Source organism: Nicotiana attenuata, chromosome 2 (assembly GCF_001879085.1).
Source record: "Nicotiana attenuata strain UT chromosome 2, NIATTr2, whole genome shotgun sequence".
NCBI classification, from domain to species: Eukaryota; Viridiplantae; Streptophyta; class Magnoliopsida; order Solanales; family Solanaceae; genus Nicotiana; species Nicotiana attenuata.
This window is the reverse complement of record NC_031990.1, coordinates 81,977,985-82,037,031: the sequence shown is the minus strand read 5'-3', so window position 1 is coordinate 82,037,031 and position 59,047 is coordinate 81,977,985. Positions and strand designations below refer to the sequence as shown.

Here is a 59,047-nt window from a genome sequence, read left to right as displayed (position 1 = left end):
CCCTGCACTACCTGCTCAGGCGTGCGAGCAGCGGGGGTCTGATTGCCTCCCCCAGCCTGCGAAGTAGCTGCTGCTGTGGTGGCTGAAACGACCTGAGCCAGGCCAGTGCAAACTGTCAAAATCTGAGCCAAAGTCTCCTGAAGGCCAGGAATCACGATGGGCACAGCTGGTGCCTGAAATGGTGCTGCTGGAGCCTGATCCTGAGCTGGGGCAACTGGTGGATCAACAGGTGTTGCCCCTGCTGCTCTGCCTCTGACACGACCGCGACCGCGTCCACGGCCTCTGGTGGTCTCAGTGGGTGCTACTGGTGGTCGTCCGCCACGTCCGGTAGCTCGTGTCCTCACCATCTGTGAGAGGATAGAATAAAGAGAAATTTAGTACTCGGATCAACAAGTTCGCACGACAAGAATTTCAAGAATGTGGAATTTTCCTAAAGGTTCTGCAGCCTCCCGAGGATAAGTACAGACGTCTCCGTACCAATCCGCGAGACTCTACTAAACCAGCTCATGACTCGTGAGACCTAGTAACCTAGGCTCTGATACCAACTTGTCACGACCCAAATCCCAAACCCGACCGTGATGGCGCCTCTCGTGAAGACAAGGCCATCCGGAACAACGGAATCACTTTAACCATTACTTAACATTTATAAATCCAAAACGCATAATAAACAGTTATAAAAGCGGAAACAGCGACAATAGCAAAGGGAACCATACCGACACGGCCCAAACCGGGGTGCCACAAGTCATGAGCTACTACAGAGTTGCTATAAGCCTAAGAGATATTATATCTAATACAATAGTCTGAAGGAACTGAAATAACATAAAATGGGGGAGTCAAGGGGCTGCGGACGTCAAACAGCTACCTCGAAGCTCCGACTCGCTGCCTGGTCTGGGGAGAATATCAGTGCTCAGGTGCGGACTCTGCTATGCCTGAATCTGCACGCATGGTGCAGGGAGTAATGTGAGTACTCCGACCCAGTGAGTAATAATAATAAATAATAATCGAAGGTAAGAAAACACATAACAGCACAAGGCAATTCTATATCAGGCAGCAAAAACAGTAAAACAGTAGAACAGTAAAGAATCGAATGAAATCTCTTTTTAAAATTAGGTAAACCAGGTAAAGCAACAAGTAAATAATGAGTAGAAATCTGCCCCTCGGGCCCAGTATCAATCGCTCAGAACAGTATCAGCCCCTCGGGCTCAGTCTCAATCACACAGCATAGAATCAGCCTCTCGGGCTCACTCTCAAATCACATGGGTACCCGCGCTCACTGTGGGTGTGCAGACTCCGGAGGGGCCTCTTACGGCCCAAAAGCTATATCAACATAAGGCCTGAAAGCCTTCTCACATCACACATACCTGAAAGCCTCCTCACATCACACCCGAGGCCTGAAAGCCTCCTCACATAACACTCGAGGCCTGAAAGCCTCCTCACATAATACTCGAGGCCTGAAAGCCTCCTCACGTCACACTCGAGGCCTGAAAGCCTTCTTAGTCCAGGAAACATCATAAGCCCCTCGGGCATCATTAAAATAGTAGTGCTCAGCCCAAACAACAGTGGAAATATCATTAAAGTCTCGAAATTCAATTAAAGCGGCTGAGTTTTTAAAACAGTATAATCATTAGGCTGAGTTCAAGTATTATATCAAAACATTGATAACAATCCCCGAAGGATTCAAGTAGTTGGCATTAAGCCCAAAATATGGCAATAAGCCCAAATCATGATGATAAACAGGACAGCTCAATCAAATACGCGATAAATTATCAGACAGGACGGACCAAGTCACGATCCCCAGTAGTAAACAACCCCGCACTCGCCATTAAGCGCGTGTTTCACCTCAATATAGCACTACGTTGTGCAAATCCGGGGTTTCAAACCCTCAGGATATCATTTACTATCATTACTCACCTCAAGCAGGCCAAAATCCTAGCTCGCTATGCCCTTGCCTCGCAAATCGACCTCCTCGCGCGTCGAATCTGATCAAAACCACAACGAATACGTTACAATAGGCTAAGGGAACTTAACCCAATCGAAAAGACTCGAAAAATATCGAAATTCACGAAATTTGCAAAACCCGAGCCCCGGGCCCACTTCTCGAAAATCAGAAAATTTAACATCATCGGATTCCTTATCTCACCACGAGTCTATACATATCAAGAACTCCCAAATCCAAGTTCAAATGACCCATCAAAACCCACTTTAAAATACCAAAAACTAAGCCCTAGCTTTTCTCCCTTTTTGATGAATTTCCATAAATTTCTAGGTTAATTCTTCCATTAAATCATGTATTTAGGCCATAGAACTCACCTCCAATCACACCCAGTCGAAATCCCCTTCAATTTCCGTCCAAAAGCTCTCAAGGTTGCTCAAAAATGGTGGAAAAATACCTTAGCTCGCGGATGAAATATTAATTTTTAAACCCTTCTGCCCAGACCTTATTTTCGCTTCTGCGATCCAATTACCGCATTTGCGGTTACCGCTTCTGCGGTTTTCCCTCCGCTTCTGCGAAAATTACACTTTCGCTCAGGACCGCTTTTGCGGTCTAAATCCGCTTCTGCGGACACCGCATCTGCGGACTTCTTCCCACTTCAGCGGAACACCCCCAGTGCCCTTATCCGCTTCTGCGGTCCACACGCCGCATCTGTTAAGTCCCTTTACGGATTAAAACAAGCACCCAAACAATGGCATGCTAAATTTGACCAAACAATGTTGTCAAATGGATTTAAAAAAAAATGAATGTGATAAATGTGTGTACATTAGAAATGTTCCAAATCACATAGTCATTGTTTGCTTATATGTGGATGATATGCTCATAATGAGTAATGACATTGCCAACATAAATGCTACTAAGCGTATGCTAACTAGCTAGTTTGATATGAAAGACTTGGGAGTTGCTGATTTAATTCTGGGAATTAAGATCCATAAGACTTCTCAAGGTCTGGCATTGTCACAATCTCATTATATTAAGACAATACTTGAAAAATTCAAGCACTTGGGTTTTAAAGTTGCAAAGACTCCAATTGATGTGAATCTTGCATTAGCAAAGAACAAAGGCCAAAGCATATCACAATTGGATTATGCTCGTGTATTGGGTTGCTTAATGTACATCATGAATTGTACACGACCAGATATAGCTTGTGCTATAAGTAAATTGAGCTGATATACGAGCAATCTAGGTCAATCTCATTGGATGGCCATTAAACGAGTTTTGCGGTATTTAATACATATCTAGGACTTTGCTTTGCACTACAGTAAATATCATGTGGTCATTGAGGGATACTGTGATGCAAATTGGATCACCGGATCAACTGATTCCATGTCCACAAGTGGATATGTATTCACTATTGGTGGAGGAGCGGTATCTTGGAAGTCGTCCAAACAAACTTGTATTGCTCGCTCTACAATGGAGGCTGAGTTCATAGCCTTGGATAAAGTCGGTGAAGAAGCTGAATGGCTCCGGAATTTCTTGGAAGATATTCCATTTTGTCCCAAACCATTGGCACCAATATGCATACATTGCGATAGTCAAGCGGCAATTGGAAGGGCTGGGAGCGCTATGTATAACGGTAAATCTCGCCATATACGACGAAGACATAAAACTGTTAGACAATTACTCTAGAGGAATTATCACGATTGACTATGTAAATTCAAGTGATAATGTGTCGGATCCACTTACAAAAGGCCTAACTAGAGAGGTAGTTGAGAAGTCATCAAGGGGAATGAGACTGTGGCCGAGAACAAGTCATAGTGGGGGTAACTCTACCTAGAAGACTGGAGATCCCAAGATCTAGGTTCCAGGAGATCAAACAAAGTCATTAATGATGGTTCAACATTGTCAACTAAACTTTTGGTCCATTCTCGCGATGAGACAATGTTCAGTACCAAGGATAAAGCATTAAGGCTTTTTAATGATTTCTAAATTTGATACGGGGTATATCAAATAGTGTATCTACGGGATGACACATTTAGGAATCACCTATGTAAGTGTGAAGTGTTAGCCGCTTCATGGAGAACTTTGTAAGGCCAGTTCTCTACGCACTTATGAAACCAGGCGGTGTTCAGGGCTGAAACGAACACAACAATGAGAACCAAATACGGTTAAGGGTTGGTTGTGTGACTTGTGGTTGTCTAGGTATACACCAAAGTTCGACGGTTCAAAGATATCAAATCTACCGATTGATCGAATATATCCGACATAAGTTCACTACGGAAAGTTCAAAGGGAAACCTACTTATCCAGATGCAATTAATCCTTGCTTGCGAATCACACAGTTTTTCATGCATACTTCCGTGATATAGCCATTCCCCATTCATGTGGGGGATTGTTGGGGTTTTTATGTATTTAATTAATATATTAAATACTTAAAAGAGGGTGAATGGAAAATGGAGGGAAATGAAATTTTGAGTGAAATTTTAAGTTTTCCCCTTGGCAAATGGACATTGTCCCATATTGGAAGAGGAAGAGGTTTTTTATGGGTATATAAGCAATTGCTCTTCTTCTAGCTCTTAAAGAGTTGAGAAGAAGGCAAGCCTCGCGCCGTCGTCGTCGTCGCTCGGCTTCGGATTCGGATTCGGATTTGAATTCGGATTTGGATTTGGATTTGGATTTGGTCAAATGATCGATTGATTGATTAACTTTTTGGACCAAATTTATTTGTTAATAGTAAAATATTAACAGAAATATTATTAAATATTTGTTTTAATAATAGAATATTAATATTAAATATTAATATTAAATCCAATCCGTTTTTCTATTTTGGTAACAGATTAGTAACTACCCTCTTCAATTTTCCCTCTTTATTTTTCCTCTTTATTGTTGAGTAAATGGCCATTTATGTAATGGCATTTATGTTGTGGCCTTTTTGCATAAACAACCATTCTGAAGAGTTGCACCTCTTCAGATTTCAGCCTAACTTTGGCTATAAATACAACACTATTCTGCTCAGAATTTCAATATGATTTTCTGAGTTTTCTCTCCTTCTTCTGCATAATTTTAGCATCAAACAAAGCAAAAATAAGTGTGATTTGCTACCGAACTTTGTGTTCGCTGAAACATTGGGGTTTGAAGTACCACTACACCAGTGTGTAATTCGTTCTATCCTGGGAGGAAATAATCCATAACCTTGGGTACTAGAAGGGGATTAAATTCCTTAAGGAAACACTATGAATTCAGTGGGCTCGACATTTCTGTTTATATTCATTTATATTTCCATAATTATATTACAAATACAGTATACTAACAACTTCAAGGTACCCCTTAAGAAATGAGATGTTAGCACAAGCAAAGATCATTTTAGGGCTAACACTTTGACTACATGTGATTATGAAGTCCATACTGCCTCCAAAGAACCTGGTTTCATCCATGAAGGTGCCTGTGAACAGCAAAGTGAGAGCCTTGATGCAGGAGAATGGGCTAAGGATTCTAAGATTGAGAGGCTGAAGAAGAGGCTGGCTGAAGTAGAAACTGGGATGGATGTTCTCAGGGCTGAGCTAGCAAAGAAAAAAGGAGAAGAATGAAGGCATTCTTCATGACATGTTGAAACTGCTTCAGGCCAGAAACCAAGAACCTAAACCCTTCCTAGCCTAGTTAGAAAAACCAGTGACCGGAATGGTATTTTTTTGTTCTTTTTGTTCATGGTGCAGTACTGCTATTTCCTTCTATGCTTTGTGGATGACTCTTATCAATGCTAATCAACTGCTTTTCCTCTAATTGTTTGTTGATGTTTCTTAGATGGATAATATCCTTAGACTGACGAGGAGAAAATTGAATCCATGATTGCATTTGAAATAGCCCCAGTGGCCATGAGTAAGATCTAATAAAACTTGGTTATCTAACATAATTATGCAACTTTTCAATGATACCAAAAGGGGAAAGATATGTTATGCTTTTACTTTGGACTGTGATGTTTATAACATAATGAACCTGGTCCTTAATAATTTGTCACTTTAAAATGAGAAGTATTCTAATATTGTGTTGATGTTGAGCTGAGTTGAAACAGGTCTCATGCTTATGAAAATCACAGAGTTTGTCATCATTAAAAAGGGGAAATTTGTTGACCTAAGTAAGTTTGTTTTGATGATTGACAAAGAAACTCAAGCATGAACCAAGTCCATACACAATGTACACAGAAACAGGCAGATTCAAGCACAAGGCATGCACGTGAAGGAGATAGCTTAAGTGGTTATATCTAATATCTCCTGAACGAAAATGTTGCATATTTGATAAGGAGCAGAACTCCTTATTCGAAGAGAACTCTATCCTAGATAAGGGAGGAGTCAGAAGTTGAAGATAACTAGAACTCTTCTACTAAGGAAGAGTATAGCATTAGAACTCTAGTTATTTCCTGTACTACTAACTCTATATATTTCAGGATGTTCTCATTTTTCAGGTGCGCACAAACGCTAAAGTTAAACGAGAGTTAAGAGCAAAATAGCAAGGCATTTTGCAAGCAATTTTTGTGTGATTCAAGTGTGCGAACCTGAAGCTACATGAACCAGATAGAAGAACTAGTTCCAAGTATCTGTCTTTTATTCTAGTTTCATTGTAGTAGGGCTTTTGAGTTGTACCTTTCAGCTTTCTATAGAAGCATTTGTACTAGGTACTCTGAGTGTACAGCTAAAGTTATAGGTAACTTGAAATTGTCGCAACAGTCTGAGGCTGGTTGCTAGTGGCGGGGGCAGAATCTCCATGAAGGGGGTTCAAAAAATTATTTTGTAGCTAGTGAGAATTGAACCTATGACTTTATAAAGGTTTTGAACCCCCTTGACCACTAAACTACACTTTCAAGTTGTGTTAAGGGGGTTCAAAACTTAATATATAGTGATAGAAAATAGATTTTGCCTTATATATATAGTGTAATTTTTCGGCGAAGGGGGTTCGGGTGAACCCCCTTCCGCCCCCCTAAATCCGCCCCTGCTGGTTGCCACAAAGGGCTAGAGGTAATCCTTGGGTTTACAAGAGTTTTGGCGATGGACCTCGGCCGTAAGGGTGTTATTTCGAGCTGGTCGAAATGTTAACGCGTCGTGGTTCGAACGAGGTAGAACTCTTCTTTTTTGGCGATGGCCCTTGGCCGTAGGGGTGTTATTTCGAGCTGGTTGAAATGTTAACCCGTCGTGGTTCGAACGAGGTCGAACTCTTATTATTTGGGGATGGCCCTTGGCCGTAGGGGTGTTATTTCGAGCTGACGTCGAAATGTTAACCCGTTGTGAGTACCAGTTTTTGGAGAGTTTCGGGTGTCCTCTGGGTGAGTCCCAGTTTCGTTTAGCTTCTGCTTTCTGGGTGAGTCCAAGTTTGCTTTTGTGTGTTTCCTAGGTGAGTCCCAGTTTGCTTTTGTGTGTTTCCTGGAGTCCCAGTTTGCTCAATTTTGCTTGCATGTGAGAATATGAGGCGTTTCCTATTCGCGCATCTGGGAGAATGCTCCTGCTTCTATACCGCTTAGAAAAATAGTTAGTCAAACCAAATAAAATCATTCGTTACCTCGATTTGATCTAGTGCAAAGAAATGCTAGGAGGGCAAGCGCAGTTAGCAGGAAGCGGTGACGCTGAAGTAGAGTCGAACAACTCCCAAATTCATCACCTCATGAATGTTGTCTTTTTAATGATGATGAAGTTGAAAATGTAGTCTGCGCCTGTGACCTCATATGAGGTGAAGATATATTAACTTTAAGAACCATAGTTTATATACTGAATCTTTTGCAACCGGATACAATTCCTGCACAATGAAAGCGAAAGAGAAAAAGGATATCTTTCATCCGATGTGAGCAAATGGGGTTGAAGAAATTTCCTTTTCGTAGCAAAATCAATTACTAGTCATGTTTGTTTTAAGGAATTTTGGGTAATTGTGAGAGATCTGTTTAGTCTATGAGTGGGAGGGATCATTGTAATAATGATAAATTTGTACATAGTCAAATAAGAATGAGATCACTGTGATCGCCGGAATTTTTCCCTTTTCGGCTAGATCTAGATCTGGATAGATTTTGATCCTCTTTTTGTGCAGCAATCCCAAACAGCGACGCTACTCTACGAACTTGCTAGAATCGAATTTTTGATCTAGAGGAAACTAAAATTTTAACTAGAAAATCCTCACAGACGGCGCCAAATTGTTTGACAAAAAAATATGAGACCTTTTTTGTTAAACTAATTAAATAAGAGGATGAAGGGTAAATCCTAGTTAAGGATTGTCACACCTCCTTTTTTACACACCTACCCCGAAGGATAATGTATAAGGGAGTTTTTCCATTTAAAGTGACATTATTCGAAATGGGATTATTTATTTATTTTTAAAGTCGCCACTTGGGAAAGGATTGACTTTTGGTGTCCCAAGTCATCGATTTTTAACTTAAATCCCAAATCAAGGAATATTGTCGACTTCCCAATTGGAGTCTGCGAACCAGAAATTCTGAATAAGGAATTCTGTTGACCCGAGGGAAGGTGTTAGGCACCCCAGGATCCCGTGGTTCTAGCACGGTCGCTTAAATTATTATAAATGGCTAAAATCTGAAACTTTTTACATGTTCCAACCTATAGTGCGATTTTAAGATTATTTACCGCTTTTAGTTAATTTTTAAGAAAGTGAACGTCGTTTAAAAACGTATTTTCGGATCACGTCACATGAAATGCACCCGGATCCTCGACACATTCTAGTCAACGTTTTGGGATTTGGATTTGGGTTGCATGAAATGCACACCCGTAATGAAGAAGGTAAAATTATTAAAAGCGCGCCTAAAGCGACTAACGGGTTATTATCTTTGCGGGAGGCCGTGAAATTTGCTAAACGGCACGCCCCGAATGCTAAGTATTTTAATATAAGCCTTTAAAGAGGGCCCCGCAATTTATACATTTTTGTTTGGCGGGGCTCACCTCATTTTATCATTTAAGGCCAGTCTAAAGCAAACTACGATTTTCTATTTAAATTTGTCTCTAAAGAGTCCTAGTTAATTAATCTTATCAACGCTATTATTAAGAGTAATTATTAAGAGTAATCAGAGAATTTGGGCTTCTAGTTCAAGTCCACACTCGAACAAGAGGAGAACCTCTTAATTCGAATATGCTACTTAACTAGCGAGCCCCAAACCCAAATTATCAACTTAATATTACGAAGTCCAGCCTTTAGCATTTTTGGGCCTTGATTGTTTGGCCCAGGCATGTGAAAACATCTGCTTCAACACACTGGGCATGTTGTCGCACAACTGGCCCAAATCTAATGAACCCCAAACCTCACGAGAAACAAACTGAAGAAACACTGGGTCCGTAGCTATATCACAGGCCCAGTTAATCTTAAACAGAACGGGTGATGCTGTTTGGGCTTCCAATGAGCCCAAATTTGACATTAACCTTGGCTCTAGGCCGATCAACAGGTTGGTAATGTAGCTGTGTAATTAAAATGTGTTGATTCCTATTTATTTACTTGTTAGTGTTTATCTTTCTCAATCTGAAAAGTTGCAAAAATTTGATCAACTCTTAAATCCTCATGCAAGTAACAGTATGCTCATTCATTTTTGACTTGGCCTAATACACAAACGATCTAGCTGAATTATATCAAAAGACAAGAGTGACTGAAACAAAATGGATGTATACACACTAGTTTTTGTACTACTGAGCATGCTGTCCAAGCCTAAATCAACATTTCGAATGTTCAGTTACTAACCACAAATGAAGACCTGAGATCAATTTCTATACCTATGCTATTGCTTAACATTGAAAGCCAAACTAATCACCAAATAAAAACTATACTAGGTTATTGAATAAACAACAGTCCTGTACAGATTCATAGCCTCATAACAGTCCAAATTAATTTCCAAACAGTCCTGATTATACAGTCCCAGTGATTATATCAACATAAATCAAAATTAAACTTAAACAAGTACAAACAACTGTTATCTATTCAACCATGGCAGCTCGAACAGACACATTTCAAGAGCATTTTATTTCATTTTTTTTTACTTCAAAGTTACATCAAATCAGGTTCGAATGTGTACCTGGAAGTGTAAAGTAATAAGAGAAAAGAAGGAGGTCAGCAGCAGTTCAGCAAATCTCAGCAACGAGATCAGCAATAACACAGCTTACACCAGCAAGTATAAGGCCAATTTTCAGCCCAAATCAAACCACAATACCCAGGAAGGAATGATAGAATGGTAACAACAACAAAATGACCAAAACCACACTGATTTTAACCCAAATTTATTTGAAATTGAACCAGGAGCACTTTGAAGACTTCAACCACTAGAAACCGAGCTAGAAGATGCAAATTAAACACTACAACTTGAAATTCAACCCAAAATCACAATAGAACAGTATTTTTGTTGAGTTTTGTTGTATTTTTCTTTTGTTTTTTTGGTTTTTTTTTTGGAAGAAATTAAGATCTAAGAGAATTTGAACTATAGGACTTCAGATTTGAATATTTGAATTTGAAATTCAAACTTCAGATCTTAAACTTACAGAAAATGTATATTGGGGGGGGGGGGGGAATTTAGGAGCTAGAACTGTTTTTGGAATTTTTAGATGTGTGAAACTTTTTGGGAATTTTTCAGATAGTTCAAACTTGTGAAAGAAGGCATGAGGACTGCCTTTTATAGGCAGGAAAGAGGCAGGAAGGTTCTAGAACTTATTCACTCATTCCCCCCCCCCCCTTTTTAATTCAGTTTTTATACATTAATCCCTAAATTTTTGGCTTGTTGCCCAAGTTACTGCATTAAGAATGCTGAAACTTACACTAAGACCCTCTTCTAGAAGCATCTAGGGTATTCTAGCTTTGTTTTCTATTCATGGAATACTATGCTACCCTTTCTTTTATTCTGAAATCACTATGAACCTAACAACTTGACCCATTTTAAAGTGCCCAAAATAACCCCCTGAATAACCCCTCGAAATTACTAAACCCTATACCAAACTAGACCTCACCCTCTTTATCCTAGTTAAAGTCTATTAGCTATAACCAAACAATTCTAACTATAATAGAAAAACCTAACAATTGAACTAATCAATCAAAACTGGAATTTAACTCTAATTAACACTAATGTCCTAAAGGCTAAAAAAATTAAAACAATAAACTGACAACTAACAGCAAACAAGTAAAAATTGAAACTAAAGTAAAATTAACAACAACAAAAATCATACATCATACAATCGAATTCGAAAATTTAAACTACACTATGGTAATCAGAACCTTAGGTTAAGCACAAAAAATAAAAAATAAAAATGATAAAGAAACAAAATAGCGGAACAGGAATAAGAATCATGAATCGAACAGAAAACAGAAGAAAAATGAAAATACCTCGCAAATTGACTCAAACTCGAATCTGGCAGGTTTTCTTGGCATTATTTGGACTATAATCGTCCTTAATTATGTGTTTTCATGAGAAAACACATAATTAGGGGCTATTATAGCCTAGAACCCATTAATTCCCCAATTTGCAAAACTAGGGTTCCTGGCCCAATTTCGATCTAAAATTCGAGGAGCTTGGGGAAGATTCGAAGGCAATGGGTTGTAGATTCGGGATGAGAAGGTCATGGTGGTCAAGGGGTATGGATTTGGGGTCGTTTGGATGAGTTTAGGGTTTGGCCGGAATCTTTGATTTGATATTCGAGGAGTTTGGTGATGATTCGAGGGACGGGGTTTAGGGATTTGGAAAGAGGAGGGGAAGGCGGTTCAAGGGTGTTAATTTGGACTGGTTTGGGTGATTGCCGCCGGACACGGCGGAGGCGGCGAGCACTGTTTGAATTATTCGAAGAATTGGAAGATGATTTGAGGAAAAGTAGGGCTAGATTCATGATGAGGAAGATGAGGTGAAGAAATGGTGTAATTTTGGGGTCCATCGGAGAATTCGCCGCCGGCGGAGGCGATTTTCGGCCGGCGGCGGACGGCGGCGGAGCAAAAGTACGAGGAAGACAAGTTTGGTCTCTAGGGTTTTCTAAAATTTCGGACACTTTTATTAAAATCCAAGATGAACTCAGGGCCGTCGGATTATGAGGGATGGAGGGCCATGATTAATTTGCCATTTAGAGAACATGAAACGACGTAGTAACACCCCTATACTACGTCGTTTCGATGGTCTGAGGGCTGGGGCATTTGGACCGGGTATGGGTGTGATTTGGGCTGGATTGGGGAACGGATTTGGGGAGGGATTGGCTTGGGCTGGAGCATATTTGGACCAAAACTGGGTGTTCTATTAAGACCTTGCTTTTTCTTTTAATTTTCACTTCATTTTCTCTTCTTTTTTCTCATTTTTTTTTAGATTTTTGTTAAATACAAAATTAAAACTAATAGACCTGATTTAGCTCCAAAACTAAACTAATTAATTTTCCTAAAACTAACTAAATCCTAATTTAAAAAGGAAAACTAGACAAAAATGTAAAGGGACTATTTTTTGTTATTTTCTCTTGTTTTTTGATAATATTAATTAACTAATAAACTAAAAATATAAAATTGAATTTTAAATGCAAAAGTACTATATTTTTTATGAATTATACTAACTAAAGATGCACGCAAAAATGCAAACAAATACAAAAATCATGCAATTAATTGCCTAAAATTCAAATAATAAAGAAAAATCCTAATTTTAAGAATTCTATAGGAAGAATTCAAGCGAGACAAAAATCACATGCTCACAAGGATAATTAATTCTAGATCCGAAATGAATAATATGAATAGAAAAATATAGCTGAGTACAAATGCTGGCAGTGATTATGGCCGGATTTAATAGCATAAAGAGAGATACATTAAGTAACATTAAATAGAAATAAAATGTAAATAAAGGAAAAAAGTCACCCAATCTTGAGTGAGGCAGATTCTCTTTCATTTGATAAAGATGAATGATAGACAAATACAAGAACCATTGGACCCTTTTTGGATTTCCTGAAGGTCTGGGATCACATATCCTCTAATCTCTTTAAAGATGTGAGTTTACCTATTTTCTAGAGAGAAGGAGAGGGAGAGAGCCCCTTTTTTGGGAAGTCCTCTCTTCGTAATTACAAGGGGTATCCATAGAAAATCCTAAAAAAGTACAATTAGAGGGAATATTCTATTTGAGGATTCCAAAGCAAAGTAGCTGTTTCATCACTGTACGACCTCGGCCTTATTGATGACTGTCCGACCTCGGCCTGATGACTGTCCGACCTCAGCATATTGTCTCCGCGTGCCAAATTTCTCTGATCTGATTTTGACCCATACAATTTCACCAAAGCAAAACTCAACAAAATATAACTTGAAATGTGGATCTAGAACCATAGTAAAATACATATGTAAATAATATTTTTTTCCTAAAAGATAATAGGCATATATACATAGCGGACACTACTTTAAAATAGTACAAAAATGAAGTGTCAATTCGAAATAGAAAGTAAAGTCTTAAAATCAGTTGAACTTAAAAATTGAATCGTGACAATAGACGAAAGTCACTAACTTATAATCTCGCATAAGCTCTCTTTTTTACACATGAAACAGTAAGACCATTAGTTAACCATCAACTATTGTCCTATTTTCAATCCCTCGAGCTCTAAAAATAAAAATAAAAATAAAAAATTAATAGGAAACACTCCTTTAATGAACCTTACATCATGTAATTTTAAATTAGTGACTAATAAATATCGAATATCAAATCGTTAAAAAAGAAAGAAGAAATATAGAGACTGACAAGTTTTAATGAAATCCACCCATCTTTCACAAACATATGTTGAGGCAGTTCACACAGCCACTCGATTGTCTTCCTTGAAAGAGACTTCACAACAGCTTTTTTCATGAATGGATAAGGCTCATCAGATATTTTTCTAAGATTAAAAAAGCATCTAGTACTACTAATACCTTTTTTTTTTTTGCATGTCATATTGGACTCAGTTATATTATAGCTTAAATTTGCTACGTATAATAAGCTCTACAATAATTATTTGACACTAATCGTCGATATTATTCCAAGATAAAAATATTACTAATGCAATTTTTATAACTTTCAAGAAATCAAAGTTTATTTAAAAGGCAACCTGGTGAACGAAGCATCCCGCAAGTCCCATATTTATAGAGGATACGGGGAAAGGTCACACCCAAAGAATGTGACGTAACTTATAGGCAACACAGTAATAACTTTACCGTTATTCCAAGTCCCTCCTTCAAGTAATCAAAGTTTATTTAATTATTCAAATTATAAATGTCGTCATCATTAACATTTTTACTCAAAGGCAAATATCAATTTGTAAAATCTTGCTTACACCACTAACCTTGAAATGACATAAAGTAGTTGAGAAAAATAGTTACTGCTCCCTCCGTTCCAATTTATGTTTCAATTTATGTGAACCTGTTTGAATGGTCATGGAGTTTAAGAGAAAATGAAGAGTTTTGAAATTTGTGATCTTAAACAAGTCAAAAAGGGGCCCAGAGTATTTGTGTGGTTATAAAAGCTTCTCATTAAGGGTAGAATTGTAAGTTTAAGCTAAATTATTACCAAATATAAAAGGGATCATTTTTTTTTGTAAAGGACCAAAAAGAAAACTGGAACAGAAGGAGTATGAGTTAATAAGGGTTGTGACCAATTTCCAAACTCAAAATATCTTTAGGGAAATATCTACCCAAAGATATCTAAATACTTTGATTTTGGAGAAGATTTTTTAAAGAAATAAAGGAGAAGAAATGGAGGGGAATGGAAAAATTAGGGCAAACAGAAGTGATGTGCATGTGTCAAAGGAGGAAGAAGCAAAGATAGAGGAAGCAACAAGAGAGTATTTTGATGGGATAACACCAAAAAGACACACTAAGCCACAACGCAGTGACTATTCTTCTACTTATACTGATGATATTCCTTCTAATGACAGTAATATTCCTGAACTTCTTGAATTCCAACGTCTAGAGAATGATCCTCAGGTATATATCTTTCTTCCTCCTTTTCTTGATTTGTTTCTACTTAAACTAAAATAGCTGTCGAATATATAATATAGTATGTATAATATGTATATAATTGTGTATAAACTATGTATACCAACTAGAAAAAGTAAACAGTGATTCCTGCCGGCTATTTGTGTAAATTTTTTTTTTGTTTTGGGGGGGGGGGGGGGGGGGGGGGTGGTTTCTTTTTTTTCAAGTAGTTAACAAAGATTAGGATATTTCAATGATTTATATGCTAATAGAAAGTGTAAAAAATAATTTAGTGTTTGGAGAAATCTTTTGTTGTTATTGTTCTTTTAAATTATGCAGTATTGGAACTAGAGTTTAAACGGAGCCTCATGAATAGCGAGGATTCATATAGTTGGACCTCAACTAGCTTGTGATTGAACCACAACAATAATTATGCCTCAGCAAGTTAGGGTCGGGGAATTGTAGTTGTTGTTCATTATGAATTGACAAGTTTTACACTGGCTGTCAGTATACGAGGAAAGCCTGTTTTTGTTATTTTAGTTACCAAAGACTAGGAAAGGCTCGACCTCAAATCGAACTCGTATGTTATGAGTCGAGGAGATATATGCTAACGTAGGAAACAGGAAATATTATATTATATAAAACAATTCAGGTGAGAGGTAGCGGGTTTCAAGTGAAACAGTTGAAATACGCGTAAGCTGACCGAAACACCACCTTTTTATAAAAGAAAAAAGTATTATCTCTTTCAATTCTTCAATGCCAAAGAAAACTTAGCTTCAGAGAGTTAACACATGAGTTTTAGAGTAAGAAGTTCTATTTTGCTTTTTTGTTTTGCAGAAACTGGTTTACAATGGAAACAGCCAAGTGATTGAGGAATTTGTGGAAACAGAGTATTACAAGGATCTCAATGGCATTGACAAGCAGCACCACACGGTTCTACTCTACTTTAACACTCCTATTACCAAATCTTCCAATTATTGTTTTGATCTAAATTGTTCGGATCCTTCAAAAATGTTGCCACGCTCATGTGGGATTAGAGGCAGCGCCAAGATTTGAATCTTATAGGTTCAGGGTTCTTGTTCTTTTAAGTTAGTGGGTTCTAACTTAATAATTTGTGTGTATTCAATGAATTTTTTAAGATAAATATAAGGTTTGGACCAAACCTACTGGATTCGGCCGAACCCATAGCCGAAGGGTTGGCCCCATTTCCTTGTGTGGGATCTTTCAAAAGTAGTGCATTTTTAATGAATCCGAGCAACATAGCTTTTTGGTTTATAAAAAATAAGGTTAATGAAGTTGTGTTTTTGTAAAATCCAGACAGGAACAGGATTTATCAAAGTGGAGAATGCAAATGGGAACACTTTCAATATAGGAGCTGATTCTGCTACTGATTCATGTCATGCATACAAAGGGAATCCAGCTACCAATGACTGGATTCCTTCTGCTGTTGATGCGGTATGCCCAAATGCAACTTTTGGTATTATTTTATTTTATTTTATTTTATTTTTAAAACATTTTGTTGCACAAAAATAAGATAAACTGTAGTAAGATAAAGGGGATGAATTTTAAAAAGTCACAAAATCATTATAACCCGATAAAGAAAGATCAAGGGTATATAAGAGTGAACTAAGTCAAATAATACGCTACATTGACTCGCTTTATAGGTATATTACTTTATAATATGCTTAGCTCTATTACATGCATAAGATTGCAATTCAGACACATATGATTCAGTTATTGCTGATTGGATTTGAATATGCTCTCTAGTTATCTACTCTCTTTTCTTTTCCCTGCCTTCCCTGCAAAGAGAAGTACAAGAAACCTAATTAGAAGTTGAAGGTGCTCATCCGATCACTATATATTTGCAATTTCATACATAAAGAGGAAGATTAAAAACTCACTGATCTCCTTACCTTATGGTCTTTATTCACTCTTCTCTTACTTTTCCTACTTTTAGAAAAGAAAAAGAAAGATACTAAGAACAAAAACAACCTTTCTCTCCACCCAGAGACGGATGTAGCGTTATGGTACCAGGTTAATCTAAACCCGATACTTTCGGTACAGAGCATAAAGTTGTGTAAAATTTCACTAAGATTGCAACAAAATAGTAGATATGAACCAGTGAGTTTAAATATATGATGAGTTCAATACTAAGAACATTAAATGTTGAACTTACAAAGCTTAAATTCTAGATCCGTCTGTCTCCAGCTAGTTGAGTTTATTAAAGATAGCTGGAGTCAACCTGGATGAAAGAGAAAGGCTTAACTATGCTTTCAGCTAACTAGAATAGAATGGATATAGAAGATTCACAAAGACATTAGTGACTAATTTGGCATTGGAACATATATATTACTGATTGGGAAAATATCATTTGCTCTTTAAATATGGAAATTCTCAATATTTAATATCTGATTGCTTTTTATTTTGGTGAATCAGGTTAATTTTATCTCGGACAAACCAAGCAGAAGTGATAACTGAAATCAAAGGTCCTGATAAATGCAGCATCTGGATATTGCAGACTCCTGCTGCTTATTTTTGTATTTCTGTGAAGCTTTGCTTCTCTGTGTCTCTCTTGTGTTTGGTTGTACTTGAATAACCTACTATATAAATTCTTTCAAACGCTTTTCCAAGCCGCTGCTCCTACTTTCCATTTCTAGCTATTTCCAGCAGGCAGACTAGTCACAATAGAACTACAGAAAATATTGATCATATAAGATGACCAAGGGTATAATGGAATGATTTCGATCTTCTACCCTTAACCAGAAGCCTAAGATTCGAGTTATGAAATGAAAAACTTCTTTGGTAGGGAGCGTTTTATCAGCTTGTCGGCTTACCTGGCATGAATCCTTATTAGTTTGACCAATGAGATTCGGATACGAGATGGTTAAAGAAAATAAACATAAGAAAGAAAGATCACCAGCTCAACAGCTTGCTTAGCATCAACCACATTCAAGAGCTGGTTAACCTTCATAATGAATTCTGTCATTCAACTTTTTAATTGATAAACCTGAACCCAAAACTCAAAGTTACATCTGAATTTACAAGATGTGATACAGTAAATCTCAAAGTTCCTGTGTTTCTCTGAGCTAACAACGGCATATTTTGCCGATTGGTAATGTACATATGAACGACTGGAAATTCTGTACACATTTGCCCAAGTGTAGCGAATCCTTGCTAAAGTCCACACCTTGGCTAGAGTATCTTAGTGTACAACAAGCACTCAGCGGTTTCTTTGGGCTTGCACTTGAAATCAAGGCCTTCTGACCTTATCAAACCCCAGTAATGTACAAGCTAGCTGCAAACACAATGTCACGCTTGATCACATTAGAAGCAGTTTCCATTTTCTTGTACAATGCAGAGTTACCCATAATTGCTGCAGCATTTCTAAATTCCCGACATGTCTCGTCTAATCTGACAATGGTCCTCACTATTAAACCTTCAGGGACATCAGTAAGTTCACAGATTTCAGCAAATGGGGTGCCCTGAAAGAGAAGCAGAATTAGAAACAACCCTCACAGGAGAATTGAAGTTTGAGCAAGGGATAGGATATTATGATATATCAGTCATACGCACCCACACATAGACCTGTGGGTTTGGGGGTTTGGGGTGGAGAGAGAGAGAGAGAGAGAGAGAGAGAGAGAGAGAGAGAGAGAACCTTTGCCCATTCATATACCACTTCAACCAAACCAAACTTAAGATTTTCTTGGGCATACTCCTGCGGATCGATTGGTAGCTTAAACTGAGCCTGAAGCTCCCCAAGTCTTATTGCAGTTTCGTATAATCTGAAATATCACGATAATGACTGTCATTGAGAAAAAGGGGAACACAAAAAATAGCCTAGGGGGCTGAAAGAATACAGATAAAGTTTCAGATCATGGTATTCATGAGACAATACCAACAGATTACACATCAGAATGATTTAAAACAATTAGAAGGTATGAATGAAGCTAATCAGAACGAAATCACCATAAAACTAGAATTACAAGTCAAATGAAGACAACATAGAGACTTGAGAGAGTGTAAGAAGGAGATAACATGACTTCAGAAATGAAGAAGAATCAATGGTCGCACATCGTTTAAATAGTAACAGCCCATATAAGCAGAAATCTGACAGACACAATTTTGCAGACAATCTGAAGCTGTGTAAAACTCTATCTTCTGTTGACCAGTAACTCTTTTACCGAAGGAAAGCAGGATAATTTTTCAGTCAAAAGATGTTCCACTAACAGTTCTGCATTACAGAGCAAGACTCAAAAACAGCAACGAGGTCTTAAACAACTACATGTTTGATCTGTAAATCTGACCAAATCCCATCCTTTTTTAAATTCTTTTAATAAAGGAAAAGCAGAACACATGCTGAAGATATAAGAGAATAGGAAGCCTGCTAGAACAACCTCTTCAACCCAAAAATTGTATTCACTCCAACAAAGAAGAATACACTAAATGCATAGCACAACTCACTCTCCATCCCTACCTTCATGGCACCCACCTAATTTTATCAAGAAAGAAGTGCCACAGCTCTTTGACCTGTGACATTATGATATGCATCTCTTTGGATGTGCAATTCCGTAAAATTTTCACAGATGACATATTTCACTTGATATATTTTATTCCAATTATAGAGATAAAACCAAGTTAGTAGCTAGTAAATTGTCCCATAAAGCTTGCATATGCAATTCTGTGAAACATGAGAACATATTTAAATGATATGTTTTATCCTCATTCAAATAAAGCGAAAAAAACACGGTGTACCCAATCATAGAGATAAAACCAAGTTAGTACCCCAAATTGGAGCCACAAAGAAGTGAAATAGTACACCCTATCTGATTTCATATTGTCTGACAATTATCTCAAATTAACTTTGACGAGTTTTCTACCATTAAACCTACTGTATGATAAGGAAAAATCCTAGACTGTCTGTTAAGATCAATCATTAGAGAAACATTAAGAAAAAACCACATGGCCCTGATTTACAGGTTTGATCGCTCAATCATTCATACACCACAAGCACAGAATCTTATCTAAAACTCTTCACAAAAAAGAATCTTATCAAAAGACCAAAACTATCAATATCAATTCAATACATATATCACCGATGATGAGAATATCAACAAGTAGAGATGAGTATATCAAACTAAACATTTTCAAAAGAAAAATAACCTCTTTTTAGCCAGAGAAAGCTTTGGTGTGAGAAAGGATTCAGAAGTCTCCTTCTGCTGAAACACAAAGGAAGACATGATAGCCACTGCCTCTTCTGGTTCCAGGTCATCTAGTTGATTCTCAAATAAACATTCGGTGCATATCAACTCCTCTCCGGAATTCATTTCGCAAGCAACACGACCTTTGATTTGAACTACAAGGTCAGCATCTATACAGCCAATTTCTTTAAGCACATCTATCTGTGAATAAGTGTAAAAGAGGATGTTTACAATCCTTTCCTCTGCAAGAATTTATTGGCACTAAAAGGATCACCAAATTCTTATGATGATGATGGGTTCCATACAACAACAACATACCCGACCCTGAAAATCTGGCATCTGCTGAAGTGCCTCATCTGACATTTGAAACTTCAAATGATTCACTTCCTCATGGTGCCGCTTCAATTCTCTAGCTAATTTCATGTGCTCCTCCAATTTAATACAACCATGACACTTATTTTGTGCCATTTTTTGCAAGAGATTATTCCATTTGTAGTATGCTTCCACAAGATTCACATCTTTCAGCTTCAGATCTGGCATAGAATGTTCGTTAGAGAATGAAATATAGAGAACCTCACATAACTAAAAAGTCATCTTTAATATTAGTAATTCCCACAATATATCCAAGTCTAGAGCTTTCCCAAGTTCATACGGTGTATACTTGTTAAGTAAAATTTAATAGTATTACTGTGAAAACACCGTCGTGGATGGAAACGTCATTCATAGGAAAATTTTCTTTTCCCGGTTACCAACTATTATAGAACTGCAACTATTATGCAATTTATGGAGTCAAATGGTGATATAAGAAAATCTAATGTCCGGAAACTGTTGAAATTAATACCCTTATCTAAAATTGTGTGTTAGCTAGTCCTTAGATATCAGGGGATACACTGCTTATATGACAATAGAATTATTGTTGGTAAGAAAAGGCCAAAACAAGTTTAGCTGCCTGTCAAATAATATTCATGCTAGGATAAAACAACAATCTAAAACTATACATACTATCAGTACATCTGACCATTCAAATAATCCTGACATACCTTTGATCGGATCTAAGGCTGGAGGATACTTATTTCCTTCAGATTTCAGATCCAGCAGCTGTTGTATAGTGTTTGAGTAGGCCCCAGCACTAACATCTTCAAGAAGCCGAACTTGGTCTATCTTAATTTTTTTAACACATATATACAAGAAATCCTTGTTTTCAACTCCTCGAACCTCATAATTCATCCCAGCAGCATTACCGCGGTGAGGCAATTTAATGTTGATAATGCCAGATCCCTTCCGGGAGGAGACTGACGAGCAATACTCATCCTCATAACCCCGTCTTGATTTAGGCACTAATACCTGAAATTCAGGATTTTTTTGGTCTTTTCTGTCACTTGCATCTGACGAAGCTTGCAGAGTTGAAGGCAACTCAGGAGTCAGAACTAAAACTATATACTGTCTGTTGTTAGAGGAAGGTGTCTTCACCACAACGCCTAGTAAGTGATCTTGACCCTGGAAGTAGTTAAGGGAGAGAAAAACATTAGTACCTTTTTGTAGTTGTCACATGAATCTCTTTAATGGAAATATGAACTGTAAGTCAGAAATGCCAATATCCAAGTAACCACATGCAAGGTTAAAAGTAGACAGGATTATGATACTTCTAAGATGAAAATGGATCAGAACAAACTGCAAAAGGAATTGGAACACTTTCAGTTTCCAAAACAGTGATCTCAAACTGCAGAAGGTTCTATGCAAGGAGGCCCAGTTACAGCATCCGCATTATCAACCATTTTTTGCCAGTGCAAATTCCTTAAAGGCATTTAACGCTTTGACCTACATCTTCCTTTGCTGGTTTATTAATACCATATTTGGTTAAATCTGAATCTTTGCTTGCTAATATCATTGATGGCATTCATGTGTTTATGCATACTGAAAATTATGATGTGACTCTCTGTTGCAGGGGGCTAAGATCATGGAACTAAAGAACCTTTGACTTGTAAATTTTCCAGATCATACCAGATAGCTCAACCCTATTGTGTCTCAAACGACAAACTATTGAGTATTAGCAAGAAGCGAGAGCAAATGGAGCAAATAATTAATATAGAGGCAACTAATTTGGGATTGATGCTAAGTTATTATTATTATTGTATGCCCGATAGCTCTCAATTTCTTGATCTTGAAGATGAAAAGAGGCTACTGGTTCAAAAGAAAATATCAAATTACCAAAGAGCCTGAAAATCATACTTCACCAGCCTAATGCCTATTTAGTGAAAAGAATGTAGTAAAACTTACTGATTGTGATTTTACAACCACTGCTCTCCCAGGAGAAAGATACTGCTGAGAAGCTGGCGACTGCATTACTGCCTCTGCTATTTGGTGACTATATTTTTCTGCCTCCGAGTACATGTCATAGTAGTCCTCAATTGCTGGTTCACCCTTTATGCATCTATATTAGACAAATCATATTTAGTTTACTACACATTTAAATATCACAAATGATGTAAGAGTCTTCCCGGAAGGTAGCATTTAGAAGATATAGGTTTTCATATAAGCAAGCATTTCAGACAGGGTAGCTTTATAAAATTAAGCAATTAAGAGCACTACCAAAAAGGAAGGATTCTCAAGATAAAGAACTACATTTATGTTTGTGCTTCTCTAGTGTTTTGCACGCACATGTCTCTCTCTCTTTATCTCTGTGAGTGTGTCTGTAAGAGAGAGAGAGAGAGAGAGAGAGAGAGAGAGAGAGAGAGAGAGAGAGAGAGAGAGAGAGAGAGAGAGAGAGAGAGTGTGTTCTGAAACACTACCAGGAAGCATTAAAGACTAAGCTTGAGAAAATCACACATTAATGCAGTGAAGCACAAAACACAGACAAGAAAGCACATATAGGTATTTTAATGTGTGATAAATGCATGTCGAAAAATTAATTAATCTGGCAAGACAATTATGGCAGCAAGCGCAGATACCATAATTGTTTTAGCTGTGCTTACTCCACGGATTTTGTTGGCTGAGCAAGCTTTCGCATCAAGAGTTGTTGCTGCTCAGGTAGTTTCTTCTGAGCATGAAATTCAGCAAAACTTCTTTTCAGCATGTCCTCAACCTGCAAAGTTGTAAAATGTACATCAGCAGGAGAAATCTGCAGGATGAGCGGAAGTGGGGAGTGAAGAATTAATCAATCCATGTAATGGAACACATCATTAACGTAAATCATGTCACTAGCATGCATCATTACTCTCAAACTATTATGAGATCAAAAGACATTATGCTTCTCAATAATATTGTTGGAACAAATCAGCTGTCTTTTGCAATAAGATAAAAGAAAAGGTCATGTTAGAGGTACACGTTATACTTTTACCCTCTGTGAAATGTCTTTTCTGTTAATCTTTTCTTATTGTTTATCTAAAACATAAGGAAACAGAAAAGAAAAAGAAAACATTGAATTTCTAAGAGATTCTTGAGACATTTAGACTTATTGTATTCAAAAACCATGAGCTTATCTGCTAAAGTATCGAACTTAAACAATGTTTTACAGGTGAAGTAAAGTGACTTGCAAATAGTCCAACTCGCTACTATATACAAGCTCCATGAGAGCAACACATGAGAACAGCAATGATGTAATACAAGAACAGACTAGGTCCATAATCATTTAAAATTAAATTGCAAGAAAAATGAACTGTCAGAAACAGAATATTGAAGTAGATGCTGTGTGGTTTTTATAATAAGATCAGCTGTTTTTCTCTTCTTTCCTAATTTCCTAAAGATTCTTGAGGCATTTAGACTTATTGTATTCATAAACCATGAACTTCTCTGCTAGAGTATCGAACTTAAACAATGTTTTACAGGTGAAGTAAAGAGACTTGCAATAGTCCAACTCGCTACTATATACAAGCTCCAGGAGACCAACACATGAGAACAGCAATAATGTAATACAAGAACAGACTAGTTCCATAATCATATAAAACTAAACTGCAAGGAAAATGAACTGTCAGAAACAGAAGATTGAAGTAGATGCTGTGTGGACTATTTAAGAACAGCTGTTTTCTCTTCTTTCATTAGTCAAAACTACGTACCTTCAGTTCTTCAACCCGAAGTAGATGCAAAATCATGATGTAGGTCAGTCGAAACTGAGATTCAAGCCTAGTTGCAGTACCAACTATTACATGCTTCAAATCATTCTCATAAGGGATCTCATCACGGCACATCACCACAACTGTGCCAGTTTTATCAAGTCCTCTCCTTCCAGCACGTCCAGCCATCTGAGTGTACTCTCCAGGAAGTAGCTGCCTAAATTCCTTGCCATCAAACTTTCTTAAAGAATCAAAAACAACCTGCCAAAAGTAAGCCAATTAAAACTTTTCAGCAATAGACTGTTTATATGGAGAGATGCTTAACAGATCCTAACATAAGTAACTGCAAATATCGACAGGAAAACCAAAGAAATTCTGCAATCTAAAATGGTACTCTGCATTTATACGGACAAGTGATCAAGGATTAGAGGACATAGGAAGTTTGAAAATCAAGGAAAATATGCAGGTAAGAAATTAAAGGCAAGAATGACAAAAATACAGAAAGCAAACCTGTTAAAAGCTATATAAAGAATTAAAAACATTATCATGTTTGATACAGAAATTCAGGATCTCATCAAGAATGATTTTCTTCAATAAACTATCAGATACAGTAATCAGGAAACCTATTACCTATAGTTACTTCAGTGGGATCAACTGATCCCACCGGAAGAAGTAAACAGCTCAAAGTTTTCTTGACCTTTTCTCCTCATACTATCATTTTCTAATATATTAGTACGATATAAAAGGTAAGTTGGGCTCATCTTATTCTTAAAAAAAAAAAAAAAAGTTGTGAATCTATAAAAGATAAGTTGGGCTCATCTTATTCTTTAAAAAGATCAATTTAAAGTTGTGAATCTTACTTTAAACCCAATTACAAAGTAAATATTCAGTACTAACAACTAACATCACAATCCAATCATTTACCACCTATGGAGATGAGACAACTTAAATTGATAAAGGGAGCAAGTGCATAGAGTCAGAACTAACTAATATTGTATTTGATAAAAATAGTAATCCAAGAGGTTTGCAGAGCACAACAGAAATCCAAATTTTACGGCAAGAATCGTCATCGTGACAGATCCACCCTTGAAGTTGTATAGTAGATTGATGTATCACTAATTGAGAGGCAGAAGCGTAAAGAAAATCGGCCTTGGGCTAACTCAACCCCAAAAGCTAGCTCATAGAGTAAGGATTGCCAAAGACCATATAAGGAGACCACACAATTTCCTCAACCGACATGGGACACTTAACGCTCCCTCCCCGAGCACAGCTAGGGTTGGACACCTGGTGCGTGGACAATATAATATGGGCCCAACATTGGCAAAGCCATACATAGTGATGGATCTGGCATGATACCATGTGAAGTGAAATGGACCTTGTGTTTAACTCCACCCCAAAAGCTATCTTTTATTTTAGAAAGCAACCACAAAAGCTAACTCATGAGGTGAGAATTGTCCAAGACCATATAAAGAGACAATAACTCATTTCCTCAACAAGTGTGGGACACTTAGCACCCCTATCCTCCTGGACGCCCAAGACTGGACTTTTGGAGTGTGGACAACATAATATGGGGGTCCAACTAGGATAGACTTAGGATATAGATGGGTTTGGTTTTGATACAATTGGACCTTGGGCCTAGCTCAAATTGATAGTCAAATTGAACAACAAGACAGAAGAAAATCACCCCTTCAAGATGAGTCATTTATTGTGAATCAAAGGATAGTCAATTCCATGGCAAGCAATCTTGGAAAATACCCACCAATCTTAGACTATAACCCCTAAGATTGTCCATAACATCTGTCTCCTTCTGGTCTTTTCTTCGTAAAAAATGTGTATACTATGTGCTTTTGGCATACTTGAATGAAAAACAACACAGAAATTTATGTGATTCTTCTACCTCTCTTCTCTGCTTTCCTCCATTTTCTTCGCTTTCTTAGTTCTTTACCTCTCAGCTCATTCCTCACTGTTGCATTCTGTCAGCCCCTGAATGGCGCTAAAATACTATTATTTCCCAGGCATATCTGCCCCATATTAGCTCAGTTGGCCTCTCTCATTTATGTTCTTTAGGTTCTCCATATATTTGCAGAGTAATCACTGTTTCTTAATGTGTTTCGATGCTGATGCTTAAAGATGCTGCATCAGTTTTTAAAGTTCTCATTAAAGCCTTCAACTCTTAGCAATAAATAAATCAGCAAAATCCTTCTACAACATTAAATGGAAACAGAATCTCTATCCTCGGTTACTCAAGACAGGGTATAACAAGGCTCTTATCAGTTATCATATAGGTGAAATTTTTTTAATGTTTTACGAGAAAAACTACACGCAGAGTAACATGAACGCTGCAAACAATGAACTTACCGTCCTAGCTGGAGCATTAACTCCCATTGCAAATGTCTCTGTTGAGAACAGAACCTAAGAACCAAAGAATCAAATGAACAAATTAGTCCTTTGCAAGAAAAACTCACCAAAAGACAGAGTGTTGATTACAAATGAATACAAATTTTTTTATTTTTTTTATTTTTTTTTTATTTGCACCGGCTGTCCGAGTCTCTAAGAGCCCCGACTAATCCCGGGGGTGCACAGGCCCTCGGCAAGGAGTTTCCCGCAAGTACACCACGGTTAATTCAGGTTTTACAAATGAATCACAAAATCTCTAAATGAGGTTAAAGAAACTTCAGCAATAGTGGTCGAAGTAGATAACTTAGTTTTTGATAACCGTAGTGTCCATGCCAGCTTACGCGCACCTCGACTAATTCCACAGATACTACTACCTTCCACCAACAACAGACACCAGGTATCTATGTCCACCAAGGCTTGGACAGATGGGAAGAAATCACCTTGTGTTTTTTCCTCCGCTGAGATTTGACCATGAGACCTCATAGTTCTTAACCCACTTCATTGACCACTAGGCTACACCCTTGGGTGCGGTCAAAGTAGATAACTTGAAAATGAAACGTCCAAAGCCCAACTTCATTCCAGAATTTCACCATTTGCCTGATAAATCATTTCATTATTACTTTTTCCCTTTATTTATTTAGTTTATTTTTTACTTGAAAAAGAACACAACATTAGATCACTAGATCCTAAGCCATACTTCCGAAACCAAGAATCACGGGGTCCTTCAAAATATCTTAATTGGATCCAAAATTATTAGATGACTTTCCCAGGATCTTAAAAAGTTATTTCAGTATAATATCCTTTTAGTACATGCTATCAGTACTAGTATATTCTAACATGACCAAATGCTAATTGCTGTATGTTATAAAGATCTGATATTAATTTTATTCATTTCATTAAGTTCTAATGTAAATTCTGTATAGGGGTGTTCACGGTTCGGTTTGGTCGGTTTTTGATTAAAACCAAAACCAAACCAGTTTAATGGGTTTTTAAAATTTAAAACCAAAACCAAACCAAATTAAATACAAACCATCGGTTTGATTGTTGTTGGTTTGGTTCGGTTTGGTTCGGTTTTTCGGTTCTTAGTAAGCTAATGATAAGTCGATAATATTAAAATAACACTAGACAACAATCTGAAAATAATTTGCCAAATTTATGCTTTTTATATATTTCTTTGAGAACTGAAAGTTTATTTACATGTTTATATGAAAAGAATGAACAAAAAGCAAACTATAAGGTTGCTTTCTCAAGCTTTAGCCATTGTTGTCTTGCAATTTGAATGTGCTTTCTTTACTCTTGTGGTGATTTTTTTTACCTCTTCTTTTAGGCAAAAGTATGTGCGGAGGGTTAGAGAATTAGAGTCTATTAATGAAAAGAAAATTGGTCGAATCCTATTGTTTTGGGCTTAGGCAATCTTTTAAGATGTAACAGGATAAACCAAAATTCAAAATAACAATTAAAATTATTAACAAAAAGATTTTATATTGTATATAAATAATTATTAAATTTTGTATATAATTAATTGGTTTGGTTCGGTTTATTTTTCGGTTTTTTAAAATAGAACCAAAACCAAACCAAATATTATCGGATTTTAAAATTTAAAACCAAAACCAATCCAAATCAAAAAAAATATCGGTTTACTTAATCGGTTTGGTTCGGTTTTCGGTTTGGATCGGTTTTCCGTCAAACCGTGAACACCCCTAATTCTGTATGTATGTATCCATAATGTAATGAAGTATATAAGCATGTCTATACGTATGACAAGTGCTCAAGCATAAATATAGGCGATGCTTAATGCAGAATAATATTTGAAATGAAATAAGTAACAAAATACGGAGAGGTCCTAACGAGGTGGGCATCTTTGTGCAACAATGTACCCGTTTGGTGCATAAGTTTCAAAACCTTAGATGCCCTATTCTAAAAGAACCGGGCATGTGACATTACCTTAACCAAACCTCGACAAAAAAGCATTTCTACAACTTCCTTGACAATTGGGAGGAGCCCTGCATGATGCACAGCAATACCTCTATGGAGAAGGCTCTGAATTCTGACAATCTGTAGATTACATGACCATCAATAAGACACTGTTCTAGATTTTAGCAGGGACCAAGAACCGCAAGGTCAACCAAATTAACAAATGCAGAAAATTAGGTAGGAAACCTGCGGTAAGTTTCTGTCAGATCCCTTAAGCCGCGAAAATGCTTTATCACAAAATATCCTAATTTCACTTTTCTCAGAGCTACTTGTGAGATCAGTACCAGGGATGTTATCAGCTGATTTGTCACATCGATTCTTTGAAAAACAAAATATAACCACCTGAAATCACAATTTCATGACAAATATTAGGCTTTAAATACATGATAAGTCTATTATCAACCTGTAAAAGGAAAATGGTTCTGTTAAACTGTTTTAAAGAAAAGGAAAAAAAATAAAACAGAGGACGAGATATCAAGAGACTAAATACCAACAGCAAAACACTGCTACGTGCTACTTTCTTCAGGACATGCTAATAGTAATGCTAACTATACCATGAACGGGCTGTGGGAGGAAGATATACAAGGAACCATGCATGTTTAAAAAAAGATGATTTTTTACATACAGGTAACAGCGATTTCTTCAAGAGTTTGTTAATCAGTGTCAACCACAAAGACGCCTCTGATCTCCTTAAGCCCATATTGTTCTGTCCAAAGCCATTGCTTTGGGTTCCCCAACCAGTACCAAAATTGCCTGATTTTTGGGGACCAGAATGCTTGTGTTGCTTCCCCTGAGAAGAGCTATCACGCCTCTGTCCTCGAGCCTTATCAGCAGCTGTTGAAGACCCAGGATGCAAGCTGGTGCCACCAGAGACAGAACTAGTGGTTTTCTTCTTATGTAAATCTTTGGCTGCTTTAAATCCCTGAGGCAGAAACTCTTCATTCTCACATACTTTGTAAAACTCCCCAGAATAGAAGAGACAATGCTCCAATGGGACCGGTCTTTTGGTCGTCCTGATAGAAAAGGTCATAGAAGAAAAAAGAAACCAAATCAAAAGAAACGGTCTATGGATATATTATGACGATAAAAGCTCCTATCTTGTTTCCTGAATCATAATACGCCCCAGGGAATTTCAAGAAACAAAGTCATATAACTTAATAGTTTTGAATTATAATTTAAAGAAAGCATGACTAACCCAGTCACACGAATTTGCTTTTGTTTTGTTCGACCAATCCAGTCAGCAAATTCAATTGTGTTTGGTACCTGCAATGGAAAAATGAAACATCTCTTACATGCCCTCCTAGCGCAAGCTCAAGCATTTGCTTTTCTAGTTCATAATACACTTTTTTCGTTGATGCTTGCACGATGCACATGCAGCTGTGTCTCTACTATTAATCTTCTGCTAGAGACCAATACTGGGGCTAACGTCTCTTCCCACTGAAACATATATTTATGTCATCCCAACTTGAGAGCTCCTTTTGACAGGTTTTACTAACCTATTACATGGAAACTGCAGTAGGTTAGCATTTTTTCCACTTTTGGTTTCCTCCAGACACTCATGCTATGTCATAAAAGGTCGGGACCTTTCATGGTAGCAATTAACCTCTTCGCTGCCAGCAATTTCCACGCTGACAAGCCAGAGAAACACCGTCTCCATACATCTACCATTACCAGCTTGGTTTCCTACAGGCGACAATCCTATGGACCAGGTGAATGACAATTTGCGAGTCCCGACCCATTGCCAATCCAAGAAATCCAGTTTCCATTGATTTCAAGTTGTATCCTAAAAATCCTAATATGATTCATTCTGTTTCGTTTTCTCATTTCGCTTTTTCATTTGCTTTTTTTTTTTTTTGTCTAGTTTTCTTAAGTTTCCATTAGATTACTGAAAAACCATATCCAAATGAGGTAACTGAAAGCTTTTTGTGTAAACAAAAGATAGGCACAACGCCAACCTACTACAACCATGCAATAGGTTTGTGAAGCCCTTTTTAAAAAGGAAGGAGTGGGTTCCCACTCCTACGGAAAGTAAGATATCTTTGATATAGTTGTTTTTTTAAGCTTGTTTGGATGGTTGCTACCTGCTGTATTGTATCGTATTGTTACTTTAAATACAATGTTTGTTTTAATTGTTACTTAAATTTTATTGTATCGCATCGTTAAATCCGTCGTTACGTAACGATGAGAAGTGCTATTTTATGGAATAACCGATTTGGTGTGGTCGTATCGTTACCTTATTTTTTTCTCTCATCTTGCCCTCCTTATTATTAAATAATTCTATTTTATCTTTTACCCTACCTATTTATGTAATAATTCTATCTCGTGTCTTATTTTTTCTTATAGTATTGCAAGTTTATTCTTCATATTGTCGGTGCATGACACCATGAAACAACGACAAACACTATAATATATCCAAATATGGTATACATCAAAACGATACAGTGCAATACAATACAATACTAAACGATACATTATGAAACGGTACATAACAACCATCCAAACAAGCTATTAGTTGAAATGGTCCAAATTTTAAAACTGTAGTCTAGACAGCATGTCATCCCTCTTTTTACTTAAATTGATCTGAGAGGGGGTTTACTGAAAGCCACCACTAGATGAAAAGAGGGTCAGACATGAATTAGACGACATATCAAATGCAGCAAAAACATTTCCATCAATGGCGCGTCAAAAAAGAGTTTTTGGAATAATATCTGCCATAGTGCCATCCGACCTTTAGCTCACTACTTTTATTTCTATTTTGGTCCCTTTCTAAGAGGAGAGAGGGCTCAACTAGAGAAACCTTAAATTTTTGGCCAACATACCCATTGTTTACAAGCCACAGATAATTTCATGTTCACTACAAATTTGAAGATGTTTTATTTTTTTCTTCTTCTTGGCGGCACCAAAAGGCTTTAACATTTCTGGACAAGATTTGGTGAAAGAAGAAATCAGCATACTACTTCCAGATTTAAGAAATTTCAAAAGTTCCATCCTGGTTTCCTATGTTTCCTCAGCAGTACATTGTATCAAGCAACTGCGTTCTGACCAACAATCAAGCCTCATTATGTACCAACTATCCAGTGTATGCAAAACTGATCAAATAATGAGTGTCAAAAGAAAGATGTTCCATGCCACAGAAATGATGGCTAATCAACTCTTTTAAAATGCAACAATCGCATGACTTTGATGACCAAAAAAGTTTTTCACATAGTAAATATGGGCGGCCTCAATCCATAACACCCTAGAATAGTTATTTACATAAAGCAGAACCAGAGATGCATCCACATGAACTGGTTTACTGTTATCTGTTGACCCTCTGAAAACATTATGCTTTTTAGACAAATTAGTAATCAAGATCAGATCAAGCAAATGCCAAATGCTACCTTCTCTTAGATAAGCTGAGTGTAAAACGTTCGAACGGGTAGTACCGTACGTATAAGTGCTCCATATTGACTAAATGTATAATTATACTTTGTTAAGTGTGCATATAAAAAGATGCAGGCATAAGACATTTATCTCACACATTCGCATAAATCTTTCTCCCGTGTCTCTATTTCTCATATGTTGATGCTGATTGGGCAGAGTTATCTTCTAATAGACAGTTTACTGTTGGATATTGTGTTCTAGACTTCTAGTTGGGGACAATTTAGTACCAGGAAAAGCAAAAAACAAAGTGTGGTAACAACTACAAGACCCAGTGCCAAAGCTGAATATCAAGCCATTGCAGCAGCAACTTGTGAACTCATACAGATCAAACAACTACCAAAGAAAAAGTTCAAGGAAACCACTCAGATGGAACTTGCTTGTGATGATCAAGCTGCACTTCATATTGCATCAAATCCGGAGTTTCAAGAGATGATCAAGTACATACAAACTGACTAGCACTTGGTCAAAGAAAAGATACTCTCAAGAGACATCATCACAAGATTCTAAAGTCAAATGATCATACAAACATAATTACCAAGTCCATCCTCAAATTAGTTACATTAGAAAGCTCGACACATTTGACAAGTATGCACCGGCTGCAGGGAGAATGTTAGATTGAATAAGTGTAATTAGTTAGAAGGTGTACTACTGTACATATCAATATCCCACGTTGATCAAATGTGAAGTTATACATAGTAAAGTGTGTATAGAACAAATGTAGGCATTATATATTTGCCTCATGCATTCTCACACATCTTTCTATTGTGTCCTCAGTTCTCACACCTTCATTAAGAGTACTGAACCTAAAGCACAAAATAAAGTGATTAAAATATCAGGACCTACCGTAGCTGAAAGGAGGACAAAGTTGATATGTCTTGGGAGCATAATGATAACTTCTTCCCAAACAACACCTCTTTCAACATCATTGACATAATGCACTTCATCAAATATAACCTATACTCACAAAAAAAATGTAACCAACCAAATAATCTCAAGTACTGGAAAGATTGTAGAAATCAAACGAGCAGAACAAAAGTATTTAATAACATTTTTACCCATTCGATATCACGAATCATATCAGCCCCTCTGTAAAGCATTGATCTTAATATCTCAGTCGTCATTATAAGACAAGATGCCTCAGGTCTCAAGCTTATATCACCCGTGAGAAGGCCAACATCAAATTTCCCACAAAAATCCCTGTATTTTTGATTGCTAATTGTTTTGATTGGAGCTGTATATACAGCCCTGGTACAGTGCTGCAGCACACAATTAAACAAGACATAAATTGGGGTAAGTAAAGACATGAAAATCTGGACAGAATTTACCCAAAAAATTGTAAAAGAACTTATAACTAGGATAAGTAAAATACTACAAGACATTTTAGTCATAAGCATAGAAGAAGTTTATACTTTAGATATCAGTATAAAATTCCTGATATCAGGAGAAGTCATACTTTAGCTGCCAAAGCAAATGCATATTCTGCGACAACAGTCTTCCCAGCAGATGTGTGAGCAGCAACAAAGACAGAGTTCCCCTTTTCAAGATGATAGATGGCCTGCAATTAACGCAATGAGAAGGACCACAATTTTTTGACAGCTTGATAGGCATATATATGCCTGAAATGAAAAGGGAAAAAACAACAAATAGCTTCAAGTTAATAAAAAACCAAAAGAACTCAACCTATTATGTTCAAAAATAGCACTTAGCCATTCTTGCCAATGGAAATCATTTGGCTAAAATAAGCATAGCCACCATGATCAAAACCATGTACTTTTCCAACAATTTCAAAGGACATGAGATCAAAATAAAAGCAGGCTTAGGCCAAGTTCCATATGAAAACTGAGAACACTACACAGACCATAAAATTTATACCTCCTTTTGAAAGGGGTCGAGTTCAAATGGGAAAGTAAGAGCCATATCTGGAATTAGCTCATGAAATCGTTCTACAATGATTTTACTGCCACCAGTAACAGCCCATCCCTGCACCAGATACGTTGAGGAAAAGCATGAGCAGAAGGATCACAATACTAGATGCACTGGTTAAAAATGGAGAACTCCTCTTTTACTTATTAAAAAAAAGACATAGAGAACTCCTCTGTTAAACAGGAAATGTGCGAAGGATTACCTCATTCCCTTGACGTGCACCATCTTTATCCTCATCCAATCTTGATGATGATCCTTCTGCTTCAACAGACAAAATCTCATCCAAGACAGATATCTCAGCGTCTAAAGCCTCATCAGCCACTTCGGACTTCTTTACTTCAGCTTCAACCTGAAGTGGCTCTAGCGTGACAGATGTCAATTGTTCTGCTTCAGATTGCAATTCAGACGCATGACCTATATAAGAGGAATAATATTAGTTCCGAAAAAGAGCCAAATATTTGCTTGTTTTCCATTTCTCTACAACCCAAAACTAAGAATACAGCAAGATGGAGCATTATGATGAAAATCGTCCATAGCTGCTTTCCGTTCACGATAAGAAAAATCTTTCAGATTAAACATTGATACTTTGCAGAAACTCAGCGGATAACAGCACAGTTATGAAGAGTTACAGATCCGATGGGGCACGAGAGACTAGCAGCTGCAACTCCAATGCAAGTTTACTAGAGTTCTTGCAGATGGATAAGCAAGATGATGACTCAAATGAGACGGAAACACAAATTGAGAGTATAAGAAAAACTGTTGTCCTCATTAACACTTTGATCTTTGTCTTCTCTGAGGACACATAGAGAAGGTAATTCTTTCTCTAATAATTAACTTATTTCATAGTAGCCCATGATTCAAATATAAACAATGGATTGATAACATTGCTCTAATCTTCCTCTTTCTCCTATTTTCAACTAGAAGCATCACTTCTTTTGTAAAATAAAATTTAGAAAAAGTATCAAACTATGCATATGTTACTCCACCTTTCAATATCTCCTTTAATTTCCATGGTTACTACTTACTAATTGTTGAAGTGTGTGACCAGATCTCATCAAAAGGTTTAACCTGTTAGAGAGAGCACACATTTATTTGCTTAATATATATCAACATGCCCCCTCACATGCGGTCCTAATTCTTTTTCATGGACCAAGCACGTGTAAATTCTAGTTGATAATGAGTGGCAGTGAGTATCGAACCCAGAACCTCAGCCTGCTCTGATACCATGTTGAAATGTGTAACCATCTCATCTAAAAAAACTTTAAGTTTGTTGGAGAGAGCACACTATTATCTACTTAATTATATATCAACATTAATTATCAATTTTGTATCAAACTGAATGAACCACTTCCAACAGTTCAATAATTCTGGTGTGCAGTTACTGTTGCACACCAAAATAAATAAATAGAAGTATCCTCAACATAAGTTTTAGATGAAGTGGTCACACAATTTTATATGATAAAAAGTAGGCCAAGAACCTAGATTCAAATCTCACAGCCACCAAAACAAAGACTAAGGCCCGTTATGAAAGGAAGTATTGCAGATTTAACTGAATAAATAAATGAAAGTGTACCCTATCTAACAGCTTAAACTTTTAAATGAAGTGGTCACACAACTAAGGTATTTAATAAAGTCGGACACATCATGAGACAACTCCGTATTTCAACAAGCTGTCATAATTTGGACTGTATACACTCCCATATTTCTACGGGCACCTCCACAACCTTAGCATATGATGGTCTTAAATAAACATTTCACTTTTCTGGTATGGAAACTGCTTTCCCAACAAAAGGGGGAAAACGGGAAAAAATGAGCTTCAAGGAGGAATGCGTGGTATATAAGCCACGCTATCCTAAAATATTACATGTTTGCTATATGTACCAGAGAAAACAAACTAACCCTGTCCTAGCTAAATTGGTTAGGTTGATCTAGAGATCTTTGATTATGAAATCACTCTTCAAACGTAAGAAACATAAAACAATCAAAAGAATTGTCTAGATAATACAGACCATCTCCAACAAACTCTGTGACATCCTCTTGCCAAGCTTTCTTAAACAAGTCATCAAACTGCACGGATAACTCACTCTGCAGATAGCCAGACAGAGATGCTTATCAGAAAACAAGAAGATGAGGACAAAATTACTTGACCCATTCCATAGCAAATCTGACGAGCAGACCTAGGTGCATATAATCCATCACAGTTCTTACTTGATAGGATGGAAATACAAAATATAGATGTCTGTATTTTATATAAGAAAACTTGAAATTCATACTGATACTGACCAGTTTCACCTCCGCTGAGTTCGTGACAGCACTCTGATCCTCATATATATTCCATGAGAAGGAATGCGTCTCCATTAACATAAAAATAAGATCTCTCAGAACTTCATGTATACAGAGAATAGAAACTTAATCAAGAGCTCTTCAATGGTTAAAAAAACTCAAGCACCTTACCTTAAGATCACCAAGATCAGGCCCTTGCTTAAAGCTTGGAGGAGCGGTTTGGGCAGGACCACCATTAAGCACCTCCCTTACCCATTCACCGTTGGTAGCACCATCAGGAACAACTCTGCCCAACGAAGGAGAATCATCCAAGCCACCAGGTCGAAAAGGACGATTATTTATGCTTCCTCTAACGTAATCCTTTGGTGGTCCAACAATACGCGGCAGAGCCCCAGAATCCTCAGTTCCAACTGTAAGTTCAGATACATCTCTCTGAGAAGTCAGAAATTAGCCAAAAATTGTCATGATTAGCAACCAAAAAAAGGAAATTGTCAGACACCGAAATTCTCAAGTAGTTTTAGTATGGAAAGGAAATGGAAAATCAGAAGTAGTTAAAGAACTTGTTAACCCATGAAAACTTTTTTCTTGTTCCTTTGTTGGGTTGTGGGGGTTTTTTTTTTTTTTTTTGGGGGGGGGGGGGGGGTGATGGAGACTGCTTTGACTTACTCGTGATTGTCTTATACCGAGCTAGCAACTAAATCAATAACAAGTTGATAAAATGAAAATGCAAATTCTAAATACCTCCTCTGAGTTTGGCTCCCATCTTCCATTATCCAATCTGTCCCTCCGACGTCTAAAAGGCACTTCCCATGTTGGAACAACAACAGATCGTGGCAAAGATGGATCTGGAAGGATTTTAGCTCTTTCAAACCAATCAAACTCCCACTGCCTTCCGGCTTTTTCGGGAGAAAACTCATCTGCATCCAGCTGAGGCAAAAGATACTTCTCCCTAATATATTCTTTTATTGTTTCAGGTGTTTCCTTTGGAAATGCAGGCGGCTGAAATGACAGTAAAAGTGATCGTAAACAGTTTTTACTATTTTGTTTTTAAGAGGAATGGAAATGAGAACTGATATGGAGTGAGTGCTGGAGTTAAAAATTTCAAATTATACATCAAGTAGAGATGTCATTATTAGGGAGGTTGACAAAAGGTAACAATTTAAGGTATTCATATAACTGGAAATATTAAATATGGATATGCTGCTAGTATATAAAACTCGCTTGAAAGTCCTTGGCCTTATAGGTAGCAATTCAAAGAGCTATCAACCAATCAACTACGCCTCAATCTAAGATTAGATTGGCCGGCTATCTGCATCCTCTGTATCTATTCCGCTCTATCCAAGTACATTCTATTTCAATACCAAATATTTTGCCTTTTACGAAAAATTAGGGATTTTCTAAAACTAGAGCTTCTTCAAATCTCCCACTTACAAAGATTCCTAGAGTCGAAACCCAAAAGCTAGATTAAGATAATAGAGCCAGAAAAAATATACAGGCTTCAACTAGGGGGGATTCCAGAAAGGTTAACCAAACAGTTTGCAGGATATTATTATTTCAAAAGCAAATTAGAGGGAAAGAGACAATCAAACTAGGTCATGTTTTAAAAAGCTTGATCACTAAGAATTTAGTGCAAACAACTGACTTTCCTTGTTCAAAGTGGTTGGGGAGTTCTCTCCAAACTACTAGGTCAAGGGTTCAAGACGGGTAACCGGTCTCAAAAAAAGAATTATTGCAAAATTTATCTCTTGCTATTGAGCACATATCAAGCATTTGGTGGGTTGATGCTTGATCGGATTAATATGGACTTGAAATTCCAAATCAAGAAAGAATAGTTTTTGCTAACCAACCAATAATAAACAAAAAGTTGGATCCCTGGCTGAAGATACACGCACATGGACAGATTGAGATTCCGAAACCTCAAGAGTTAACTAGTAGTACTTCTTTGGAATAAATGAACAAAACTTGTTACGTCCAAGCATGCATCAGAAATCAATAACAAAATAAAAACCCCAATATTTTTGTAGACAAGAAAAGGAAATTCATTAATTAAAACCACATAAGTGCGCAACCGGAGCCACAACGATAGCACCGCACGTAAAAGGTAGCATTTGATCAAGCACATTCCGTCAAACAGGTTCAGCATAGCACACTCCAAAAGTGACTGACTTGGCTACAACAACATTAAGAGTCAATGTGTCCTCCAAGAAAAACAAAAATCTACCAAGATTAAATCCTTCTGGCACTATAAATTTAAATTCAGAAAAATTGTATCGTATCAAAAAGAATTTTTTTATTGGTATTATCAAATAGGTCCCCTGTTTTAACTGTAAAAAGGTAGATAAAGGATAACTATGGACCAAAGGTAATCTACAAGTGGAAATGCAACTGAAAAGGAACCATGGATAAACAATAAATTTTTAGAAAAACAAGTGAACCGTATCTTTGCTTATTAAAGAAAAAGGAAAAAATAAAAGTAGTGAACCATTAACCACTTTACAGGACCAGGAGGAAAGACATAGACCAAAGAGATGAATTCCCTAGGTTGTTCAACAGTGTGTTAGTAACTGCACCATAGACTTGTTCATGTTATAGAAGACCGGACTTATTCCTTATCACTTTAGACTAGACCACAACATGCTAAAGTAACATATTCACAACCTCTTACCGACCAGGACAGATTTTTGACATGTAATTCACAACCCAAGATGTTCGTTGCACCCTCCTTTTTCGTTATGACAGCTATAAAGAAAGCATTGAGACTTTTTTCAAATTCTCCGGTCTCCTGAGATGCAGCAATGATCTCCATAATCTCTCCTTTGTCCTTTGACCGTGTTTCAATACCGTTAGAAGAAAGCCATTGTGAATCCATTCGGTCCTGGGACTTATCACCTGAACATCTCTCTACCGCCTCCCTCACCTCGTCTTCCACAATTGCCCTCTCCAATCACTCCCTCTTATGCTCACCTATTTGATTGAACACTGACCCTCCCAACTTCGGTATTCAATCGTTCATAAAATCTCAGTATTCCCCTTACCTCCTCTCCCTCATATTGGACCTCATCCACTTTCATAGACCATAAAATTTCTCCTCTTATTTGCAATTGTTACCCTATGGAGGAACTTTTATTTCAGTTCCCCTCCTCCAATCACAAAGCTCTCAATTTTTGTCTCTGCTAAGAATTAGGAAATTGTTAATATGGAAAGAGCCCACTGCTGGTAACTATGGAAAAATAATCCTATATTTGTGTAATTAGAAATAGGAATTACTAAAGATCCTTCCCTTTTTAGAATTGTTTTTGAACACTATTTAAAGTCCGTAATGCTAAAAGGAATAATCTAGTCATTCATTCCCCAAAATTTCTTCTTTTTCTCTCCGGTATCAGTTGGCCAATATTGTTACAATGTCACTCCAATGCTCCAAAATTGAATATATTCGTGGCAAATTTGGAGCATACAATAAGTACACTCCAACTTGAGGGGGAGTATTAAGAATTAGGAAATTGTTATAGAAATAGTCCATTCCTAGTAAATATGGTAAAATCCTTATAATGGTTTAATCAGAAATAGGATTTACTTCCCCTTCCTTTATCGGATTACTTACCTTTCCTTTCATTTTTTAGGATCACATGTAAACAATATTAAGACCCCGGCATGCTTGAGGAAATAATCGAGCCAATTATTCCCCTAGTCTTCTTCTTTATCTTTCGTTTACAATTTCCAACTTATATCTTGAGCTATTGCTGATGTAGTTATCTCTCTTCACATCCTCCTTCACTTTTTCACTCTACTCCAATTCCTCACCCCTTTTGCCTCTCAACTTCTCTAATTCATTCATAAGCTTTTGCATCTTCATCTCTACCCTCCCAAAAACCTCCATATTCCACACCTTTATGTCCCCTTTCAATAATTTTGAATTTCTGCAACCGGGAATGATGGTTTGCCCATGACTACATGATGGTTCATTGATAATCATTTTTATTGATTTTCTTTTGATAGGGCTAGTTTTTCTAGCCACATGTTCTCAAATCTGATAGGCGGCTTGGTCGAAATTACCCTCGGCAAGAGAATCTTTAGCACAGTCGTAACCATTTCCTCTTGGGAGGTCAACACTAAGAATCTGTCTAGTCTTGATTTTAATGTTCAGTCCTCCACCCAAGACAATGAGAAACTAGCCCTATCAAAAGAAAATCAATAAAAATGATTATCAATGAACTCTAAGAGCTCCTCAATTGCCTTTGACATTGTTTTACACCACATCATTCCCTCTGAGAACCTAAAAGTATTGAAGGTCCCCCCTCTCCCCCAAACACCTACAGAATATCTTATTCCACTGTAGAGGTGGACAACTCCCAAAACTTCTCCGTCGACCCCTCCTCATCGGCCCATTCGGCTCTCCATCCTACCACTCTTTCCCCTTACACCTCATCCCATGCACCATAGTGTTATCTCTTCTTTCATGAGATTCCGCCTACCTCTTTCCCTTACGCTCATATCCCCTCCCCAACATTGCTTACTTTTCTTGACTCTAATTCATGTCAATTAAAAGATCAATGACTTTGTCCTCCTTCTACTCAAACGAACACCCAACAATTCCTCAAACTTTAGAAATCTATTCCCCTCATCCAATTAGTCATTCTCTACCCCCTTTCGATGATAGTTAATGGTTGAGCATTCTCCTTTACCCTTCATACTTTCCCCCTATCTACACCTCCCCCTCCATAGGAACTCCCCTTGTTTTTGAGAGCAAGAAGCGCAAAAAACCGACTAGGGTTCACCTCACTTCAAAAGCGAAGCGCACGCTTCATTGAAGTGAAGTGCAATTCTTAAAAAACATAAAGTAAACCTTGCAAAGAGATAATATAAATAATCAAAAAGTTCAATTTAAAAACGTAAAAGTAGGTACCACAAAATCCTCCATAAAGCATAGGATAAGCAAAATCAAAACCACTAAATAACTAGAATCAACATCTTATTCTTCTACTCTTCTAGTTCTTCAAGATTGTCAAAATCTCGCATTCCTCTATTATCTTCATATTGCTCGTCATTTTCTTCTTCCTCTTCCTCTTCATGATCACTTTCATCTTAATCAATTAGGGATCGACTTGTAGTACCCACACTTTTTCCCTTCCTATTCGAGCTTGAACTTGAAGTATTCCTTCTTAAACCATAAGGGTTCTCCCCAACTCCACTAGCCTCCACAACATCAGCCCAAGTGAAATTAGAGTCGATTTCAAATACTTCTTCATCTTCACAATTTCAGGAATTCCGATTCGCCACTCATTAGCCTCATCAATCTTGTCCAAAAGAATTGGATCAATTAAATGGCGGTGGTTGTAGCGATGCCTCAATGCTCTATTGTATTTTATGAACACTAGATTATGGAGGCGCTTCAAGGTTAGTCGATTCCTCTTCTTTGTATGAATCTGCAAACAAGATGTGTCAACTAATTAGTAGGAGTTAGGACAATTGAGATATAATTTACTTTATCTCAATACACGAAATTTTGCACATGTGAGCAAAAGCCAAAAGTATGACCCCTCTACTCAACATAGAAAGGTGAAAGCAATTCTTTTTAATTTTGGCAATCTGATCCAACATATTCCTCATGTTAGTGATCTAAGCCAAGGGCACTCATGTCTTTTTACCATATTCTTTTAGTCTTTATTTCTCCCACATTAAATTGCTCACACCTGTATTTATGGACGATGAGAACTCGCCCACTCTCACATGCACTACCTTCCTCCCTCTTTCCTCATAATCCTTTCTCTTTCTCCTCCCTATCCCAACACACTCCTTTACCCCCAAAGGAAAGTGCTCAATCTGAAACTCCAATAACACCCAGATATCCCATCTCTCAATCATCAATCACCACTGACACTGGTACACTACCTCCCTTTCTCACCAAATCCAAGCCATTGACATGTCGAGTATGCTACATGTAGCATTTTGCAAAACCCACACATCTCCTACTTTTTAGGAAAATTAAAAACACCACATGTTTACTGTTAGCCCAACCAAGTGTATTGGAACTACGTCGCTAGCAAACTTGGGTGGATGCATCCTGACATCTTGCTCCACCTTTCAAGCTTTAGAAAATTTCCACCCATCCATCTTCAATTTTCAGAAAATACTCTAGTGGCTTGCTTCTCATCAGAGAGTATGAAAAGGAACCTCACATAAGCTAACTCTCATGCCTGTAACACCCAATTTGTAATAGCTTCCGGCTAACCCACCCACTTTTCGAAACATCTTACTAAACATGTGCTCAAAAAGCTCTTCCTCCTCTTGGTATACTCACTTAAGGCCCTCAATGTTTGGTTCCTTGCCAACATCTATTCTCCAACAATTTTCATCAAACTCCAACTTTGGCCACATCATAACATCCTTGATGACAAAAGTTATGACTTTTCTTAACTCAATAGAAAAGAAAAAGTCCTTCTCTAGCCATTTCCACCCAACTTCAGGCAGTGAACAAAGAGGAGAACACTTATTGGAAAAGCTGAAAAGCCATCAAAAACTATTGGAATTGTGTTGCCACTTTTCTGGTCATCAGATGAGGTCTGACATGGATGGTTAGACTCAATGATGAAAGGCGATTTCCCCAGAAGATGGAACGACGCCAAAATGTCGGTGGAAAAGCAAAAGCGTCAGTAGAACCTATTGGAACGACTACTATCGCTTTTTCAATCACTGGAGCTACTTCTGACCTCGCTGGAAAGATCCTAGGATGGTAAACGAGCTCATTGGAAGAAAAAATATCGTCGGAAAGTTGCACAGAAAAGGGCTCACGCGCCAATAGCCGCTCCAAAAATGTCTGTCAGGTGCGCATGTGGTTGCATATTGTCGCATGCGGCTTCCGGCGAATGTTTGGTTTGTCGTAGTTTGTCATGAGGCTCTTCCGCCTTAATAATGAGGTTGTTAGTTGAGAATAATTGTCAGGCGGGGATGTCTTCTCTCTCCCCTTAAACCCCAAAGGTTATTGGTTACATAAGGAGCATGAAACGCTCAAATAGAGCAGAATGGACTAAAAGTATTCATATAAGCGGCACAATCAATTTGAAACTAAAGGTAGATGTTTCTCTCGTTGTCATAAATAAGTTATATTAATTTAAATTTGTCTTTTCCTCCTTTTTTGGCAATTAACTAACGTGCATTCACACAAAATTTGGAAAAATAAAACATAAAGATGCAAAATCCAGAAAATCATCTTGAATGTATAAATAGGGAGAGTGAAACTACAAATGTATAAAAAACTAAGTGATTTCTTCCCCTAATTAAGCCTTAGTTGACTAAGTTATCCAGTAGTAAATCGGATCTAATACAAGTTTCACGTGTTTGACAAAACTTACGACTTCCGATTCAAACCCTCTTTACATGTGTGTGACTAACATGTTCAGATACCAAAGATCACATAGCTTGACAAAATAGAAAGTATCATACTATAAAATGAAACTTTTATGATGGAGCATAAACTAGGATAAAGGTCATTCCACGTCCACACATGTTGAGGATAACGTTATAAAGTAGTGGAACCTAAAATGTATGAACACCTCAAAAGAGAACCTAAACATGTATGTGTTGTGTGAGACAGTGTGGGCATGCGAGAGACAAAAGTTGGGCTCGACAAAACAATAATTATCATAGCATGGTGTCCTTCCCTGAGATGGAACTTTCATGCTGGAGTAGAGACTACCATGAAAGTCATTCCAGGTCCACACACGTTGAATATAGTTGTTAAGAAATAACGGAACCCAAGATAGATGACCCTCTTTCTACTCTACTTGTTCCAATCACTCTCATTCCCCAAGAGCCAACCACCAATTGCTCTCCGGTATAGAACTTTTCGCTAACTTCATTCAAAAACCAGCCTTTTAGCTAACCTGTCTAAACAATACTTTGCAACCAAACTAGAAAATGTCTAAGGAAGCGCTCTTGGAATCATTTTTTCCACTACTATTGGATACATTTCGGTCATTATTCGAACCCTATGGAAACAAAAGCATATATAGAAATTCAAATGATGCGCTTTAACTCAAACTAAAATGAAAAAGGAGTAGTGTGAGTGAGAAAAAAACTTACGAGTATGAAGTCAGGAATCAAATTGAGAGGATTATCGCGTTCAACAGGAGGGAGCGGCTCGATCTTGAGGTGACCACTGTGTCCCGTAAACCCTATTCGAAATGATAATTCCTTTGCTGCTACTATCCGATCCATATTTGTATAATGTTCTATTGTTTTACTCTTCGCTTTCAGTTTTTGATTCTTTTACATGTTCAAAACAAGTGTATCAGTGTCCTAATATCTCTGGCGATGTTCTGCCGTAAAATGTGGGAAAGCGGTACGAAATTGCGCCGTTTACGGTGGTTTTGAAGATACTTTTGCAGGCGAAGGGTCACGGCGGGATGTTCCTTTATACGTATTTTCTTTCTTTTTCTTTTTTTACCTTGAAAGTGCAAAAAGTTTTGGGCCTAAAGATTTAGCACTTTGCCCCGTTTAATTTTGTAAAAATAGCACGTCTAGCCAGTTTCGGACTGGTCATTTAAAAATAGCTTGCGTTTACTAAGTCAATGAAAAATAGCCACTATTTTGCTGCAACAGAGACTGGTCCAGCATAATATACTGGAGTTCGATGCACCTGTGTATCAACTTCCAACATATTATGCTGGAACTCCAACACACAGAAAGTCCCAGCATAATATACTGGAGATTCGAGCACTTGTGTATGAACTTCCAGCATATTATACTGGACCGATATACTTTGCTAGAACTCCAGTATATTACGCTGGAGTTCTAGTGTACTTATGCTGGAACTCCATCATATTATGCTGGAGTTCCAGCATACTTATCCTGGAACTCCAGTATAATATGCTGGAGTTCAAGTATACTTATGCTGGAACTCCAGCATAATATACTAGTGTATTTTCCGGGTTTTGAACAGTGTTTTCGCTCAGATTTATCTTTACATGAAAAGTGGCTAAATTTCGATTACTTTTGAAATTGGGCTATTTTTGAACGACCACTTGTAGATCTGGCTATTTTTTAATTTCTCCCTTTAATTTTACGAATAGTTATCTCCTATAGCAAATGTTGATACCTTATTTATTTTAAATAAATACCCTTTTAAAAAATTATATTCTATAGCTACTTTAGATTTTTATAGCCAAAATATCTATTTATGGTCACTTCCTACCCTTAAGCCATAAAATACGCTTTGTATTATTTTTCTCTCTCATTCTTTCAGATTTTTCTCGACCCTCTCTCTCTCAACGCCAGTCTTTCTCCATGAATACAACCACGTTCAACGTCCTAGCAAAGGTTGCGACCAAGCAAATTGTTTATATTATACCTCCATTTAGCTGGGAAAAAAACAAAGGATTGCAACGTGCCTACAAACGTTGAAATTGCAAGCTGGAGTTTTTCACTTGCAAAATCTCATCAAAATTTCGATGTTGAAATTGCAATTGAAGTCAGATTAATTTTCTTAGTAGTTTTTAGATGTGGTTGGGATTCGTTCGAAAAACCCTGACAAAGTTATATAACGAAGTCGCCATTGTTGAGACTCTGAAGCAGAAAGCTTTCGAAGTGAGGATTTTGGGTGGAAGTCGAATCGGTCCAGTTATTTAGAGAAATTTTATCACGACCCTCTCGATGAACGACATTAGGGTTGTTCTTGAACAAAGACGACGGAGTTTGGGGCTGAGCAACTTCAAGATTCTGTTAATATATTTTCAATGTATCCCGTTGTATTCTATGTATTTCATTGTATTCGTTGTCTTCTTTTTCATTGTATTTCAATGTATCTCGCTGTATTCCATGTATTTCATTGTATTCACTGTCTCGCTATATTCCATTAATGTATTCATATGTTTTTTAATTAATATAATTTATGTATTTAGATGTATATATGTATTCAAATGTTTTTGGGGTATTTTTCGGTTGAGAATCTTTTTTATAAATGGAAATACAAATTTTGTGTGTTATAATTGAGTTTGTTGAGTTATATTAGGAGTCTATTATGTTAATTGATTCGCTTTCCGTTTAAAAACAGTGTAATCCCCTATTTCACGCCGTGAATACAGTCGAATACAATAATCTGTCCAGCTGTAATCCCATGTTTCACGCCATGAATACAGTCGAATACACTCGAATACAAAAATCTGTCTAGCTGTAATCCTATATTTCACGCCTAGAAATGCTAATGTATTCATGAATACAGTAGCTTAAATACATCGAATACACTCTAAAAAATCTGAAAACATAGCTATAGGAAGTAGTATAGTAAATGGTAGCTACAATTAGCTAATAACCACTAAAACATAGTGGTTTCTGAAAGATTCTCTAAATGTAATGTTTTGCTACATAAACTACACGATTTTGCATTTAATACCCACAACAGAGTTGTGAATGATTAGGGGTTGGCGTACGGGCAGTTCGGATTGAATATGAAAATTTTGGTTTGGATTTTCGATTTTCATATTGAAGAAATGACAATTCAAATCTAATCCAAATAAGCTCGGATTGTATCGGATTTTTTAAATTCGGTTTATGATTAATCGGTTTGGATATTTTGGATTTTCGATTTTGAGCTTATAAGTTGAGATGCTTTTACTTTTTACAAAAATGTATATAAAATAAAATACTCGTGTTAAATTACCTGAAAAGTTCCTCATTCTCACTACAATCATCCAAATATATATTCAAGTAATGAAATTATTATCAAAAAATTGTAATAGATATATTAATACGGCCGATACGAAGTAGCAATAGTAAAATCATGTCCAAATAGAAAGTATTCTGACAGTAACTTAGTAATTAATATTGAATATATGAGATAATATCTATTGGGTATGGTATTTGAACTTATTACTACTGCATATGGATAATGGACTAAATATAACATATAAAAAATTTGGATTTTCGGATATCCAAAAATTCGAAATATTAGGGTGGTAGGCTAGGGGGTAGTCGAGAGTTCTTCCCTCTTTGTACCGGGTAGTCTGTTAGAGTTTCGTTAGGTTTGTTAGCGGTCTTTGTTGTATTCATATTGGTGTTTTGCATAGTTTTGTGTTATTGTCCTTTCACTTATTTGTTGTGGTTATTTTCTTTCTGGTATCTTTTATTGTTACATGTCTTTTCTCTTATTTCTTTTCTGATATTATTGTCTTTCCTGTTGAGCCGAGAGTCTCCTGGAAACAGCCTCTCTGCCCTTTTCGGGGTAGGGGTAAGGTCTGCGTACACTCTACTCTCCCCAGACCCCACTAGTGGGATTTTACTAGGTATGTTGTTGTTGTTGTTAAATCCAAAATCCAAAAATAATAAAAACTAAATTCAAAATCCAATCCGTAACCCGAAAATCCAAACTAATAATCTAAAAAATTCGAATTTCGGTTTGAATTTCGGGTTTGCCGAAATTATGTCCACCCCTATGAATGATAACCCTTTTTTGCAGTCAAGAAAAGGGTGTTCACGAAAAATCGAAAGATCTAACCAAATCAAAAAATCAAATTAAATCGAATATAAAATCACCATATGAATGAGGTTATTCGCGACAAGGTGGGTGTGGCCCCTATTGAGGACACGATGCGTAAAGCGAGGCTTAGGTGGTTTGGACATAAGAGGAGGATGAGCACAGATGCCCCGGTGAGGAGGTGTGAAAGGTTGACATTGGAGGGCCTACGGAGAGGTTGAGGTAGGTCGAAGAAGAAATAGGGAGAGGTGATTAGGCAAGACATGGCGCAGGTTTAGTTGACCGAGGACATGACCCTTGATAGGAAGGTGTGGAGGTCGAGGATTAGGATAGTAGGGCAGGTAGTCTAGATTGTTTATACCGGTAGTATTAGTACGCACTCTCGCATTCAGTTGGTAATAGGTTTCTTTGACTACCCGTCGTTTTCTTTCATTTTGATCATCTGATTATCGTGTTATTTTTATGTTGCTTTTACATGGCTTTTGGGTGTTGTCCCTCCTTGTCTATCTCTTAGTTAATGTGGCGCTTATGTTTTTCTGAGCCGAGGGTCTCTTAGAAATAGTCTCTCTACCTTCATAAAGGTAGGGGTAAGGTCTGCGTACACATTACCCTCCCCCAGACCCCACGATGTGGGATAATACTGTTGTATAAAATCACCATATGTTTGATTTGATTTGATTTATATTGAACAAGAAAGAACCGAATTGAAACATCATATAAATATACTTATTTTCTAGATAATTTAAATGTTGCACTTATAATTTTTATTGTCTAGACAATTTGTGATTATTACCTTCTTCTTTCTTCTTCTTCTTTTTAAGAAAAAGAGATTTTATTAGTAAATTGTAAGTACAGTTCTACTTGTTTCTTTGGTTCTTCTCTCCAGATAGTTCTCCATAATTCGAGGACTTAAGCAGCGTATTTCTCGAACATAGGATAATGTGGACTTCTTTGAGATGCATTTGATCTCCATGAAAAGGTGTTGTAGATGTTGATAGGTTATATGTGTATCCCTGTTATGTTTTGATGATCTAACAAACTTACTGATAAGAACCAGATAAGGAACCTGATACACAACCTCAAGAACTTAAAGATCACCAAGTCTCCAGTTGGAGAGACAGTCAACTCTTCAGGGTCAAAGGAACAGTAGAGGGACCAGATAGCTACCAGTTCTCGAGGAGACTGTACAAGTCAACTGCCCCAGCTGTAAAGTTGCTGCCTGCACACGCTACAGTGCAGAAACAGTGCAACAATCAACTTTATGGGGAATGCCCTTTATCTAACTTGCTTGCATCATTCAAGTGATGTCGCAAATGAGATATTAACATCAAACAAAGGTAAAACAAATTACTTGCACATTCAAGAACTCATCAAGCATTCTCTCAAGTTTGTGTCAATCTTGCAAGTGATTCTAAAGGGCATCAAGAACGAAGAACAACATAACCAAGGACCAGTTCCATGTATTGAAGTTATTACATGTCCTTAGTTGTGTTGTACCTTTGTTAAAGAACTCTACTTGTAATTCCTACTTAGCTTAGTTAGAAGCATTGTGTAGGAAATATTTATAAATCATAAACCCTTGTGTTTGTGTCTTGGCTTGAGTTAGTCGAGTTGTAAAGTCTTTGTAATAGAGTTATTACAAAGTGGCATGTAATAGAGTGTTACAAGTTAGTGAAGGATTAAGACGTTAATTCCTAGGTTTAAAGTCTTTATAATAGAGTTATTACAAAGTGACTTGTAATAGACTGTTACAAGTTAGTGAGGGATTAAGAGGTTAATTCTTAGGTTACAATAGGTTGTAATCTAAAGTTGCTCAGTAGTTAAGTTGAAATCCTACAAGGATAGATTGTGGTTTTTGATCCCGCGAGCTGGGAGTTTTCCACGTAAAACTCCATTGTGCCATTTACTTACTACAGTGTGCGTGTATTCTATGGAAACTAATAGAGAACCTGATTCTCTATAGAGTTTGGTGGACCTTTAAATTCTATCAGAGCAGGTTCTTTCTATTAGGTTAACACCTAGAAAGGATCCTCATAGCTGCTCCTCCAAACTTCGAAGAAGGCTAGTCTACATACAGGCCACCAAGGTTCAACGGCCAATATTATGGATGGTGGAAGACTAGGATGCACGACTTTATCATGGCTGAAGATTCCGAGCTTTGGGATGTCATCTGTGATGGACCTTTCATCCCTACAAAAACCAGTGGTGACCCAGCGGTAACTGTTCCCAAAACAAGAAAGGAATTCAATGACACTGACCGAAAGGCCATAGAAAAGATTTTTTGTACAAAGAAAATTCTTGTTTGTGGCATTGGTCCCGATGAGTACAACAAGATTTCAGCATCCCAATCAGCTAAGGAGATCTGGGAAGCTCTCCAAACAGCTCATAAAGGGACAATGCAGGTAAAGCAGTCCAAGATTGACATGCTAACCACAGAGTATGAACTTTTCAAAATGAAGGACGGCGAATCCATTCAGGATATGTACACTCGCTTCACATTTATCATCAATGAGCTTCACTCACTGGGAGAGATCATCCCAAGGAACAAACCCGTCAGGAAGATACTTAGTGTATTACATGGTTCCTGGGAAAGCAAGGTAAATGCTATCACAGAAGCAAAAGATCTGCAGAAGCTGACCATGGACGAACTTGTTGGCAAACTGAAGACTTATGAAATGAAGAAGAAGAAGGACAATGAGATAAGAGAGCCGAAAAAGGAGAAGACCCTGGTCTCCAAGATGGACAACAATGACTCAGGTGGTGAGGATGCTGATATGGCCTACCTGACAAAAAAGTTTCAGAAAATGGTTCGCAGAAATGGAGGCATTCCAAAAGGGGGCAACTCCAGCAAGCCAAAAGGTTATGACCCATGTCATAAGTGTGGTAATCCAGGACACTTCATCAAGGATTTCCCTCTTCTCAAGCAAGATCAATACAAAGGCAACACTGATAAAGCAGCTAAGAGGAACCGGGTTACTAACAAAATATTCAAAAGAAAAGACGTCGCGGACAACATTGTGAAACAGGCTATTGCTGCATGGGGAGACTCTTCCAGCGAATTCGGAGAAGATGATGGGCAAGGTGCCAGCTCCATGATGGCAGTGAAAAGTGAAGCAGCTGAGTATGACTCTATTTTTGCCTTGATGGCGCAGTCTGATGATGATGGAGATGACGACAATGATGATGAGGTAACCCTTCTGGATGTTCAAAGAAATTTTAGACCCTATTCTCACAAGAAGCTTATATCTTTGGCAAATGTTTTAGTTGATGCTTATCACAGTCTCATTAATGATAAATGTGACGACCCGACCCGTCGTCTCATGTGTTACTGCTCCGTTTTTCCCGTTTATTGCTTCTTCATGTTTCGTTATCGGTATGTGGTGTGTGAGAGTTGATTTGGATTGGTTTTGATAAGAAATGAGACACTTAGTCTCTTTAAGGAAGGCTTGTTTTGGAAAAGTCAACCGGACGTTGGCCTACGAGTTAGAAGGTTCGGATGTGATTTCCGGTGATTCGGTTAGCTTCGGGAAGCGATTTGTGACTTAGGAGTATGATCAGAATTGATTTTGGAGGTCCGGTGTAGAATTAGGCTTGAATTGGCGGAGTTAGTATTTTAGCGAATTCCGATTGATAGGCGAGATTTTGATCCGAGAGTCGGAATGGAATTCCGAGAGTTGCAGTAGCTTCGTTAGGTGATTTTGGATATGTCTGCAAATTTTCAGGTCATTCGGACGTCATTGGTTGGGTTTTTGATCGAAAGCGCATTCCGAAAGTTTTTGAAGAACTTAGGCTTGAATTCGATGTGAATTGACGATTTTAGTGTTGTTTTGTGTGTTGTGATGATTGGAACAAGTTCGGATGATGTTTTGGGTTATGTTGGTGCCTTTGGTCGAGGTCCCGGGGGCCTCGGGATGATTTCGGATGGCTAACGGGGAGTTTTTGGAATTTCATACAGCCGAAGGCATGCTGTTTCTGGTATTCTCGCTTCTGCGGGTCTTGGACCGCAGAAGCGGAGCCGCTTAAGCGGAGCTGTGATCGCAGAAGCGGCGAGGAGATGGAAGGCAGGATCCGCATAAGCGAAAGAGCGGACCGCAGAAGCGGTACCGCTGGTGCAAAAGTAGAACCGCAGAAGCGGGTTTTTGGAAGTTTAATGAAGACCGCAAAAGCGGAAATTTGGCCGCAGAAGCGGTCCCGCATAAGTGAAAGCGGGACCGCAGAAGCGAAAACTGGACTGCTCAGAAGGGTTTTTATTTAATATTTCATCCGCGAGCTTGGGATAATTTCCACCATTGTTGGGCGACCTTGGGAGCTTTTGGCGAGAATTTAAGGGAGTTTTTACTGGGAATCGATTGGAGGTAAGTCCCCTGACTTAAATACATGAGGTTATGATAGATGTAACATGGAAATTGGTTGAAATTCATTAAAAAAGGGTAAAACTAGGGCTTGAATTTTTGATATTCCAAATTGGGATTTGATAGGTCATTTGAGCTCGGATTTGGGAGCTCTTGGTATGTATGGACTCGTGGCGAGACGAGGAATCGGTAATGTGAGTTTGTAATTTTTCGAGAAGCGGGCCCGGGGCTCGAGTTTTGCTAGTTTCGAGATTTCTATTATTTCTTGGTTGTTTTCGATTGGGTATTGTTCCCTGGGATATTGTAATGTATTCGCTCTGATTTTGGTTAGATTCGACGCGCGTGGAGGCCGATTCGAGGGGCAAAGGCGTCGCGGGCTAGAGATTTCACCGGTTCGAGGTGAGTAATGATTTTAAATGATACCCTGAGGGTTTGAAACCCCGGATTTGCACCCATAGTGCTATATTGAGGTGACTTGCACGCCAGACAGAGAGCGTAGGGTAGAGCACCGTTGGGGATTGTGACTTGGTCCGTCCCGGTTGTTGATTTTACCGCGTATTTCGCTATGACTTGTTGTTTTTCACTAGGACTTGGGCTTATTGCCATATTTGGGGCTTATTGCCGACTGTTTGAACTCCCTATGAGCTATCATCACTGTTTTCCTCACTATTTGAAATATTATTTGAACTCAGTCCATTGTCATTACACTGTTTCATGAACTCAGCTATATTTTCACTCAACCTCGAGTTTTAACTGATATTTGAACTACTGTTTGAGCTGAGCATTATTGGTTCTTTACTGATGCCCGAGGGGCTTATGATTATTTTTGGACTGATTGAGGCCGAGGGCCATATGTGAGGATATGCTGAGTGATGTGAGGAGGCTTTCAGGCCTCGAGTGTATTGTGAGGAGGCTTTCAGGCCTCATGTTGATATGTACAGGCTTTCAGGCCTTATGTTGATATAGCGCTTGGGCTGTAGGAGCCCCTCCGGAGTCTGCACACCCACAGTGAGCGCGGTTACCCATTTAGAATTGGACAGTGGTAACAATGACACCGTCATTCGTGTTTTGGTCAGGTAACAATGGCTGACCAGTCAGGTAACAATGCCTGACCAGTGGTAACAATGGCACTGAAACACGCGTTGGGTCAGGTAACAATGGCTGACCGGTCAGGTAACAATGACTGACTAGTAACGAAATTCATGCCCGAGGGGCGAACTTTTATGTGTTCATCTTGCATACTTATTTGCATTTTTACCTGCTATGCTGTGATATTTGTGCCCGAGGGGCGGATTTTCTGTGTTAATCAGCACTAACTATTTTGAACAGTTTCGTAATTATTGAAAGGACCATTTTCAAAAGAGATTTGAACTGAGCCGAAATATTTCTAAAGAAGTTCTCTAATTTCACTATTTTCTCGAAAATTGTACCCGGCTTCTGTACAGCCCATTGGTTGCTTTACGTGATTTCTTGCTGCTCAGTTATTATTTACTTCTATTACTCACTGAGTTGGAAGTACTCACTTTACTCCCTGCACCTCGCGTGCAGTTGCAGGTATCGTTCACCCGGTAGCGGGTTATTAGCGGATTGAAGGTATTATTATTGTAGCTGAGCAAGGTAACCGCCAGCGTTTGCGGCACCGGATGTTGTCTTTTGTTTCCCAGAAACTTTACTTGTATATATTTATTGGCCTGTAGTTGTGTTAAGGTTTTTCTTTAGATGCTCGTGACTTGTGACACCCCGGTCGGGTTGTGTTGGGTTGTACATACTGGTTATTATTGTCGTTAAGCTATATTCACCTATTCGTTTATGTTTAATAAATATTAAAGAGACGATTTGGGTTTGTTGGCTGGCCTTGTCTTCACGAGAGGCGCCATCACGACCGAGTTTGGAAATTGGGTCGTGACATCAACTCTTCCATTTTGCGTTTGTTCTTGTTCTTAACAGGACTAAGAAGAGGAGTGGGTGGAGGGCCCCTGGATCTCGTGGAATAAGATGATGCTGCCAGAGTGCACGAACTAACCTTTGGGGAGGGGAATAACAAACAAAAAGAAAACAAAAAGGTAAACAAGTTAGTGGGGGATCATAAAAAGTGTTGCAATATTTAAACACTTAGTGCAGGAATGTAAATCGTGTCCTAATTTGGGAACCTCGTTGTGCCCGAGGTAGGCCTAGCGACAAATTAATTTGGAGAACTTTTAATGCCAATAATTGCTTCATTTCATAATGTAAGAACAGACGAATCCCAAAACGATACTGAAATAACGATAAAAAATGAGTTACTATTGGCACTTGGCCTTATTACATTTGGAAAACGAGTAAGCCTAAATCTATTTGGTCTCAGGAGGGCCTTCCTCAGGTCGAATGCTCTCGTTGATCAAATCCTCCAGCTTGTGCATGCTCATTAGTAAGAACGCCTTCACCAGATGTCCTTCTTCGTTTCCCTCAGCGCTCTGTCAGTCGTTGACTCTTTCCTTATTTTTTCTCCAATTCTAACAGGCTGTATTCCAGATAATCTAACTTTTCGCTAGTCTTGACGGCCCTTTCTTTCCATTCATTGATTTGGTCATCCGATGGAAGATTCCTCCACCAGTCTAGCAAGAGTGGGGGTATGTTAACCATTTCGAAGCTGGGGACCTCGTGCCTCATTTTCTGCAAAACAAAAGGGTTAGACCTTACCCCCCACCAGACTCGACTATTTATACATTTATGATCAGCATGAAGCATTTAGTTCTCCAAATAAATGCACAGAACGTGGTGACGTCCATTAGGGCTTAGGGAAACCCAGTGGACTTTTGGACAAGGCTATCTTAAAGGATCATTATATGGACAACATAACTGATCCGGCTAGGTTTGACCATGATGCATGCACAATTTGAGCAGAGTAAGGTTTCTATGGGGCTTTAGACTGGTACCCTTGAGCGGACAAATCAAGGGGGAAGGCTCGGAACTGTCGACTGCACCGCTGATCGACTAGTTTTACTGCAAATATGCCTTTCCGAATTTAGGGGGTAATGATATAGGAAGAGCGCAACCACTCATTATAAGTGTTGCTATGGGATTTGTCTGGCACGAGTGGAGTATGATGTTGAGCATGATTATGCAGTAATTAAAAGCATGTTGACATGTATTTCCACATTAAGAAAGCGATAAATACAACAGTTTTATAATTTAAAGCAATAAAGGAAAAAAACAAGGAAAATATGTCAGTTTTGCTTCTAAAGAAGAAATTAAATGCTTAAAGGAATTAAACAGATAATTGCGCATAGGGAGAGGTACAAATTCACAAGAATAATCTGAAATGGTAAAAGCCTAAAAAAAATCCCCAGCAGAGTTGCCATGCTGTCGCGCCCCCTTTTTCCTTCGCGAAAATCGGGTTTGTGACATTCGGTTGGGACAACTCTTTCCTTTCAGGGAAGGGGTTTTGCAAATTTGAAGAGTCGCCACCTAACGATTTTAAGGTGCATTAGGGCACCTATAGGGTTCAACTACAACTACATTTTTGATAACCAAAGATAGGGTAAGGGCTTGAAATTATCCCAAGGGGAAGGTGTTAGGCACCCTCAGGATCCATTAGTGTGGTTCCAGGCCAGATAGTTCTTTGTGAATTTGTACAATTAACAAGTAAACAAACAAGGCTCAAATAAGAGGGGATTTTAAATACACAAATGTTTGTAAGTGATAAAATAAAACAAAGTATTGAAAGAGTTATAACTAAACATGCTAACGAATATAAAGGGGGTCCTAGGTTTATTTGTAATATGGATCACATCAATGCAATACCCGGTAATCACTCCTCAAAAGAGGGGCTACACGTGGTATTATCGCACCGATCATCATATCCATATCTACCCTTCCCGCCCCGTAAAGGTATTAAAGCCCGGATAGGTCTCGACCTCTATTGCATGCTATTACCCGTCCCATTCCTATCAGTCCCGGAGGAATTTAGGACTACTATTTCCATAAGAGGGAGGATTTTAGGCTGACTCTTGGGTTTTAAAGGTAAAAAGACTAAGGCGACATTCAAAACACATAGGACTGCATATTAGGGGAAACATGTAAACAACTAAAAGGCTCATATATACCTCCTCAAGTAAAGCACATAAATAGCATGACTTAAAACACATTTAGGGCCAGAATTCAAAGTACTATGACAGGGGAGTTTTAGTTGTTGAAGCAGACCAATTACATAACTCAGATAAGAAGTCCGAATTAGGCCTGCCTGCTGGTTGTAGCAGTTGCTAATTAAACAAAGGCAGATTCAATTTTATCGTTATTACTTAAGGCTTGCCTAGGTGTGTATTGATGATACCCTATAAGCATGATATCTATTACTGATTCAAAAATGTCAAAGCAATAACAGTTTTAAACGAGCAATTTGGATCCTATAGGCATGCTTTCTAAACCGCATTAATGAAAGGAGTAAGTTGTTTAAACTGATTCAAAGCAGTACGAGTCAAACTGATTTTTAACTAAACTGGTTTCAGATCTTATAGACATAATCTCTATTGTTGCTGATTTTAATGCCTACAGACATGGTATCTAATATTAAAGACTGATTTGGTCCTATAGGCATGGTATCTAATGAAGCGGAGTAGGCAGGATTTATTTGATCACAGCGAAATTCCCATAGGCATGATTTCTATAAAATATTGATATTAACCTTATAGGCATGACATCTAATTTCGAAGCTGATTCTTAACCTTGCAGATGTGATGTCTGATTATGGCCATTATATCCTATAGGCAGGATATCTAATTGTGGAAGTGAAACAATGCAGAAATTTATTAGATAGATCCTATAGGCATGTTATCTAAGTGTAGAATTAACACATGCAGGACTTTATTAAACCGATCCTATAGGCAGGATATATAAGTGTGGAAGTAAACATGCAGAACTTATTAAAAACAGATCCTATAGGCAGAATATCTAAGTGTGGAAGTAAGCATGCAGAACTTATAAAAAAAATCCTATAGGCAGGATATCTACCCTTAAAACATGCATAATTACCCCATCCCTTTTCACTAGTCAACCCCAATATTTGTTTACAAATTATTACAGACCAGATACTGAATTACATAAAAAAAAATGTAAAAATAAGAAGTTACAACCATAGGAAGCCTGATTCTGACTTCCTCTCTGAGTTATGGAACAAACCACCTCAAATGCCACTTGTTTCAAAGCCATTCTCAGACCTGGGTGTGTCAAAGTTCCTAAGGGTCTCAAGGGACCCCGGACAGTGCTTACACCCAGGTTTGCATAACCAGATAGAGAGGAGTGCAGTGTGGAAGGGCCAGCACTTATGTGTCCAAGTTCAGATGGGAGATCAAGGGTCCCAAGGCAAGGTCTACACAGCGAGGGGCAGAACTTAGTTCTGAATAATAGTGAAAGTGCAACATAGAGATTTATTAAAAAAAATTGATTGGAAATAGTAAGTGATAAAGGTGATTTGAAAACAGCTAGTACACAGAATCATAGCTACACAAAGGGGTCAGTGGTTTTGGGGAATACATTGCATGAAGCATATGACCCTAGGAGGGTCAGGTTTGGACATGCCACAAAATAGATGATGCTGGCAATGTTACAACAAACCACGCCACGAGAATACACAACACAAATAGGAATGTGGGTTTGGGATTCGATACCATAGGAGAAGCATATAACTCGAAAGGGGAAGGGAACACATTTCAATATGCTAGTAATGTAACATTGATTGCAGAAACATAAGCAGAAGTGACAAACATGAGAAGTTGAACAATTACAGAAACATGTTGTTGTTTGATGCTTGAAAATTAACTAGACATACCAGTAAGAAACAAAGTGCAGAAAGAAAAAGTAAGCAAACTCCCACAGCCTAGCCTTGGCTTTCAGCCGGCTAGGACAAAGCAGTATGCACAAGTGCTACAAGTAACGTAACGAGAAGAAAAGAGAGAGTTCTTGAGTGTGAGGAAATGTGTGTTCTAAACTCAGATCGTTCGTGTCTGTAAAAGAAAAGATGGGGGAGGGGGTATTTATAGTTTTGAAAACAAAGTGGTAAGTAAAAGGGTAATAAGTAAATCTTAACAAACATGCGGAAACAATCACAAGTCAGAATCAAACTAACACAAGTGATTCCTTAATTAGGATATCACTGTTTAAACGGGCAGGTAACAGGTTTTAATTAAGGAAAGAAAATCAGTTTAAGGACAGATTGATTATTGCCATAAAAGGGTTAGTAAAAACATTGAGAGTAAACAATCAAGTCTAAGTACGAAAATAAGCTTATTTTGGGAAAGAATTCAGCAACGGCAAAATATCATAGCAAAGGAAAGGGAATCAATTAACTTTAAAACAGGATGAGTAGAAATTAGGGCTTGTAAGAAAACTTTTTGTAATCAGTCACAAGATCAAGATCAATCAAGGAAGAGGCTTCAACATATAAATAGAGTGAACAGAAGCATCAGACATGCGAGGCTAAGCACATTGGCAAAAGAAACAACATACAATAGTAGCAGAAATAAGCATAGCATTCAGTAGTAAAGCAAACATTCGAGGCACATAGAGTCAAGTAGGTCAAGTCACATAGAATCAACAGTGAAGAAAAACATAGTATCTGGTAAAAGAAATCAGAAACATATAAAAGGTCTCAAGTAGCAGGGTGAGGAAACCTTTTTGAGAAGTTAGCGGTATCATCAAAAGTCGAGTTTATAAGATAGTGAAACTCAGAATCAGATAAGTTCACATAAAGAAAAGAGGGCCTGAAGCAAGGAACCTTTTAATTGGGTCCAGTATATACTTTCAAAACAAACAGTCTCAGACCAAAAGACCTAGGGTTTTCACAATAATCGAGTTTTAAAAGATGTAAAACTTCAGAATCAAACAAGTCAAAACAAAGAATGAAGAACTTAATCAAGCAGGTCTAACATTTAAACAAACCACTTTCTAGAACTCGGATAAGACTAGGGTTTTAATATGCTGAAATAGACTAGAAAGAAAACAACATGAGCAAATAGCAAAATCATCAAACAACAGTAAGATCAGAGAAGAAAACTTTTAAAGGAAAAGACCTAATCGTTGGAAAAACGAAGAGTCGTTTTGAAAGAAAAGTCAAAGAACCTTCAGAAGCACTTTAAAAAAGTTCATAGGTAAGGATCTCTGCTT

At 37.7% G+C, this 59,047-nt stretch overlaps 2 protein-coding genes across 2 annotated transcripts; one reads left to right on the top strand and one right to left on the bottom strand.

Annotated features, from left to right (window-relative positions):
* Positions 14,488 to 17,471, top strand: LOC109213871. Its single transcript, XM_019377713.1, has 4 exons — positions 14,488 to 14,850; positions 15,679 to 15,774; positions 16,159 to 16,296; positions 17,278 to 17,471. The coding sequence occupies exons 1-4, from the start codon at positions 14,620 to 14,622 to the stop codon at positions 17,317 to 17,319; spliced, it is 507 nt and encodes a 168-aa protein (XP_019233258.1). The 5' UTR covers positions 14,488 to 14,619; the 3' UTR covers positions 17,320 to 17,471.
* Positions 17,786 to 44,515, bottom strand: LOC109213861 (DExH-box ATP-dependent RNA helicase DExH11). Its single transcript, XM_019377702.1, has 23 exons — positions 44,168 to 44,515; positions 36,830 to 37,087; positions 36,260 to 36,520; positions 36,089 to 36,157; positions 35,815 to 35,890; positions 34,008 to 34,219; positions 33,755 to 33,862; positions 33,336 to 33,437; positions 32,938 to 33,138; positions 32,726 to 32,836; positions 29,655 to 29,722; positions 29,085 to 29,472; positions 28,646 to 28,801; positions 28,430 to 28,540; positions 26,447 to 26,500; positions 24,092 to 24,349; positions 23,012 to 23,121; positions 22,317 to 22,470; positions 21,080 to 21,536; positions 20,358 to 20,572; positions 20,002 to 20,240; positions 18,497 to 18,623; positions 17,786 to 18,323 (listed from the first exon to the last, which is right to left on the bottom strand). The coding sequence occupies exons 1-23, from the start codon at positions 44,300 to 44,302 to the stop codon at positions 18,111 to 18,113; spliced, it is 4,083 nt and encodes a 1,360-aa protein (XP_019233247.1). The 5' UTR covers positions 44,303 to 44,515; the 3' UTR covers positions 17,786 to 18,110.

What these genes read in the sequence shown, in the direction of transcription:
- LOC109213871 (XM_019377713.1), top strand. Translation starts at nt 14,620, where the DNA reads ATGGAGGGGAATGGAAAAATTAGGGCAAACAGAAGTGATGTGCATGTG. An exon ending in TTGACAAGCAGCACCACACG is followed by an intron (nt 15,775 to 16,158) that starts GTTCTACTCTAC and finishes TGTAAAATCCAG; the next exon opens with ACAGGAACAGGATTTATCAA. An exon ending in TTCCTTCTGCTGTTGATGCG is followed by an intron (nt 16,297 to 17,277) that starts GTATGCCCAAAT and finishes TTGGTGAATCAG; the next exon opens with GTTAATTTTATCTCGGACAA.
- LOC109213861 (XM_019377702.1), bottom strand. Translation starts at nt 44,302, where the DNA reads ATGGATCGGATAGTAGCAGCAAAGGAATTATCATTTCGAATAGGGTTT. An exon ending in CACAGAGTTTGTTGGAGATG is followed by an intron (nt 34,220 to 35,814) that starts GTCTGTATTATC and finishes CCTCTTATATAG; the next exon opens with GTCATGCGTCTGAATTGCAA. An exon ending in TTTGTCGAGGTTTGGTTAAG is followed by an intron (nt 26,501 to 28,429) that starts GTAATGTCACAT and finishes TTTGGTTCTTAG; the next exon opens with GTTCTGTTCTCAACAGAGAC.